The 72,089-nt window shown below is 39.1% G+C and overlaps 1 protein-coding gene across 1 annotated transcript; it reads right to left on the bottom strand.

The window, feature by feature from the left end:
* Positions 1 to 11,652: 11,652 nt before the first annotated feature.
* On the bottom strand, positions 11,653 to 63,117 carry DCP1A (decapping mRNA 1A). Its single transcript, XM_034776449.1, has 10 exons — positions 62,945 to 63,117; positions 61,208 to 61,248; positions 58,049 to 58,176; positions 48,170 to 48,236; positions 40,051 to 40,189; positions 35,160 to 35,282; positions 19,210 to 19,968; positions 16,923 to 16,988; positions 13,904 to 14,122; positions 11,653 to 12,047 (listed from the first exon to the last, which is right to left on the bottom strand). The coding sequence occupies exons 1-10, from the start codon at positions 63,077 to 63,079 to the stop codon at positions 11,970 to 11,972; spliced, it is 1,755 nt and encodes a 584-aa protein (XP_034632340.1). The 5' UTR covers positions 63,080 to 63,117; the 3' UTR covers positions 11,653 to 11,969.
* Positions 63,118 to 72,089: the final 8,972 nt, after the last annotated feature.

Raw genomic sequence — 72,089 nt, 5'->3', positions numbered from 1 at the left:
CATTTTAACCTAAATCAAATTCCAAAACCAAAAAGTAATAAGGCTGCTGACTGGCAAATATGTCCTTACCTAGCACATCATCTACAAAACCTAAGCACTTAAGAGCAAGGACATAAATAATTAAGGACATTACACACCTTCTATATAAACACATTATTAACTTCAAGTATAAAGTAAAGTAATGTACAAAAGCTCTGGGTGAGACCCTCACCTCCACTCCAGCCCCTTAATACCAAGCAAGAGGGCTAAAATGGTGTAAAGGACGCCCAAAAGTCCAGTGTCAGGCCATGGGAGGGATTCCCTCATTACAGACACTGCAGAGGACAGCTGTTAGGCTCTCCTCCAAGGACCCCCTTGCAAGTCCGAATTGTCAGGAGGCATGCCAAGGGCAGGAAGGGAGTGTTTGGGCTGGGGCTGCAGCTTGGAACAATTGTAGAGATTCTGGGCTGTGGCTCATAGGGGAGCTGTAACGTAGCCCGGCCTAGGGAGTCTATGTAAATTATGCTGGGGGGAAGGGGGCCTCTCCCATGCCTGTAGCAGCCCAGGATCAAGAGGGCACAAAAGGAACTTAAAGCCACCATAGCCACACGCCCCGCCCCCAGGCTGTGCTGCACCTTCACGCTCTTCAGGTTCTTTCACCAGTGAATCTCAAAATACAAAACAAAATCCATTTTAAAAAGTGCTTGTTCAAATAGATGACACATTCTGTAAGAGGAAACTCCAAGATCTAGCACAGGATTCTCAAACTCAATTTACCTTAGGGCCAGTGCCAGTCCTCAAATCCTCCCAGAACCCGCCCCCCAAAAAAACTCCCCCCCCACCTGCCTAAGGCTCTGGGACAGAGTTTGGGTGGGGGAGGGGGGATGGGATTGGGGTGCAGGCTCAGAGGGAGTTTGGGGGCAGGAGAGTTATGGGGGAGGGGGTGCAGGCTCTGGTAGGGAGTTCGGGGTGGGAGGGGTGTGTGGGAAGGGAGTGGGGGTGCAGGCTCTGGGAAAGGGTCAGGGGTGCGGCGCTTACCTGGGGCTCCAAGCCGGGGCAGGCCGGGGGCCTCTGCGTGCTTTGCCCCCAGGCACCTCCCCTGTAGCGTCCCATCAGCCGCAAGGGCGCTTGGGCCTGAGGCAGCGCACGGAGGCACAGCCACACCCCGGGGCCACAGGGAGGAGGCCAGCAGCCACTGGAGCGAGCAGGCAGACGCCACTCAGCTCCGCTGCACTGCCGGGGCCCGAGTGGGGAGCGCCCAGGGGCGACAGGTGGGTCCAAGGGAGAGACCCGGCCCCAAAACTGCTGGAGCCCTGTGGGCCACATTGGGGAGGCTCGCGGGCTGCAGATGGCCCGCGGGCCAGGAGTTTGAGACCCCTGATCTAGCAAAACAACAATTACAACTGCCTCTCCCACTAAAAGGCTCCCTTGACCCGTGGAGAACACGCGCAGGTCGTTTTTTCAGATCAGGTAACTGGTGAATGTAGTTTAAGTGACTTGCTAAAGATTACGTAGAAAATTTGCCACAGAGCTGAGAAAAGAGCCTCATCTCTGAGATAGAGCATGAGGGTCCAGTATGGGTCTGCTAACACACACAGGACTTGAGCGCAGGAGCTAAAGGAAGGTATCTGTTCACGGTTATCTACATAAACACTCTTATGCTCTTTCTAAGGAGCAACCAACAGCCCATAGAGTACAACATGCTCATGCAGGGCCTGAACCTGCTCCCAAAGGCAGCAATGGTAAATAAACCCACTGAAATCACTGGGAACAGGACAGAGCCCAAAAATTATGTGATGATTTTTTTAAAACTTTGCAGAAAACAAGTCAACAAGAATAATTCTTTGTTTGCAGGGTAAATCTGGCAATTTCCAGACCAAACCTATTTTCCAAGCCAAAATATTAAGGGGCAAAACAGCTTTATATTTGAAGCTTGTTGCAGCCTTTACACAGGGAGACTATCACCCTTTCCCTAATGAATGGATAGTCCATTGAAAACTGCTGCAGACACACATACACCGTCTTCCATCTCATCATAGTGTTGCAGGAATCCCATTAATGAGTTACTTTGTATAACAGATGCACTCCAATTTCTAAGCACAAAGTGGGTAGTTTACAGAAGTGTTTCAGCTAGAGACTGACCCAAGTTGCAAAATTTAGAACCAGATGTAGATTTCAAATGCTGCAAAGTTTGGGGCTATTTGGATCTAGGGTTTTGATTCAGCCACTCTGATTTCAGCCTTACTTATGAAGATCTTTGCTTGTGCTTGTTTAAGCCAAGCCTCTACCTCTATCTGATCACAGTTTTAGTTAGATAAACGTTAGCAAATCTCTACAGTACACACACTTTTAAAAGTAACTTCATTACATCTACTGAGTAGCTGTCTGACATTTGACTCATGATAAGTAAACAAACTAGTTCCCCCCCATTCAAACAGACTAGGAATTTGCTTTGTCATTATAGGCTGGCATATCTGATCAGGACTCACTGTTTAAAGGAATATCTACGTTCAAATGACTGAACTCCATAGTTAAAGATCTTGTTACCAAAAATGGAATAACTTACTCTGTGTAAATAAGGAGACATTATTTAAAAAAAAAAAAAAAAAACCCAACCAACCGTTTCCTGTTTACAGTATAAATAGAAAGGAGAAGGAACAGGACAGGCATCTACAACAGCCAAATTAAGACTTTTTTTTTCAATGTTTGTATAGTACCTAACACAATTGTGTCCTTGTTTATGACTGGGGCTCATCGGCAACTCCTGCTATACTACTAATAAATCAATCAATCAGACTTCCCATTTACATTATGTCATACTCTGTAAAACTACAATGGGAGAAATCCTGGCCCCATTGAAATAAATGGGAGTTTGGCATTGACTTCAGTGGGGCCAAGATTTCACACAATGTGTTTTCCTGGAAAAGGGATTTCAGTTTCTTTCCTACAACATAACAGATTTGGGGATTATTGTTCCTCTTGGAAAGAGCAGCAGGAGAGGAGGCCCTTTGGGAGGAGGGCTGGCTAGGGCCCAAATTCTTGCCCCAATTATGCAAGCCGTTGTGAAGCGCCAAACCACGACACCGGTGCAAAGATCCATTGATTTCAGCCTTGGATGGAACAGCCTGCAAAAAATAGGGTCTAAGCAGTTTAATATGTATCATTTAGCTAAGCAACAAATAAAGGGGCAATTCGGGAGATGAAAACTATCTCCAAATATTGAACAGTGTAGGCATCAACGATGGAGGAAAAAAATTAGATGCAAGGGAACACAAACACAGTAATGAACTAAACATGTGGAAAGGAAAGTTTTGGGTATTAGAAAAAAAATTCCTTAGAGTGAAATCTATCAGATTGGAGATTAGTCTCCCCAGTGGAGGAGTAGAAGCTTGGCATTTTAGAAGTAAACTGGACAATACACTAGAAAAATATACTGTGGATCACAATCCCACATTGGTAAGGAGATGGAATAGAAAGTCTTGTAGGCCTTCCTCCACCCTTCTCTGATTTCTACGAAGTGGGGCAGGATGCGGGAGCTATATGCTCTCTAGAGTAAGAGCACATAAGGACTCTGCTAGCATCACATTAGAGCATCTCTCTCGTTACTCTCAGAGCCTCTTGATTTATTTAGGTAAGAAATAAACACAAGCTGTACATTTACATCACATACCTGCATGCTTTAAGTAAGGCCCAAGGCCAAGTGCCTTCAATCAACCTGAAAAGGAAGCATATTCCTTATGCCTTTGTGATTAGACTTCCTACAATGCATTTTATAGAATTGTACTACTTACATTTTAAATAGGAAAAAAACCCTCCAGATTTATTTATGAAAAATGAGAGGCTGAGCCAATTCACTAGGAACAACTTCTTTCTTAGCAAGAGCTACAGATTTTGGGCTCTAAAGTAAGAACCATCAGCAAAGAAATAGGAATTGGATATGCCATTAGTCTGGCAACTCCATTATCCTGCTTCAGGATATCTGAAGGCTAAAAAAAATCCATAGTGGACCTGGCAAATAGTTCAGTGCTACCACAGCACAGACTGGGGAAGGGAGGTCATGCCCAACCCAGCTTGGTTATCAATGTATGGACTGAAATATTCTGGATTCCTCAATGTGAACCTCATTTCATCCTCAGCCACTAAACCCTGGTAAATCACCCAAAGGAGGCATGCAGCAGCCCAGGAATGAAATGGTAACTTACAGCAAAGCGATTGGTTTCTTCTGTGTTCCATGTAACATCTTTGTATTTCTCATGTATCCCTTATCACCTCACTGCTAATCACCTCTTTCCATATTTCCCATCTACATTTTGCATCAACTCTTTTCTGTTGTTTACCCGCACTTCTAGTTCCTGTTTGCTCTCCTTTTGTTATACCTCACTCCTAAAGCTCTCCTTTAAAATGTGCTAATGATTGACAGAAGAGCCGCCTCTCTTTCCCACTGCTTAACTGGCCCTACCGGGAATCCTGCACAAAGAAGGAATTTAATGGAAAGCACAAGAAAATTGGAAGACATGTATAAACATTTTACAAACAAAATTATTAGTGCACTAATTCAAAGGGATTGACACAATGGTCAATAGCCTGATTTAGATAATATAAGATGTAAAACTAGAGTAACAGATCAGAATATGGCCGCACATGTCAATTCTATATGTTAGTGAAAGTTAACATCTGTAGGGAGACTTTCAGATATTTATATATGTACATTTAATGTTTATCTGTCAGATAAAATAAATCCTTAATAGAAATTAACTTTGATAGGGTAAGATGGTTTAATGTAGCTAATTACATTAGCCTATCAGCCTTCTCCTAGGGATGGGCAAACAGTTTGGTATTAACTAGTTTTAATCTTTGCCCATCCCACAAATCTTTGATAAGGGGTTTGAAGGTACAATCAAGCAAAGAAAAATGGACTCGAAATTTCCTAGTTTCAGTCTGGATGGAGGTGGAGAGAGCGCATAGGAGTGCTATTCTCATGAGATTTCCAAGTTGGCCTAGACTAGTAAACAGGGCCGGCTCCAGGGTTTTGGCCGCCCCAAGCAGCCAAAAAAAAAAAAAAAAAAAAAAAGCCGCGATTGCGATCTGCGGCAGCAATTCAGCGGAAGGTCCTTCGCTCCGAGCGGGAGTGAGGGACCGTCCGCTGAATTGCCGGACCTGCCGCCCCTCTCCGGAGTGGCCACCCCAAGCACCTGCTTGCCAAGCTGGTGCCCAGAGCTGGCCCTGCTAGTAAACCTGTCAGGTCAGAGAAATGATAGTAATCATTAATAACAACACTTACAACTTAAGAAAGACAAGAGAGTTCATCTCTGTGGAACAGTTTAGGTTGCTCATCTTTACAGGAAAACAGCAGAGTAGCATACACGTGATTCTAATCATGATGTCTACTTGCAAAGATGAGGAAGCTACTTAAAAAAACACGTTTATCTGACATATAATACAATATTTAAAGCAACAAGGAAGAAGCCACCATCTTCACTCTTGGAAAGTAGAATTTCATGAAACAGAATGGAGACAGACAAATCAAGTTCCGGCTAGCAAGCATTGAAAACAGTTTAAAAGTTATTTTAAGGTGTATTTTTTAATGCTTGGATTAATTTAAGAACTGCTTAAATGCATTGTTAAAAAAGTTTAAAAATAAAAGCACACAATTCATTTTCAATTTTTAAATGAAAGGGAGAAAAATCCACCTATTTCATGAAACAACATTTGTAACTGGGAGAAGGGATGGTAGCAGTTTTTCTGTCCTCTGATACAGTGATATGATATTAGTGAGCCCCACGGCAATCCAGTCACTTTGTAGGGTGTGAGGCATAACAAGTATATTGTTGTACAATGGATCACATCCTAAAGTGGTTTAAATGAGCATGGCTTTACTGAAGTCAGTAAAGATGTTGCTATTTACACAAGCTGAGGATCTGTCACAATGTTTTCTTTATCAGAGGGGTAGCCGTGTTAGTCTGAACCTGTAAGAAGCAACAGAGGGTCCTGTGGCACCTTTAAGACTAACAGATGTATTGGAGCATAAGCTTTCGTGGGTAAGAACCTCACTTCTTGCATCTGAAGAAATGTTTTCTTTAGCATGTGCTATTTGTATGTGCCACAGCGTATATGTATTTCATCCTCTAACCCCATCAGAATTTACCCCAAAATTCAATTAGAAGAGTCAGATTTCAGTGGATGAATTTTCTATGCCCTAATTCTATTTCATGAAACTCTGCCTCCTGCTGGGAAGTACAATGCAACATCACTAAGCGGTTAGACCTCAGAGTCACATAGTCCAGTTCATTGGAGGGAGGTATTAAAACAGTGACAGGTATTTCAAAATTCACTGGGAAATTCATTTTCATATATTTCATTTTGGTAGATATTTCATTCTCTAAGAGGCATTAGAGAAAAGTGTAGTTTTCCTTTCAGCTACTTGGTTAGCCTGGAAAGGAGGGGGCTAGCTCCCACATTTGGAACATTTACAAACATAGATGAGGGTGTACTTCGTTGCTGGACAGCACCTGCTGAAGGAAGACCAGAAAGCAGAGCCCCAAGCTCCCAGCCTCCCACCTGTTTCTCCATAATACTGTAACCACCTTTCTTTATTTGATTTTTGACACATGCTTCCACCCCAACTCACTCAGAAAATACGCTTGTCCATTGCAGAGTCCAAACTGACATGTGAGATGGGAGGCCAGAGGAAAAAAAATTGGCCCAAATTTGCGGTGAATTTTATTTACACAGTGGATGACGTAGTTTAGATGCAGGACAATATAATTCTTCACTGAATCTCTATAAAAGAGAAGAGACTGTGCCCACTGTACTCAATCCTCCGCCTCTGTGTTGACTGTTGTACGCAACAAATTTGACATGGCAAGCAAAGCCAAAATTCAGGCCATTATGTCTGTTATTTTGTTTTCATGACTATTCCATAAAAGTTATCACTCTCCTACTGGAAGGCTGCCATGCAAGGCAATCAGAGAGGACCTGCTTGCATATATAGTACAGTTCTCAGTCCACTAACAGCTACAAAGATAGCATCATCCTGTTTTTAGATACAGTTCTGCCTCTTCAACATGTAAGTTACATCCCCTTAGACGTATTTAGACTGACAAATTTGGTGGGAGACTGGGTGTAAGTAGATTCAAGAGACTGAATTTATGGGAATTTAATGCAAGGGCATCTAACTTACTCCACCTGACATATAACTTCTGAATTTGTCCCCTTGTCTGTCTCAATTTCCCCATCTGATTTATCTTACGGCAATTAAATAATGTTTGTAAGGAATATGTGAAGAATTTTATAATATTGTTTATGTTCTATTTCAGCTGAAAATAAGTTTGGCATTCAAGATGCAAAGGAGAATCCGTAAAAAAAAGTATGGCAACTTCCACCTTTTCATGTTCTCTGTACGTATATATATCTTCTTACTATATGTTCCATTCTATGCATCTGATGAAGTGGGCTGTAACCCACAAAAGCTTATGCTCAAATAAATTTGTTAGTCTCTAAGGTGCCACAAGTACCCCTGTTCTTTTTGCGGATACAGACTAACACGGCTGCTACTCTGAAAACTATTATAATTCACCAGTGGTTTGGGCAGCACAGTATTACCATAATCAATTAGTATGGAGTGACAGTTGCTGAATTAATCCAGACCACCAAGTCTAAATCTAAACTGTTTCCGATTAATATTTGGTTTCTCAAGTATCACACATCTGCTAGAATGGATGAGAAGGGTACTACAAAAATTAAATATTAGGATGGAAGCCAATGGAAGCAACTGCAGTAGTAGCAACACAGATCTTACAGATTTACTTCTTAGAACAGGATGAAGATTGGTTGGTTTGCCGAATTCAAAATCTAAAATTTAAGGCACCAGGATGGATGACCCCAATGAACCTTTTGAGTTTACACTTATAGCTAGTTTCTATCTCTGCAAATGAAATAAAACACCGGAAGATCGTAAGAGGTGCTGAAATATTTGCTTTTGAAATTTTATTACAAAAATATATTTGCAAACATACAAAATTTTGGATGAAAAATGCTAATTCTTAAACATTTATGCAATAACTTAATATTTGCAAACATACATAGATGGTATAAAGAAGTCCATATCATAATGTTAGTGATGCAGTATCTATGTTTACTGACTTTAAAAAACTTGTTTGCATACCGTATGTTTCCAGAAATCATTACTAAAAACCCCAATGTCTTGACCATCTTCATACTGTAAGAACATGCAAGTAAATAATAACTGGTGCAGTTGAAAGTGGTAAAAAATAATAATAATAATCTGACAGTTAAAAATGCATACTTTACATTTTAAAACACCCCCCACCAATGTGCCCAAGCACAGAATAGATAAAAATAAATAGACCATCAGAGAAAGATATTGCAATTTTTTCCAATTTAAAGTGGAAGGAAGATATTGCATCTTAACATTTTCACAACAATGTCAGACTAAACTGAGGTGAAATATATTGCACACATTCCTCCTGTAAAGATATGCTGTAAGCAAGAAGCAATTCAAATAGCTGGAAAAAGTGGCTGATTTCTCACATATTTTTAAAGATAACTTTCCAAAGTAATCACTCTCTTTTGAAAGTTTCCCAGTAATTACATACTTGATTAGATAGGGCATTATAGGTTGAAGGAATGTACCAAAATGAAGCAAAACAAAATGTAGGCAAAATGAAACATGTCCAGCTGCAAATGTTCAAACATGTTGAATAGAAATACCTGGCAAGTCAAACATTTGTTATATGAAACTAAAATTAATAATTACTCTTTCAGTTTCACACTTTGCCTCAATTCTTTAGCAAATATTTTCTACTTTTACAAGATATATTGCTTCCAAATTAATAGCTGTTCGGTATTTTTCATACAACTTTGCAATATTAACTTAACAGCTACAAAACTGAGAAACAATTTTAATGTTGTGAATAATAATAAAGCTGTAAATCTTAAAACCATCGTTGATTAGAAGGTTATCATTTTTAAAGTGACTTAACATTGACCATAGAAAATACGTGCTTAGACAGATAATTAATTTTGGGAATATAGTCTAAACTAATTGTTTTCACTCTCAGAACTAATGGGTACAAGTAGTAGTTTTACCAAAACAAAAAGCCACTTTAAATGATCATGTTAAGTTGCTGTGATGACCCATGGTAACTAGCTATGTATTAGCGATCAGTACATGCAGCTAACATGAATCAAGCAATGAAACAAACTTGACCATTTTAGAATACAAAAGTTTAAAATAACCAGAATAAAGCTGTCAATTTCCACACTATAAAACATCTCCAGTTTTATGTTGCAGCAGAGCTTGTTTTACAATGCAGTTCTTCATTAAAGAGGTTTATCTGTTTAATCTTGTCGTATTACAAAAAGCACTATCATGGCACTCTGCATATGCAGGAGACTCCTGTTCTCCCAGTGTGCGTCTGTTTATACATACAGCAGGTGGAGTCAATGTGAGTAAGAATTCAATATGAACAGAAATCAGTTGTACTCATTAGAAAGCTTGCTTAGTCACGAGGATTTAAATTCATTCTGCAAGCTGGGAAGACGACACTTTTTCAGGTTAGTAGAATATAAAAATTAAGAGAACTTGGATCTACCAACATCGTGTGGAGGTTCCTGGACAGTTATAACACAAGCACATTAAACAAAAATGTAAAACGTTTGGGGTTTAGATTATAATCAAACCCTATTGTTGCTACTTAAAATAACATTCCCTTTATCGTCAACTATTCATGACGTACAGACTTCAAATGAAAGTACAATCCATATGAGGGAAATCCTCAGTGTCCCATCATTTATATAAATCTTTGGATAGGACATTTTAAAAATGAGACTGTATTTAACCGAAAATTAACAGAAATGTTTGTAATTTGTATCATCTCAGTAGCTCCTTTTCTCATTTCTATACTTGGGAACTCATCTTTCCATCCACCCTCCTTTTCAAGTTAGTAGAAATGCTCATAAAAGTCAAGAAAATACTGCTTCAGTCTTTGCTGAAGCCAGAGAAAGACACCTGTTTGAGGGTCTTGGTTATTGTCCACTAGGACTATATCCAAGAGCACTGCTCTCTAGTTTGGCATTTTTTTCTGTTCTTTCTCCTCCAATAAGGTCCTCACAAGTTTTATTTGGATCAGGTGTATGGGTTTAGATAAACTAATCAAATTCACATTGCTTTGTGAATGCTATTATAATTCTAGTAGGTGAATAGGAAGGTCACCTTCTTCCTTACAAAGTTCAGAAAGTCTTTGTTGCTGAATTCAAATGCTACCATTAATGCTAATATATTTCTTGGTAAATACACATGATCACTAGCATGTTTCCCTGAATTCTGCACACTAACATAAAAATACTAAATATTTTAAATTGAAAACAGAGTTCAAAGGCTGAAAAACTCTTCAGAAGGCAGATTTTGCCAAACAAAAATCTTTTCTTTTCAAAAACAAAGTTCAAAGTAAAATAGTTATTAGACATGAAAAATGCAAACAAACATTTTGTTATAACTGTAAGAAACCCACTGATTTGTGATGGAGTCACAATTAAAGCTTATTTGATCATTTCCAATGAAATGACCCTGCACTCTTGACTATGTCAACATTATTACAACTAATCCCTAGGATATTCTATTTTGTAGAGCCAAACAAAACTTGTTCCTTTTTCGTTGCAATAGTGCTTGGAAAAAATAAGCAAAGCATCCTAATTGGTTAAATTTACTACAAATTATCCCTTACCAAATATACCAAGACCTCTCTACTCAAAAATCATCCCTTAAAATTACTATTGCTGGAATCAACTGAGATCTACTTTAAAGTATTACTAACTACCTTTTCATGCCATATAGAAATAAATATAAGTCACAGATAGACCAATAGCAGCATAGTAAAATATCATTAGATTCTTTTCTGACTTCAAAAGGGGAGACATGAAGAAGTCTGATTCTTACACTGGTAAATACTGAAATGGTAAACCATATGTAAGAAGTGTTCACTTTTCAACTAAACACAATGCAACATTACACAATGTGAAAATTTTTTTGGAGGCAAGGGGGCGGGAGTGTCAGTTTGTAATTGTTCCGCATCTGTATAGTTTTCAACACTACAGTGCCAACACAAGTGAATAATGAAACTCAATTCTGGCATTGGCTCGTCCTTAGCTTAACAGAAACAACATATTTCAAATATCATATATAGCCCCAGGGAATAGGAAAATAATAGTCTTAGAGTGATATTCTTCCCCAGATCTGTTTTAAAAAATTTACAGAATCAGGCTGTTACTTAAAGAACACATGATTGCCATATCCTAGGATTGTGCACACTTTGAATTAGATCTTTTTAGAGAAATCGAGCATATTTCATTGGACACTTGTTTGTTGCCAAAGATGCAAAACCAAAAACTAACGGAACAGTTTCAAAATAAGGATGTGCATTGGGTAAAAGCTGTTTGTTCCTCAGGAATGGGCAAAAGTATTTTTAACCCCTACCTCAAACATCTAGCTCTAAGGGCATCCAGCTCCAAGCTTGACTGCAGTATCTTCCACCAACCAACCACAGTTTATTATAATAAATGAGCCTACCCAGCCTCTACAAAGCCCTTAGAACCAGAAGTGGGTTTTACATCTGAGTTTTGTTCTGAACTGTGTAGTGTACTGTATATACTGCTCCCCTTAACTCTTCAATACTGAAGATAGCTAGAAATAAAAAAGGTCAGAGAAAACATTTGCACATTCACTTAATGCTAATGAAAACTCATATGCAACTAAACAACTTTTCCTTAGAAACAAAGGTTTGCTGGTGATGATCACAGTGAAACCTAGATTACTTTTAGAAGTATTTTTAAGGAATAGTCTTTCCCAACAGGTTCAAAATTCAAGACACTGAAAACTAAATATTCTTTTTAAAAAAATATTACAGCTTTATAGATGAGGCATAATTGTTTCAGAAGCAGACATATTGAAGTTAATTCAGTTCAACTGACAATTATAGTTTGATGTCTGTATTCTTGGTCAGGACTTGCAAGTAGACTTCATGAACAGTACTGAGAAAACTGGAATCATTCTGCAGGAGGGGAAAAGAGCACATGCAGAATATTAACTAAAAACATACACTTAAGTGCTGATTTTTGCTACTTAACTGTGCATAACTTAAACCTCAAGATGGAGTTTGTGTCTCTTCAGAGTGGGGAATACAGGTGATAGCCTTCAGGTTCCTGTCTAAATACGGCATATACAGATTGCATATAAAAAGTACTGCTCCCTTTGGAACCGGAACAGCACAAATAGTGTCCTCAAGATTACAGGCAGAAATCTGCCTCCATTAATTAATTAATTAATTAATTAATTAAATAAAAACTCCCCACAAAAGACTGGCAGTTGAGCTCAGTTTGCAGGTTTTTCCTGGGTCAGCAAGTGTTTTTTGTTGCAGCTGCAGGTCCTGCAAAAAAAGGCAGGTCATGCAAAAGAACAAAAACAGCCACCAAAGCTGATCATATGACTTATTATGGGCCCCTTCCAGTCCTAACAATTCTATCACTAGGAGCTGTGTTTCTGTAGTCTTATTTTTAGAGCTGCATTTTGTGGGGAAGACCTATTGATATCAGTGTGGAAAGAGCAAGAGAGCCCTGTTTTGCACAAAGTTTTGTGACATTGGTGGTAATTTTACAACAGAAAGAGACTAAATAATCCTCTTGCTATATGGCTCTCTCGGAGCAATAGCTCTGTTGTGATTTACTGAGGCCAGGTCTGCATTACATTGGTATAACTACATCACCAAGGGGTGGGAAAAATCTACATCCCTGAGCAATATAGTTATACTGACCTTGCCCCCTGTGTAGACAGTGCTATGTTGACAGGAGGACTTCTCCCATCGACAAAGCTACCGGCTCTCGCGGAGATGGATTAACTACGCCGACAGGAGAAACTCTCCTGTTGGCATAGTAGCATCTTCACCGAAGTGCTACAGTGGTGCAATTGCTTCAGTGCAGCTGTGCTGCTACAGCGTTCTAAGTTTAGACCTGCCCTGAGGAACATTGCAGCAGAAGTTGCAAAACAGAATTGCATCAGAAATAGTAATTGAAGCATTAAAGCACACTCATTTAAAACTTTCTAATTCGTTAATCAGAATGCTTGCAGTTTCTATTTCAAGGTGAGCTCATGCCCCTAAAAAAGGGGCAAAGAAAACTCATCTGTAACTGGAATATTTTGTTAAATAAAAATGTAATGGTCAAGTTACTTCCAGGTTGAGTTATTAATGAAAGATATTTTGATTTTACATACATATTTTCAACTTCTTGTGGGCAAAATCCTGTACCAACTCACCCCTTTCAGCATAAAAACGCATAGAATGGCACAGGGACTCTGCAACTTTTCTACCCACAAATTCTGCAGACCCTGTGAGATTTGCAATACTATACAGAGGTCTCTGCACAAGTGCCTGAGCTCCTTTCCACTCAGTGCAGATCCATTGGAGCTGTGCTGCCAAAGACTGCAGCCCTGAAGTTCACCCCTGGAACTCCCTTTAAGAGGGAGCTAAGCAGCAGGAGGGGCTCCATAGGAATGTTAATAAATCCTGAAGATGCATTAACTTTTCTGCAGATTTTTGCAGAGATGTATGTGGATAGAGAAGGAAGAGGCCCAATGCATGTCCCTCGTGGCTTACCCTCAGCTGTTCCCCACCTCATCACTAAACCTGGATCCCAAAAAGGAAGTAAATTGTGCCATCCTGGGAAGAAAGACACCTGGAGTCAAGGGACCGTCTCTACACATGGGACCTGTGTGGAATCATCATGCTCCCAAGAGTGCTGAGCTCTTGTAACGTCTATTGAATCCAATGGGAGTTGCCAGTGCACGGAGTCTCATTACTTGCCTCTGTATTCAGAAAAAACCCAAAGTGGTTTCATCTGATACTGACAGTACCTTTATTAGATGTATTAAGGTTTCCTGGAGCTGAGACCTACTGAGAACAGTAGGAGGCATTGTCTGAATTTCTGTTGCTCCAAGTGTTAGAGGAGAAGAGGAGCTGGCTTTATTCTCTATTTCAGTGGATTTTGTCGCTGACTGCTGGAAAACACTAGGAGACAAGAGGATTGAAGGAGTCACTGTAGTTGTGACTGTAACAAACTGTGGAGGTGCGACCTGCAAAAGAAAGGAAAATAATTAAGCACTCACGTACACTGTGGAGATGAGTGCCTTTATAAGAATCTGGATGAATTAGCCATTATTGCTACATAGGTTATCTAAATAGACATTTAGAGAGTGTTTTTATATCAATCTCTGAACAGACAAATACCTATTTGGAAAGACTAACACCTATATCTATAGATTATGGAAGAGCCTTTACCGCCTTCATAGATAAGACTGATGCATTTTACCGTTTCAGCCTATGACAGGGATGAGAAAAGTGTCTGAAGTTTTCTCTTTACTCTTCGGATGCAGATTAAATTTTTGTTAAGGTCAAATAAATCAGTTAATTAGATTAAGAACTGGGAGGATTTAAAATGGCTTCATTTGAAATCTCACTACTTGTGTCTGTCTATGCTGTAGATCTTTTGATCATAAATTATTTTTTTAAACACTTGGCACTTTAGGTAGTTGTACAGCTGAAAAAATCTCATGCAAGGGCAATTTTTAAAAACAAACTAACAAATGGAACCATATACAGCATGATTTCAAAGAAGACAGGATGGAGAAAATAGATTAATCAACTACTGGGAGGCATTAGGAACCTCAGGAACCCTAGGGAATTTAGTAGCTCTTCAGGGCACTGGGACCTAGGGGTGACCATTATCATACTGAGTTCCTTAAAATGTATACCTGTAACAAGCTGGCTTTTGTAGCATATAAGACACAAAATACCAGTATAAAACATTAAAGCTTTACATGCATAAAAAGAAGTGCATTGGAGCTTAATTAGTTGAGTCATATCAGTTTGCTTTATAAATATAAAACTTTTAAGAGCTGAACAAGATACAGATTTATCTTCTTTGTAGGCACAGTACTTCTCTGCAATCACTACCCTCTTGTGTTCTTAACTCCATATAAAGTAAATCAGAGTAGCAAGAACTGAGGGTTTATCTACACTTACAGCATTGCAGCTGCGCCACTGTAGCACTTAGTGAAGATGCTACCTCCACTGACAGGAGAGCGTCTCCTGTCGACATAGTGCTGTCTACATCGGGAGTTTGGTCAGTATAACTGCATACCTTCTCCTCAAGTTTAAGAGCCCCAAAATGTCAGAAGGCTAGATCTGTGTGAGGAGGGTAGGGAAAGCTCACGCTCTCAGGTAATTAATCTGAAGACTCCCTGTCACCTCAGTTTTATATTGAATATACTGATCTACCTGCATCTTTTGCTTAGGCTTTCTGGATGACCAAAATGTTTGGGATTCATTTTGACAACCCCAACAGTTTCACCAAAGAAGGAAAGCAGAAATAAACGGCGAAACTCAAATAAAAACTTTATACACAAACAAAAAGCTTCCCTTGGAAATTTAAAATCTTATGAAAAGAAATCGGGCAAAACTATCTACCCTGAATGTTTAAATAGAGAGTCATATCAAAAGGGTTAAACCTTGCAAAATATATATTAAAATTCAACATAGTCGGGAAAATACCACAGTAAGATTTAATTTGAAAATCATCAAAGCACATTTAAACCTGCACATTTGGTCAGTGGCATACCACCAGCACACTAAATTGTCTTTTGAGTTAAAAAGTGATGCATTTTTTACTGTGGGCACACTGCTTAACTGATCCTTGACTTCTGGCCAATTTACAGACTGCACTGAACTGTGAACAAAGTCATTTTGCTGCCCTCCCGATTAGAGATGAACATGCTACTAAAGCAGCTTTTATATAATGCAAAAGGAATTAGAATGGCATGATTTAGTAATAGTGTTTAAAAGCCGTACCATTCATGGATTTTTGTAAAGCCACTAATCAGTTTAGATGCTGCTGGCCACCAGTAACGACTACATTTCACTGTGTATTTCATTTAGACGTAAATAATTAAATAAAAATCATTAGAGGTCAAGTATATTTTAAAAGATATGATCTTGCTTTTTGGCTACTGCTAACTATTTTCTGACTGGACTCTCAAAGTTCATTTTGATATTCTATTGACCTGGATGGTCAAAGGTTATTCTTTTGTGGTTCTAACAATCTGAAAACTGAATCTATAAAAACAGCAAGTGGTGATTACAATTATTACTGCTACCAACTGGCTACAAATTGTGCTCACAACTAGTCTGTGCTAAAGCACAATATTTTTTGGGACGCTGTCCTACCCTTTTCCCCACACCTATTTGTCCCATCCACCTGTTATGTTTGTCTTGTCTTTTAGACTGTAAGCTGTTTGGGGATAGGGACGGTCATTTACCATGTTTGCACAGATTGAGGCCCTTAGTTATTACCCCAATATAAACATTAAGTAAAAATAATTATGGAACTATGTCGTTCTCTACTTACTGCTTCTCAATTCCACCATCTACAAATGAAAATGCTTTTAAAAACTGCTACAGGTTCAAACGGAACCTGGGATTGGAGAGTCAAGATATATTCTTTCTAGTTCACGCAACACCACCAGAATAAAAGATGATGCAGTCTGCTATTCCTGGTCATACTTCACAAAGCAGAAGAGACTAGTTCACTCTCCCATAGCACTGCACAGCTAACATGCAGGGAAGAGATCCCATACTGAAGAGAAGCCATTCTCGTCTCTCTGTGAGCTGAGGGGTGAAAACATTATCTACTATAGTCTCTTTCCTAACCATGATAGCATTTTTCGGACTTTCAGAGATGGAAACAGGACTAATGGGCATGTTAATGACTACAGTCTTGTTCTTGAGTCTTCAAGATACAAGAAATTATTTGCTGTAAAATAGAAAACTTTGACATGAGAAATATTTAATTTGCTGGAGAAAAGTTTATATGCTTACTTGGCTGGCTTTTGGCAAAGCCTTGGGTTGTTGAAATACATCTGGCTCCTTGTTTTGCTGTATGGTCTGCAATTTAAAAAACAAAAGCGTGGTCCATGTTATTATCAGCATCTGAATTTCTAGTAGTGTTATCTTCTGTTTTTCCCCAACTAAATTATATATTTTCTTGGATATTACAAATCAAGGTCTACAATAAGACAGACATGGTATCCAATTCTATGCAGTTTTTTATATTTATATATTTCATAAATGGAGCAAAATAATAGATGAAAACATGTAAAGGCAAGTTGAAAAGATTACAGGATTGGAGTTTACATTTGAAGACTGCAGAATCAGCAACCCTTCAACCATAGTTAAAGAATTCCAAGGACAGGGACTAAAAGAAACGAAAAGAAACTAAACAAAATTAAGTCTTGGAACCCAGATTTTAAGGTACACTGGAAAATGATGGCAAACCAACCTCAATGAAATGAAGTGCTCAATAAATTTTAGTAGACAAGATCATCAAGTTCACAGAAAAATTCTATTCCAGGTTTTGCTAAAAGCAGATGTAAAAACCTCAATATATAATTGAGATCTGAGAATATTGTAGTTTGCTAGAATTTCAGAAAGAATATTTTAAAATGAGATCTCTGTTTTAGTGACCTGTCTTCCTCACATTTACCACTCGCCTAATTTTTGTGTCATCTGCAAACTTTATCAGTGAAGATTTTAGGTTTTCTTCCAGTTCATGAATAAAAATGTTAAAAAGCGCAGGAATTGATTCTTGTTCTTACAGGACCGCACTAGAAACGCATTTGCTTGATAACAATTCCCCGTTTACAATCACATCTTGATGAAGTGCATCAGTACAGTGAAACCAAAGAACATGATAAATGTTGTGTAAATATATCTGCTTAATCTACGTAAATGCTAGAAACACAAGACTAAAATTCTGGATGCCTCCATAAGTAGGTACAAGAGAAAATTCATCCGTTTAGAAGGAAGATCAACTATAGCTTGTTCAGTTTAAATTAACACTACCATAAAAGTAGCTAACAGCATGCAACAGCACTCACAGATGGAGAAAATGGTGAGTTTGCACAAAACTAAAAGAAAACCAAACCAAACCACAGCTACACACAACAGCATTGCACATCCAAGCTGTCTCTCAAAACCTTTTGTTCTTACATTTATATCTGGGTATCACCCTCCATACACAGAAAAGACTCACTACTCTTAATTGGGTCTCAGAAAAAAAGTTTAGCAATAAAATTCTGGAAATAAGACCAAGAGGAAACATCAATGACCTCAAGGCCATCTACATAAGATGTAGATCACAAATTATTGCCCATTCAACTGGACAACCAATAGCCTCTCAGAAGTATTACCACAGATTCACAAACAAGGAATTAAGTCCAAAATAGGAATGGTGAAGCGCTTGGAAGGAATGACAAAGGAGGAAACTGAAGACAGGACAATAATATTAAGTTCTATACATTCATAAATCCCAGACTGGAACTTGTTATTGACTTCTGCAGCACTACTACAGAACTATCTAGGAAGGAAATCTGTGACAACACACCTTTAATTCCAGGAAGTCACACCATCAGCATTCAGTAGCATTTTCGCAATTATAGACATTGGTGGACTACTTGCAGTGTACTTGTCCATGATGATAGCTGTCTGATTAACTGCTCTTTTACAAACAGCTCTATCATTTATGATAGCTGAAAATTACAGGGAGAGTATAGAGCCTATTGGCAGAGTTTAACTGTCAAATTTGCTCTGCCTGTCAACTCTCACCTACAAATAGTTGAAATACAATGCAGCTTCTTGACCATTTAGCAAGCCACTAATATATCCATATATACTGAGAAGTGCAATGGAGAATTAAGAATCTCCATCAACACAGAAGAGAATTCTGCAGAAGGAATACTTTCAAAATTCAGTTGGAAACTCTACAAATGGTAAGTGATAAAAACAAAACTAAAACATCTAAGAAGTCCATGCCATGTCAAAGTTAGAAATTCCATTGGCATGACCGAGAGCTACATTGACATGGCTCTGAGAAAGCTACCACCTAAGTCAGTTAGAAAAATTTCAATTATAAACCAACATTTTAATGAGAAAACAGAAGAGAGCAGATTTCTCATCTACAAGTATTTTAACAAATCATCTCATGCTTACAATGAAACCCTTAGAGTTAAAAGCTAATTTCTAAGGAAGTTCAAATTTAAAGGACAAAGCATTTGTTGCCTGGCAATATTTTAAAAGAAATACAAGCATATATAAATCCATAGAATACCTGAAGGGGCGTGATTATTTTGGTACTCAGTGATGCTGGTTTGGTGTGGGATTCTTTGAAGCTTTCTGGTGTTGCAAGTTGGCTAACTGTGGATGAAATGCTAGGTGCCATGGTAGTTTTACTAAGAGACTGTTGCATTTGGTCCTGCTGTGGGGTCAACCTGAGTTTCTGCAGAAGGTCAATGTTTGGAAAGGGTGTATTTGAAGCATTTCCTGTATTAGTTGCTGCCAAAGGTGCTATGAACTGGTTTTGGCCAGCAATTAGATTTTGTGGCATGTGATTCACATCAGACGGTGGCTGATTCATAAGTGGGGACATCTGTTTAGCAGCTTGATGCATAACTTGCATTATATTACTGTTTGGGTTTAGGTTGGGAAGTATCTGAGCAGAAGGAGCTTCTGTTGTTGAGGCTGAATTAAGAATAGGGCTTAATTGAACTGTATAGTTTGAAACATTTTTTACGTCAGGCTGCAAAACTGAAGCTGGAGCAATCAGCATGGGTGTTACACGCTCTTGCTGATTCAAGGTACTGCCATTGGTTTTGACACTTGTACTCTCTGGTTTCCCCAATGGTTGGTGTGTCACTGCTGATTGCTCAAGTGAAAAAGGCAAGAATAAGTTGTGCTCTCTGCCTGTAGTGTCAGCTTGCAACTTCTCCATTCTGTCTGGATTGGAATATGAAACTGTTGGTTGTTCCTTTGGCAAGGAGGTTCCAAATAATTCTTCCACTGTCAGATGTTTGTGCGTTGACTGGAATGGCTAGAAAAAGGAAGAAAAAGTGTTGAGAGAACTGGTGAAAAAATAAAATACATCCCCTGTCCCACACACAGAAGCTGTTACAGCATTCAGAACAAAACAGTTGGGAAGAATACTTTCTGAAACAGAAAATCAAGGTGGGTGAGGTAACATCTTTTATTGGACTAACGTATGTTGGTGAGAGAGACAAGCTTTTGAGCTTACACAGAAAGTAGCAGTTTACTACGTGTGCAAGAATTTCAGAGCTTGCCATCTCACCCACATGAACATACGAACTGTAAATTAATTACAAAACCATTATATGGATCCGGGTTATAAGTACTGTTGTACTGCCACAGAGCTAATTAACTCAGTGACTGCCTTAGGCTATACACTAGAACATAAACTCAACAAAAAGACAATCACTCTATAGATATACAATGTGTTAATCAATTGACAGCAACACAGCTGCCTTGAATAGCAGAGTATTCAAGATCTGTCAGATACTACACACTTAGAATTGCATGCCAAAACAGGTAACAAATGGAATATAAAAATCAGTGCATATCAACATGGCTCATACTTCGTCTTTTTGGATAGAATAATTTATACCAGATATTCAACTAATTGAATGATACCAACTTTCACCACATGATCTTGAAGCTTTTTAAGTAGGTGGTAGTATAAGAACAAAGGCAGTTTCAGGATCCATGAGTTTGGGTACAGGAGGGGGCTCCGGGCTGGGACAGGGGGTGTGGGGTCTGGGAGGAAGCTCTGGGCTGAGGTTTGGGGTGCAGGAGGGGGTGTGAGGTGCAGGCTCCATCCAGGAGGCGCTTAGCACAGGCGGCTCCCGGCTGGTGGTGCAGCGGGGCGCCATGGCCCCACACTGCTCCCGGAAGCAGCTGGCTGCTGGCATATCTCTGCATGCGACCCCCGGGGGGTGGGGAGCAGCGGGTCTCCGTGCGCTGCCCGTGCCTGTAAGCACCGCCCCTGCAGCTCCCATTGGCCGGGAACTGGCCAATGGGAGCTGTGGGGATGGTGCTAGGGGCAGGGGCATCGTGCAGGGCTGCGTCACCGCCCCCCTTCCCCCAGGGGGCAGCAGAAACATGCCAGCAGCCAGCTGCTTCTGGGAGTGGCGTGGGATCACGGCAGGCAGACAGCCTCTGAGAGCCGCTGCGCTGTCGGACTTTCCCAGAGATCGCTATCGACTGGCCAAGGCTCCAGGTTTGACTAGTGGATTGCGATCCATGGGTTGGTGACCACTCATCTACTTTCATATGCCATTACCGGCAGCAACAAAGTTGACAGTGTAACATCTTAAAAGGTTTCTGTAGTAAATAAACAAACCTTTTTTGGTAAACAAAAAAGATATGAAAGGCCTAAACATGCAAGTGGTATCCATTCCAAAGGGACCTCGTGTGGGTACATTTAGTAAGTTTTCCTATATATTTTATTATTTTTAAATAAAACAAGACAATTACACAAACTAAAAACACACCACTATTAGTGTTAGCATTACGTATTACTTTGATCACTTATAATTTTGTAATTCACTTTGGAAGAAACAGACTGCATCTGTTCAGATGAATTTTACAATATAAATTTCAGACATTGCAAAAATTGAAAGTCATCAATAAATAAATGGATTAAAAGGTGGGAGGGGGAGATGGGGGAAGCAGAAGGGTTACAACAATAAGATTAAGCAGTTAGTCAGTAAGGCATATACACATCTTGATGGTTCTATTAGATTTTTTTTTTTTTAAACAAACTCTTCTTGTAGGTAACATGACAGATGTTGTGACAAGTGAACTCTTGGAATTTCAAAGTATAGCTCGATACTTAAAAAAAAAATCTGGTTTATGTACCTCTGAGTTATAACCTGAGTGCTATTAACTTCAGTTTTTCTCTATATACTTTTTAAAAGAATGTTCACTGGAGAACAAAATATTCTGAAGGTAATTAAATATCTTGTACAAAATTAATGTGACAAGTGTCTTCTTGTTTAAATCAAAGAACCCTGGAACAGCAAGCTTAGGCCCACCTAGATTACGCTGCATGACTGGCTTGTCATAACACTTCTTACTATCTTAAGGGATTTCCTATATTTAAAATTTTGCTTTGCTACTTTTAAACATGATAATGTTAAAATACAATACAAGTTGTTTTATATTAGCAAAAAAGGAAGAGCATGGTCAATTACCAGTTATAGTATAATTTGTTTTCATTCTCCAGTGCAACACACATGGAAAATATTGTACTCTCTATTGATTTTATTTTCCATTTGGCAAACGTTTTAACTTTGTGTGCTTCTAATAGAAAATGGCTGCCTTTTAATTACTTTAAAAGCAACTGAAAAGCTAAGGATTCTTCACACTGGAGAAAAAGTAGCAGGGAGATTAACAGGGCATTCAGAGTGATGAAGGTTATAGGGAAAATAAATCAAGTCACACATTCTCAGCTGTTCTACGAAAGGAAACCAAAAAGGAACCTAAAATTAAAGTGCAGCTTAGTCAGAACAAAGAAAAGGATGGGTGTGGTCGTGTCTTCTAAAAAGTGAATCCAAAATAGGGCAAAAAGTACATTTGGGAATTAGATGGACTGCATAGTTGGGACCTATCAGCCTAGTCAGTGTTACTTTTAATACATGCAAGAAAAAAATTACAAAAAGATTACTACTGTCACTTGGCCCAAGTGCATCATTTGGGGGGAGGGGGAAAAGGACTACGTTGCCTAAATCAACAGAAAGACTGATAAGAGCATTTTTCCCTCTGGCTGAGGAAACACATAAGGAATTCATAATTCCACCAGACAATGCCCTGCTAGCAGCACCCAGAAATTCAAATCTAGGACTGTTAGCAAGATCATGCCAGCTGACATCACATGTTTCTCTGATAGGGTAACAAGCCTTGTGGATGGGGGGAAGCGGTAGATGTGGTATATCTTGACTTCAGTAAGGCTTTTGATACTGTCTTGCATGTCCTTCTCATAAACAAACTAGAGAAATGCAACCTAGATGGAGCCACAATAAGGTGGGTGCATAACTAGTTGGAAAACTGTTTCCAGAGAATAGTTATCAGTGGGTAACAGTCATGCTGGAAGGGCATAATGAGTGAGGTCCCACAGAGATCAGTTCTCGGACTGCTTCTGTTCAATATCTTCATCAATGATTTAGATAATGGCATAGAGAGTACACCTATAAAGTTTGCAGATGATACCAAGCTGGGAGGGGTTGCAAGTGCTTTGAAGGATAGGATTATAATTCAAAATGATCTGGACAAACTGAAGAAATGGTCTGAAGTAAATAGGATGAAATTCAATAGGGACAAATGCAACGTACTTCTCTTAGAAACAATCAGTTGCATACATACAAAATGGTAAATGCTGCCTAGGCAGGAGTACTGTGGAAAGGGATCTGGGGGTCATAGTGGACCATAAGCTAAATATGAGTCAACAGTGTAACACTGTTGCAAAAAAAGCAAACATCATTCTGGGATGTCTTAACAGGAGTGTTGTAAGCAAGACACGAGAAGTAATTCTTCCGCTCTACTCTGCACTGATTAGGCCTCAATTGGAGTATTGTGTCCAGTTCTGAGCGCCACATTTCAAGAAAGATGTGGACAAATTGGAGAAAGTCCAGAGAAGAGCAACAAAAATGATTAAAGCTCTACAAAACATGACCTATGTGGGAAGACTGAAAAAACGGAGTTTGTTTAGTCTGGAAAAGAGAAAACTGAGAGGGGACATGATAACAGTTTTCAAGTACATAAAAGATTGTTACAAGGAGGGGGGAGAAAAAATGTTCTTCTTAAGGTCTGAGGATAGAACAAGAAGCAATGGGCTTAAACTGCCGAAAGGAAGAGTTAGGCTGGACATTAGGAAAAACATCCTGTCAGGGTGGTTAAGCACTGGAATAAATTGCCTAGAGAGCGTGTGGCATCTCCATCATTGGAGGTTTTTAAGAGCATGTTAGACAAACAACTGTCAGGGATGATCTAGATAATACTTAGTCCTGCCATGAGTGCAGGGGGGACTGGATTAGATGACCTCTTGAGGTCCCTTCCTGTCCTCTGATTCTATGAAGTGGCACCTAGGTTCCAAACCACAGGGCTTTAGAAATCAAGTCAACAGCCTGAAATATATCAGCAAAGAGTCCTGTGGCACCTTATAGACTAACAGACGTATTGGAGCATGAGCTTTCGTGGGTGAATACCCACTTCGTCGGATGCACGCAGTGGAAATTTCCAGGAGGTATAAATATGCAAGCAAGAGTGAGTCAGGCTAGAGATAACGAGGTTAGTTCAATCAGGGAGGATGAGGCCCTTTTCTAGCAGTTGAGATGTGAACACCAAGGGAGGGGAAACTGCTTTTGTAGTTGGCTAGCCATTCACAGTCTTTGTTTAATCCTGAGCTGATGGTGTCAAATTTGCAGATGAACTGAAGCTCAGCAGTTTCTCTTTGAAGTCTGGTCCTGAAGTTCTTTTGCTGCAGGATGGCTACCTTTAAATCTGCTATTGTGTGTCCAGGGAGACTGAAGTGTTCTCCTACAGGTTTTTGTATATTGCCATTCCCAATATCTGATTTGTGTCCATTTATCCTTTTACGTGAACTGCTATAGAAATGGCCTCTGGAGACTCCAAACAACCGAGCACCTCAAAGGAGTCCGGCTCTTGTCCAATCAATCCAAGTTGCCGGCCAGTGCATTCTACCCTCACCCCCTGAACTTGGCAGTGTATGCAAAATGTTGATATGTGAAATTTTATACATCTAATTTGGATGATGAAAATTTTTTCAGCTGCTGTCGCATAAAACAAATGGATAAAGTTGAATAATGGCTTCAATGGATTTCTTGTTAGGTATTTTTATTATGGATTAATCTCATGCAGAGAGTTATACTTTATAATGTAATGTGTGAAAGTTTGAAGTGAAATAGTGTGCTAGTTAAGAATCTGAAAAAAGCACTGGAATCTTGGCTAAGATGTTAAAGAAGAGCAAGCTTTTCACTTTGCATTTCCATCCAAATAAGATTATTTTAGAAGCTTTTTCAAAATTATTCATTTACACAGTAGGAGGAGGTGCACTCATCTATATGGAGTTTTTACCAATGCCTCCATGATGAAGAGAATGATAGAATAACACTGTCACAATCAGAGTCCAGACATCCCAAGGGCAGAACAAGGCATCTGAACCCCAAAGAATGAGCAGTCGATTCAACTGATTGTATGCAGTGTTACTGTGTATAAAAATATGTCAAGTAAGGTCTTTTATGAAAGTTTGTAATGTTCTAAACTTAATCATCATTATGTGACATGTATATAGATTGTGGTCATGAATTTATGTATTTGTGTATATGGAAAACTGTGCTCATAATCTGTGGTGCAGCTTCACCTCCATCTCACACCAGGGTTGTAGGCAGTCAGGCAGGGAGGGACTGCCTCCCCAATCTGACAAGACTAGGGGCACGTCTACACTTAAAACACTGCATTGGTGCAGCTGCACTGCTGTAGCGCTTTAATGAAAACACTCTACGCTCCTATCAGCATAGTTAATCCACCTCCCCGAGAGGCAGTATCTATATTGGCGGGAGACGCTCTCCTGCTGACAAAGCACTGTCTACACAGTGGTTGGGTTGGTACAGTAACTCCTCACTTAACGTCGTCCCGGCTAATGTTGTTTTGTTGTTATGTTGCTGATCAATTAGAGAACATACTCGTTTAAAGTTGTGCTATGCTCCCTTATAACATGGTAATAGGTAACCGTTATGCTCTTCTTGATACAGGAGAGAAGGAATCACCCCCTACAGCAGAGGAGGAGAAGTCTCGTACCCCTAAGGCTGGGAGGTCTGCTGCCACCACTGCGAATAGGGAACGTAGGGTAGTGGTGGTTGGAGACTCTCTTCTGAGGGGGATGGAGGCACCCATCTGTCGCCCTGACAATTCATCTTGAGAGGTATGGTGGCTGCCGGGGGCCCGTATTTGAGACCCCGTATCCGAAACCTTACGGAGGCATTGTCGAGGATTATCCAGCCCTCTGACTACTACCGCATGCTACTCATCCATGTGGGCACAAATGATACTGCAAGGTGTGACACTGAGTGGATCAAGAGTGACTACAGGGCTCTGGGAGTACGGGTGAAGGAGTCTGGAGCGCAGGTGGTGTTCTCTTCCATCCTTCCTGTCAATGGTAGGAGCCCGGGCAGAGACAGGTCATCGTGGCAGTGAATGCCTGGCTGCGAAGATGATGTCGCTAGGAGGGCTTTGGCTTCCTCAACCACGGGATGCTATTACAGGAAGGACTGCTAGGCAGAGATGGCATTCACCTTTCGAGGAGGGGAAAGACCCTATTTGGACACAGACTGGCTAACCTGGAAGGCTTTAAACTAGGTGCGATGGGGACAGGTGAGCAAAGCCCACAGGTAAGTGGAGAACATGGAGACCTGGAAGATGGGTTGGAAATAGGAGGGAGCGTGGGCTATAATGGCAGAGGGAAAGGAGGCTCAAGGCAAAATTGGGAGGCAAGATCAAATCAGAATCTTAGATGCCTAAATACAAATGCGAGAAGTATGGGTAATAAGCAGGAAGAACTGGAAGTGCTAATAAATAAGTACAACTATGACATTGCTGGGATCACCGAAAATTGGTGGGATAATACACGATTGGAATGTTGGTGTTGATGGGTACACCTTGCTCAGGAAGGATAGACAGGGGAAAAAGGGAGGAGGTGTTGTCTTGTATATTAAAAATGTACACACTTGGACTGAAGTGGAGATGGACATAAGAGACGGAAGTGTTGAGAGTCTCTGGGTTAGGCTAAAAGGGGTAAAAAGCAAGGGTGATGTCATGCTACTACAGGCCACCTAACCAGGTGGAAGAGGTGGATGAGGCTTTTTTTAAACAACTAACAAAATCATCCAAAGCCCAAGATCTGGTGGTGATGGGGGACTTCAACTATCCAGATATATGTTGGGAAAATAACACCGTAGGGCATAGACTATCCAATAAGTTCTTGGACTGCATTGCAGACAACTTTTTATTTCAGAAGGTTGAAAAAGCTACTGGGGGGAAGTTGTTCTAGATTTGATTTTAACAAATAGGGAGGAACTCGTTGAGAATTTGAAAGTGGAAGGTAGCTTGGGTGAAAGTGATTATGAAATAATAGAGTTCACAATTCTAAGGAAGGGTAGAAGGGAGTACAGCAAAATAGAGACAATGGATTTCAGGAAGGTGGATTTTGGTAAGCTCAGAGAGCTGATAAGTAAGGTCCCATAGGAATCAAGACTGAGGGGAAAAACGACTGAGGAGAGTTGGCAGTTTTTCAAAGGGATACTATTAAAGGCCCAAAAGCAAGCTCTTCCACTGGGTAGGAAAGATAGAAAATGTGGCAAAACGAGATCTTGCATGATCTAAAAAATAAAAAGGAGTCATATAAAAATAGAAACTAGGACAAATTACAAAGGATGAATACAGGCAAAAGCCCAGGAATGCAGGGGCAAGATTAGAAAGGCAAAGGCACAAAATGAGCTCAAACTAGCTACGGGAATAAAGGAAAACAAGAAGACTTTTTATCAATACATTAGAAGCAAGAGGAAGACAAAAGACAGGGTAGGCCCACTGCTCAGTGAGGAAGGAGAAACAGTAACAGAAAACTTGGAAATGGCAGAGATGCTTAATGACTTCTTTGTTTCGGTCTTCACCAAGAAGTCTGAAGGAATGCCTAACATAGTGAATGCTAATGGGAAGGGGGTAGGTTTAGAAGAGAAAATAAAAAAAGAACAAGTTAAAAATCACTTAGAAAAGTTAGATGCCTGCAAGTCACCAGGGCCTGATGAAATGCATCCTAGAATACTCAAGGAGCTAACAAAGGAGGTATCTGAGCCTCTAGCTATTATCTTTGGAAAATCATGGGAGACAGGAGAGATTCCAGAAGACTGGAAAAGGGCAAACATAGTGCCCATCTACAAAAAGGGAAATAAAAACAACCCAGGAAACTACAAACCAGTTAGTTTAACTTCTGTGCCAGGGAAGATAATGGAGCAAGTAATTAAGGAAATCATCTGCAAACACTTGGAAGGTGGTAAGGTGATAGCGAATAGCCAGCATGGATTTGTAAAGAACAAATCATGTCAAACTAATCTGATAGTTTTCTTTGAAAGGATAACGAGTCTTGTGGATAAGGGAGAAGTGGTGGATGTGGTATACCTAGACTTTAGTAAGGCATTTGATACGGTCTCGCATGATATTCTTATTGATAAACTAGGCAAATACAACTTAGATGGGGCTACTATAAGGTGGGTGCATAACTGGCTGGATAACCCTACTCAGAGAGTAGTTATTAATGGTTCCCAATCCTGCTGGAAAGGTATAACGAGTGGAGTTCCGCCAGGGGTCTGTTTTGGGACCGGCTCTGTTCAATATCTTCATCAACGACTGATATTGGCATAGAAAGTACGCTTATTAAGTTTGCAGATGATACCAAACTGGGAGGGATTGCAACTGCTTTGGAGGATAGGGTCAAAATTCAAAATGATCTGGACAAATTGGAGAAATGGTCTGAGGTAAACAGGATGAAGTTTAACAAAGACAAATGCAAAGTGCTCCACTTAGGAAGGAACAATAAGTTTCACACATACAGAATGGGAAGAGGCTGTCTAGGAAGGAGTACGGCAGAAAGGGATCTAGGGGTTATAGTGAACCACAAGCTAAATATGAGTCAACAGTGTGATGCTGTTGCAAAAGAAGCAAACATGATTCTGGGATGCATTAACAGATGTGTTGTGAGCAAGACACGAGAAGTCATTCTTCCGCTCTACTCTGCGCTGGTTAGGCCTCAGCTGCAGTATTGTGTCCAGTTCTGGGCACCGCATTTCAAGAAAGATGTGGAGAAATTGGAGAGGGTCCAGAGAAGAGCAACAAGAATGATTAAAGGTCTAGAGAACATGACTTATGAAGGAAGGCTGAAAGAACTGGGTTTGTTTAGTTTGGGGAAGACTGAGAGGGGACATGATAGCAGTTTTCAGGTATCTAAAAGGGTGTCATAAGGAGCTGGGAGAAAACGTGTTCATCTTAGCCTCTAAGGATAGAGCAAGAAGCAATGGGCTTAAACTGCAGCAAGGGAGGTTTAGGTTGGACATTAGGAAAAAGTTCCTAACTGTCAGGGTGGTTAAACATTGGAATAAACTGCCTAGGGAGGTTGTGGAATCTCCATCTTTGGAGATATTTAAGAGTAGGTTAGATAAATGTCTATCAGGATGGTCTAGACAGTATTTGGTCCTGCCATAAGGGCAGGGGACTGGACTCGATGACCTCTCGAGGTTCCTTCCAGTCCTAGTGTCTATGAATCTATGAAAATAAAATAAAAAAAAACGTTTGGCAGCCACCTGCTTTGTCCACTGCTTGCATTGGAGCTAGCTGGTGGGGGCTTGGACCCAGGGTGGACTGGCAGCCCCCCCATCAGCTCCCCACTCTCCTAAGTTCCCTGTGCCGCAACCATCTGGCAGGCTATCAATTGCCAGGCAGTCCAGCTATCCCTCCCCCATTGCCGTGTGCTGCTCCTGCCCCCTGCCTTGGAACTGTTCCCAGGAGCCTCCTGCTTGCTGTGCGGGGTGTGCATGTGTGTGTGTGTGTGTGTGGAAAGAGGGGTGCTAATGTCAGGGTGTCCCCTTGCCCCCGCTCCCCATCTCCACAGAGTGGGGAGCGGGGACATGACAGGGCTCAGGACCGAGGAAGCTTGCTGGCAGCAGCTGCTGTCTCAACTTGCTGATCTACTTAAAAAGGCAGTGTACTTAGAGTGGGGTCAGCGTACTTAAAGGGGCAATGCGCATCTCTCTCACTCACTCACACACATGGTATATGTCTCTGCCTCTCTCTGCCATGTTGTCTCCCCTCCCTCCATTCATGCTGCCCTGTAGAGTGTGAGGCTACATTAATAATGTGTTAACCCTTGAGGGCTCAGCCGAATGCTAGTTCATCATTTTGGAGTAACGCATTCCTTGGGAAATATCCCACCCTCTGACTTCACCACCTCAACCAAGCTTCACTGCTGTGTACAGTATTTAATTGTTTGTTTAAAATGTATACTGTGTATGTGTATAGATAGATAAACAGTCAGTCTTTTGTCTGGTGAAAAAAATTTCCCTGGAACCTAACCCACCCTATTTACATTAATTCTTATGGGGGAATTGGATTTGCTTAACATTGTTTCGCTTAAAGCAGCATTTTCAGGAACACAGCTATAACATTAAGCGAGGAGTTACTATATAACTACATTGCTCAGGGGTGTGGATTTTTCACACCCCTGAATGACAATTATACTGATATAGGTCTGTAGCGTAGACCAGACCTAGCTCCAAGCACCTAGCATTGTACAACCAGGAAAAGACAAAAAGTGAGTCTTTAGATTTAACACAGACATCCCAGCTAGAGTTTCCCCACCCTGAATAACCAGGAGTCACCAAGCCAGGAGACAGAGAGAACGAAAAAGAGCAAAAGCCCTTTTAAAAAGGAGGCTTGAAACTGAGGTGGTCTTCCAGAAAGAAAGGGACAGTCACTTGGCAGGTGCTCTCCATGAAATGCTGGATCCCCTCTATGGCAGGGGGTCTACTGGGAAACTGTTCAAAAGGCAATAGGTAACTTGTATTAGAAAAGGGATTTGATTTAATTTGAACGTGTAAAGCCTGAGGTTGGGTCTTTATGTTTATTTTCTGGGTAACCTGTATGTTTGTTTCCCTTTACTATTTCATTTTTGAATCTGTGGTTTTTCTATTTAATAAACGTTTGGTTTATTTTTACCCCAAGGAGGTCTCTGTTGTGCAAACTGTGTGGAGTGTATGCGCCAAAATAAGCTAGTGTCTGAGTGGCAGATTTCATGCCTTTGGTGATGACAAATCAGAAAGGATGAACCAGAAAGGAAAAAATCCACATGTCTGGGAGTTAAGAACTCAGGATGGATGGATTTGGGGAGACCTCACACTGGAAGCAGTGTTGGTGTCACCTTGCAAAAAGTAACTAGGCTGGTGGAGGCCAGGGTGAAACCTTGTGCTTGTGGTCTAGCTACTGGAGTCACGGCTCTGAACCAAAGCTTCGCAGCATAAAGGCACCCAAGGTTACGAGGCAGAAGACAACAGAACCCCTTACTGGTATGGGTCATCCCCAAAATGTCACATACACCATGTTTCCTTCTCTTCTCTAAGAAAGAGAACATTATTTCTGTGATTCTCCCAGCCAATTCTACAACACAAGTCCTAAAGATTATCCTGAATCAGCCTGCCATGTGACAACCCAAATCATTCTTTACTAGGTCATCAGGCCAGCCTAATAAGAGATTTTAAATATTTGTAAAATTATATTAGCTGAAAAGGTTAGTTCCGAATACAACTCTATCCCGATATAACACTGTTCTCGAGAGCCAAAAAAATCTTACCATGTTATAGGTGAAACCGCGTTATATCGAACTTGCTTTGATCCGCCGGAGTGCTGTTTTACCGCATTATATCCGAATTAGTGTTATATTGGGTCACGTTATAACAGGGTAAAGGTGTATGTTTTCATTCACTTGGGAGACATTCAAGAGACAACCGTTGAGAGCCCTATCTATCCTTGGGTTCACTCTGCCTTCTAGACTGCATGAGTCCCAAGATGATGAGAGTGAGGGCTGGACAGTAGGCCGTTCTGTTCAGGATACCACTTGGTCTCCAGCACTATCCCACTGCATGGCTCAGAGTTTAAGAGCTGCTCATTGGGCAAGGAATTCCTCCTGTAAGTGAGTTCCCCACCTCTTGTATATTTTTCTCTCTATTCTGAGGCCTGTCCTCTGAGCTGGGTTCAGGAAGGGTTTAATTAAGTGGAGTAAGGGGAGAAGAAGGATAAGACCAGTCCCTTTAAATATGAAAAGCTCACAAGTCTTTCCTGAGCGATACTCTACAGTCCTCAAATACTGGGTCATGGCAGAGGAAGGAGCTCCTGTCTAAGTGTAGGTGACTGTAACCTTCTCCATCCACATCCATCACCTCAAATGCTGATGGAGCAGACTCTCACCTCCACTTTGGGGTTGGGGACGTTTCCCTGGCTGAGATGGGTTTCAGAGATGTCAACAAGATAGTAGGGTCTCTCATTGGGCTATGTAATCCCTTTGTACTTCTTCCCCTTGGTTGAACAACAAGCCAATCCGGCCACCAAATTTATTAGGGTCTGAGTCCTCTCCACAGTAGCATGCTCAGTGCATCTCCTGAAGCCACTTCAAAGAGCCCAACTGCCATACATGGCAGGGGGATGAGAGGGCAGGTTTAATAAAATGCAAGAGGCCAAAATTGGCATTATGGAGAGAATGAAAGAGATCCTTGAAAGAGACAGGACTCTTCAATGGCACAGAGCTAAACTCCTGTGGGCCAATAGCTGCAGAGCTAAATCCAAATTGTATAGAATTCCAACTGAGCAAAGGCTTTTTAGAGTGCTTAGATCAATTAATCTGAAAGGTTTGTTTTCATAGTCAGTAATTTATTTTAGAAGTTACCTAGTTCCGTTGATTTGTTGGAACACTCCACATAACTGATTTCCTTGCTTAATTGCTGAGATACAGAGCTTTGGAGGAACTTCAAAGTACTTCAGGGCAGGTAGATTTTTTTTAAACCACCTGTCAGAAGTATTTCTTTGTTGTGGATTAACAAATGTTATATAGATAAATTACACAAGTTTGTTTTTCTTTTGTTTTGAGGTGGGGTTTTTATTGGAGGGAGTGTAGTATGAACTTTTAAAATAGGTAATATTTTGAACACAATTTTTTAAAGACTTTTTTATCTTATCCTTTAAAGCTGGGGTGGGGAACCTTTTTTCTATCGGGGACCACTGACCCACCAAAAAAAAAAAAAAAAACAGTCACAGCCCTCTCACAACCCCGTGGGGAGTGCAGTGGCTTGGAGCTTCCCTTAGGCTCCAGGGTGGAGCCAGAAATGAGGGGTTCAGGGTGTGGGAGGGGGTTCCGGGCTCGGGGCTTTGGAGTGTGGGAGTGGGCTCAGGGTGGGGGTGCAGGCTCTGGGAGGGGGTTGGGATGGAGGCTCCAGCTGGGCGTCGCTTACCTCAGGTGGCTCCCGATTGGCAGCGGGGCTAAGGCAGGCCCTCCCCCTACCCTGGCCCCATGCTGCTCCCAGAAGCTGCCACAATATGGCCACGTAGCTTTGTGCAGTGCATGCTGTCCGCCCCCGCAGGCACCGCCCCGCAGCTTCCATTGTCTGCAGTTCCCGGCCAATGGGAGCTGCGGGGTGGCGCCTGTGGGCAGGGGTAGTGCACATGGACTCAGACCTTTCTTGATTGCCTCTGCACTTCGGGGTTGCAGGGGCAGCCGACTGACCAGCCTGGCACCTAGCTTCCCCCCGCAGCGGGGTGAGCTGGCACCTGCGGCTCCAGCCCTGTGGGGGGCGCCAAAGCTCTGGGCTTCTGACCCGTGGTGAGGAGACTTGCTGCGGGCCAGATGAAATTAAGGAGGGGACTGGAATTTCCCCACCCCTGCTTTAAAGTACAAAAAACCTGGCCCTTCTGAATTTTTCGTTTAATTGAAAATGATTTTACTCATTGGAGATGGAGCTGTTCCTTACTCTCCCTTCGTTTGTGCAGATGCTTCTCTAGATTAATAAAGGGAAAAAAAATCAAGCTTGCTCACGTACTGTTGATTGCATCTGTACCTCTATTTAGTTACTTATAGTGATTTCCACCACCGACACTAGAACTGGTTGTAATTTTTTATGTAATAACTAGACTAAAGGTTTCTAAAATCGCTGATATATAAATCTTTTAATAGTTCAGTTTAAAAGGTTTTATTAAAGTGAGTCTAAAAATATATCTAATCTCAACTTCTCTATAAAAACCCCCTTTTCCCCAAGAATTATTGTTACAGGGCAATTTGCATATGTGTTTGCTTCTGGATTTATTTTGTAAATATTAAGCTGCCTTCCTAATTGCAGTCATTCCTCCGAAGATGTCAAACTACAGACATCTTTATATTTCATTTACAAATTTAAAAATGCAAAAAAAGAATAATTGTTTTTTTGTGTTTTGCATGAAGATATGTCGGAATACAACCATATCAGGGAATTTAAACCAGCCAATTATTAAGCCAAATCGCTAAAGGTCATTTTCTGAAGCTAAGGATTACCTAATGCTTAAACATTACATTTTTGCCTCCACTAGGTGGCATTGTTAGTAGGCACAACTTATTGATGTATTGTGTGGCATCTAATTACAGCATTAGAACTGTTTTAACTGAATCTTCTCTAAAGTAGGAAGCTGTATGACTTCCTTGTGGGGTCATTGCCTATGAGCAAATTTAGTCAGTTATTTATTTTCTGACAATATCCATGCTACAAAATGCCCAGTGATGCTGCTTACCAATCAGAAAAGAAACCTGTTTTGAACCATGGAAAACTTCTGTTAGAGAGAAACTGCAAATTAAGCAATACATTTACAGTAGGATATTTTGCACAGTTTAAAACTCTATTGGTAGGAGCAACAATGGATCACTCACATAGACAAAGCTCTGACCAGCTGTTGGTTTTTAAGCAGGTCTTCTAACCCTGTTCAGAGCAGGTCTAGCAGACACACTACTTAAAATGCTAGTAACCACAAATCCCTTGGTTCAGATCCTTAGCCTGTGTAAACTATCATACCTCCACTGATTTCAAGGAAGCTGTGATCATTTATATCAGTTCAAGAACTACCCTCTTGTCTACACTAGCACTATTACCAATGGAAATAAAACAGCAGTAATAATGGTGGGGAATTTTTAGGAAAAGTTTCCGAATATAGAAAAGAGATTAAATTTTCAAAAGCATCTAAGTTACTTAGGAACTTGAGTCCCATTGACTTTCAACGAGACTGAATTTCCTAAATGTTCACGCCTCTACTGAAAATGGGATCAAGGCTCCTAAATCACTTAGATGCCTTTGAAAATTTTACTCAAAGCCAAAAGGTCAGACAAAAAAGGCCATAACATATACCAGGAAGAAGTGAGAAAGGATACAGGAGACAGATCTCTAACAGTCATTGGGTTTAGGAACACACGCATCTTGGCAATTCATTTTTTTTTTTAACTGAATTGTAAACAAACACACTTTTTGTGCTGCAGAAGTACCGCAAAAAAATCTCACTTGTGCAGAACATGCTGTATTTCTATTACTGATGATAAATATTAGTAAAGGATTGTCACTTTGTTTGGGTTTGGATTGAACATACCTGGTCTTGCATTTGTAACATTGAAGATGTTTGTTCTGAAGTCTCCATGCTTTCTGTCTTCGTGGGATTCTCATTGTGCTGCATTCCAGAACTTGATATAATACTTAAGTCACTGATCTGAGTCTAAAAAAGAAAACATTTACATAAATACATCTGTTTTCTATCCTTACCCCAGCAGCACAATTGCTATAATTCAGTCTGCACTTCCTTTTCCACTCTCATATATACAGAATGTAGATCTTGTTGATTTTTATAAGTTTTAAATATAATGAGACAATGACATTCACAACATTAAATCTACCCGCTGTGCTCACTATTATTTTGTTGTTCTCTTACTGGGAAATTTACAGGACTTCAGTTTAATATTTTTTTCCCACTTAATAGAAACATGTTCAATTTATTAAAAAAAGGTGCCAATCATGTAAACTACGGACACTAGCCGTAAACAATAAAATCTGCTAACTTCATTCCTGCAAGAATTTACACCACATAAAAAATTATTCTTCAAGGATTTGTACATGTTCATTCACTGGAAAAAGGACTAGTTATCTATCAGAGGGGTAGCTGTGTTAGTCTGAATCTGTAAAAAGCAACGGAGGGTCCTATGGCACCTTTAAGACTAACAGAAGTATTGGGAGCATAAGCTTTCAGATGCATCTGAAGAAGTGAGGTTCTTACCCACGAAAGCTTATGCTCCCAATACTTCTGTTAGTTATCTATGTTATCTCTATTGTAGTTATTTAATTGTGCCAGTGCATTAATGGAGGAACAAATCAACACTTGTAAAATACAAGGCAAGGAGAGCACAGAAAATCAGGAAATTAGTTGAGACTACAGATCCCATGTTGTTTAGAGATGTTAGATAGTGTATTACAGTTGGGACACTTAAGATAATAAGGCAACTTCATGATTCAAGTGGCTTTTCACTTGAGTATTGTTTATGATGCATTTATTTAAAAAACTGGAATTGATGCAACTTACTATAAGAACTTCAGCCTATATAGCACCTACGATATCTCTAAACACCAGCATCATCAAGTGATGTCAGCACAAAGCAGGGGAATGGCTCTTGTTACTTAACTGCTACAGCTGCAAAGCCAGCAAATGGCATCTTACAGTTCATTTGGGGGTTTTCTGAAAGGGCTATGAGGCTGTGATTTTTTGTTTTTAAGATTTCTCAGTGATTCCTCTTGGAGGAGAGCAGACCCAAGAGGTTGATAAATACATCTATTTGGGCCAGGAAGTCAACATGTGTCACGACCAGAAAGGCGAACTATCACGCAGAAAAAAAGCTGGATGGTGCGCATTCAATGACATCAAGGACATCCTCCAAGGAAAGATCGGCAAAACAACTTGTGCGAATCTTTTCGACTCGACCGTGCTTCCAGAGATGTTATATGACAGCGAAACATGGTCACTGACAAAGATTGAAGAACATCAACTGTCTGTCACACACAGGGTGATGGAACAAACATTTTTGGGCATTTTGCTCTGCGATGACATCCCAAACGAAATAATTAGGCAGCAGTCTGGAGTGTGAAATGTTATTGTTGAAAGCAGGCTCAGCAAAATGCGGTAGGCGGGTCACGTGGCCCGTCTCAGCGACAACAGATGGACCGCAGCTATATCCGAGTGGTATCCGCGAGAACAGAAACGGCCACGCAGTCAGCCTCAAAGAGGTGGGATGATTTCCTAACAAGGAGATATGGACAAGCATGGCGAAGGATGGCCAGAGCAAGAGAAGACTGGAAGGTGTGTTGTGATCGCCTCAGTTTCAACTCATGAAGGACCGACAGTCTACGCACGCAATGACTGAGCAATAGATTTAGGAATAAAACAAAGACTACATATTTAGATTCCAGGAGATTTCTCCCCAACTCGTATTAGCTTTTAACATTTAAGTAGTAACATACATTAGACCTAAAGTCCCCGACTGTTTTGTGGCTTACAAATAAGATTTAGAAATGTGGCTTTTTTTCCACCTTGACCAAGGGATTGGCTATAATACACTTCATTATCTTCCAGAATCATGGGGGGAGGGAACAAAGCAAAACAAACCCCAACCAACAAAAAGCATCCACCCACTTGATACAAAAATCTCAGAATTCATTCATTTTCACATATGGACTTGATGTAGAGTGTACTTGGGAGGATTAAACTTATTTAGAATCCTAGATTAAATCACTCGGGCCTTTATAAATCTCTTTTTTGCTCTCCCTCTGTCCCCTTCTCATGCTGACTCTCTGCCAATCTCATGTGGGCTGCACACAAGGATTACTGTATGATCCATCTGGAATGTACTAGGCAGATAAGTACTTTCTGCTCTTAAATACTGAAATACAAATTCATGTGTAATTATCAACTTGAGTGCACCAGAATAATTTGTAAAGAAATAAGACTGCATTGTCTCCCAAGAAACGCTCTTCTTTATAGCAAATATGTTTACTTAAATTACACAGCATCAGTGTAGAAATACATGGACAAAAGAATAAAAAGAAAGACTCTATAATTAAATAATGGCAGACATGTCAATCTATGCCACAAGAGGTTTCCTTCTAAAACTAATGTGGTCATTCTTTTATTAATACCACATCTTGAACTAGCATTGCTCAATTTTGCTTATCTGGTAAAATTTGACACAAACAAATATACTAGAGTGGAAAGCCAGGGGATTATCCTTGGCTCTGATTCACTTTAGAGCTTGACACAAAATCAAAGAAAGCACTGAAACTAACACTAATTACTATTTTAAAAGATTTTTTTTAATAGTCACAACTAATATCTGAGAGAATGTCACTTAGCAAATTAAATAAAAGATAACATCCATAAGTATGTATGTTTATAGAGAAGTTTATAAAAATTGCAAACATGCAATTGGCAAAAGCAAATTTGATATCAGATTGGCTGATAATTGTAAAAGGAGAGACTGGTTTTATACATACATACATACATACATACATGTCAACCCCTATATTATTCTGAAATGCTGTTTCTAAATACATCAGAGGTTTTTAGTTTTTTTAATTTAATGGCAGCAAGTCATTTCAGGCTGTACAACATGCCTAAATCACAGTTCGGAGGTAGGTGAAGGTCCTTGGTCTTTTGCCTCATGATTCAACACCCCTTGAAGTATTTAAATTTGGACCTGTAATGTACATCCTATCATGATTCATGTCTCAATCAATCCATCTCCTCCAGTGAATTTCAGTAAGGGGAAAAAATGCAGTCTGAAATACAGTGCAGAACATGTACAAAACAGAATCTCTTGAGAATGTGTATTACAAAAAATTAAACATTTATGAATATATTTAATACAAAAGACTTCTTCAGTGCTCATTTCTCCTGAACTGCTCCATGATATATCTTTGTTACCAAAGACTACAAATACTGTCAAAGAGATAAGACAGCGGATTAACTTGCCGGCAAGTTAAAGAAGTATGGGCTGGATGAATGGACTATAAGGTGGACAGAAAGCTGTCTAGATCGTTGGGCTCAACGGGTAGTGATCAATGGCTCCATGTCTAGTTGGCAGCCAGTATCAAATTTGTAGATGACACTAAACTGGAGGAGTGGTAGATATGCTGGAGGGTAGGGATAGGATACAGAGGGACCTAGACAAATTAGAGGATTGGGCCAAAAGAAATCTGATGAGGTTCAACAAGGATAAGTGCAGAGTCCTGCACTTAGGACGGAAGAATCCCGTGCACTGCTATAGACTAGGGTCCGAATGGCTAGGCAGCAGTTCTGCAGAAGAGGACCTAGGGGTTACAGTGGACGAGAAGCTGGATATGAATATGTCCTTGTTGCCAAGAAGGCTAATGGCATTTTGGGCTGTATAAGTAGGGGCATTGCCAGCAGACTGAGGGATGTGATCATTCCCCTCTATTCGACATTGGTGAGGCCTCATCTGGAGTACTGTGTCCAGTTTTGGGCCCCACACTACAAGAAGGATGTGGAAAAATTGGAAAGAGTTCAGCGGAGGGCAACAAAAATGATTAGGGGGTGGAGCACATGACTTATGAGGAGAGGCTGAGGGAACTGGGATTGTTTAGTCTGCAGAAGAGAAGAATGAGAGGGGGATTCGATAGTTGCTTTCAACTACCTGAAAGGGGGTTCCAAAGAGGATGGATCTAGACTGTTCTCAGTGGTAGCAGATGACAGAACAAGGAGTAATGGTCTCAAGTTGCAGTGGGCGAGGCTTAGGTTGGATATTAGGAAAAACTTTTTCACTAGGAGGGTGGTGAAGCACTGGAATGGGTTACCTAGGGAGGTGGTGGAATCTCCTTCCTTGAGGTTTTTAAGGTCAGGCTTGACAAAGCCCTGGCTGGGATGATTTAGTTGGGGATTGGTCCTGCTTTGAGCAGGGGAATGGACTAGATGATCTCCTGAGGTCCCTTCCAACCTGATATTCTATAATTCTAATACTGTATCGTGTGTTTAATCACTTTTATCTCAATTTCAGAAAAGACAACAAAATCAGAATATTACAACTTTAATTTTTATTTCCTAATGTCCAGTTTTAAAATTATATGTGAAATACTAGATCTTAAAAAAAATATAGTGTACTCCTCTGGTGGGAACCTCAATCTACAATTTAATACAAGTGTTACTTAAGCATCTCACTTTAGAACTGCTATTGTAAGAAAAAAGGAACCTCAAGAAGTGAATGCAATTAACTTGAAATGTAAAGAATTACTGAAGAAATCTGATACAGGTTATAATGCTTATGTACAAAACTGCCCGACTACGCTCTGATCCAACTCTCACTGAAGGCAAAGGCAAAGCTCCATTTGATTTCAATGAGATCTACCTTAGGTCTTTAATCAGATGTACTTGGACTAGTTTTACATTACTAATATAGATAATCCTCCCTCCCCACAAGTTTCCTTACTCGTTCATATTCATCCTTGGCTTTGCTAAGCATTTCCAGGATATCAATGGGTTTGTTTTCACTGCAACCGTTAGTTCTGCTGGGACTCTTTCTGTCATGTAAAACTTGCTGCGATCTTTGAGCTTCTTGTTGTACTACTCTATAATGGGGAAGAGAAGAGGGAAAAGAAATTGGATTTCAAAGAAATTTTATTTGGAAAGAATCTGTCATATAGAATGCAGCAGTAAATGGATACACTACCATTTATGAAGACATTTTGTACTGTGTGAATAAAAAGCTAATACATCAATTGATCAGAGCTATGCATTTGCGACCAAATCTGTACAGTCCATCTGACAGTTTGACTATTTTACTATTACCATCCAACCCAGACTGCACTAGTCTGTGTCCCACAAAATTTTTCTGCAATATGAACTGCCTCTGCATTACAATAAAATAAATTTGTAGATACCTAAACATGGATTATACAAAGAACACATGAATTGCATTGTAAACGGAGTAGCATGGTTCCTCGGTCTTCACTGACTAATGCACAGCCTCTCCATTTTTGGCCACATCATCTACCAAAATAAAATGTGTGCCTGGCTACACTTAGGGTATGTCTACACTACAATTGAAAACCTGCAGCTGGCTTATGCCAGCTGATTTGGGCTCATGGGGCTTGGACTAAGGAGCTGTTTAATATCGGTGTAGATGTTCAGGCATGGGCTGGAACCGGGGCTGTAAGACCCGAGAGGTGGGAGAGTCTCAAAGCTCAGGTTCGTGCACACCGCAATTAAACTGCCACACAGCCTGAGTCCGAGTCAGTTAGCATGGGCATCCAACTGCAGCATAGACATACCCTTAAGGATCTGGCCTGCTGTGAAAACACATGCACTGGGGAAGGCAGCTGGCTGCCACTGGATGGCCTCATTATAAAGACTCTTCAGCGCCAGAGATATAAGAGCAGGCTGCCACCAACTTCCCCTCTAGCCTCTGGAGAAAAGAGTGAGCTCCTGGTTTCCTTCAGACCTCCTTGCAGTTCTCCCACTCACTGCTTCTTGCAGCTGTAGAGGAGATGTCCTCCTATGACCCACTACTTCTCACTTCCCTGCTAGCCTTGCAAACATCTGCAATCTTCAATTTTAAAACAGGATGTAGGGGACTGAGGGGCATGATATGCAACCATGAAGTGACTCCACTAAAATGTTATCCTAGTAATTTTATAACAGCAATATTATTTGAGAGACAAGGTGGGTGAGGTAATATCTTTTGTTGGACCAACTTCTGTTGGGGAGAGAGATACATGGAGCTCTGTATAAGCTCGAAAGCTTGTCTCTCTCCCCAAACAGTTGGTACAATAAAAGATATTACTTCACCCACTTTGTCTCTCTAACATCCTGGGATCAACACTGCTACAATACCACTGCATTCAGCAATATTATTAACATAATACTGTAAAATCTTCATATCAATTTTTAGCAGCAATAACTACTTCAGTGCATGACACCGACTGGGTTTACTGGCCTTGAGCCCTCAATGCTTCCTAGCCAGTCATTAATCCCCAGTAAACCTACCCCTCAATATTTTTTTTTGCTTAAACACAGGGGGGGGGGGAAGACATGTTAAGGGTCAGACATAAAGGCAAGTGAGCTACTGAAGTTAAGGCTACCATAGATCAATATTTTTTTAAAAAGATATGACACGAGTTCGTTCACTAGGTGATGTATTTTTAGAGAGAGATGCGATAACTGCCTTGGCCTGAGCAGCCCTCTTAGGAGGATTACAAGATATATGTAACAAAGGAAAGTTATAGGAAAGCTGCTCCGTCTGAAACAGTTTTCACGGGATTATAGCAGGAATATTCAAATAGTTGTTTTTCTGTGTCATTGAGGACAACAACTAGTGTGTTACATTGACTAACCAGCTCATTTGAAGAACTGCTGCTGTTCTCAAAAATTATCATCTGGGATTTATATTTATAATTTAAAAGGTTGTACAACTGGTATTAGGCTGTGAAAGACTGTACCAAGAAAATGTGTTTACTGCATGTAGGAATGGAAGCAAATATGATGTCAAACACTGAGCTGGGGCATTACTGACTACCAGGAGGAAAAGCAGGCCTATTAGAAGAAAGATTCTCCTACATATATTTTGGTAATCAGCAACAATTAGAAGGGAAATCGAGTTTATAGCATTAAACTATAAAAAAAAAAAAAACCCACAACAATCACCCCCCCAAAACTTTCATCTGAAACATTTCAGCATCCAAGATTCACTAGAGCTGTATTTACATAATGAAATCTTTAGTGGGAAGGCTAAATTCAAGCAACATAATACTTTAACTCTGCAACCACTGCCATAAAGCAGCTCTGTACACGTATGCATTAGTACTGGTATAGCTGGTTCTTCATCACACCATTAGCCCTTTCACAGCCCGCTCTCCTATCTCCCTATCTAAGGGAGTGCAGGTGCAAGAAGAGAAGGCACATGGCGAATGCATTTCAGTGATGTGAGGAGAGTAAACGTGGCATACATTTTCACTCTCAATAGTTCATAAGACATAGCTATACAAATACATTACTTCAGAGAATAAATTGTAAACGCAACACCTTTTAAAAGCCTTTTTTAAAGTCTGCATTAATAAAGTCTTTCAAGAAAAACAAGCATTGTAGACAGGGTAGAGCTTAGGAGCTGGCATGTCACTTCAGAAATCTTATGCTGTGTAACTAATGGCTGATGGGAAAGCCAAAAGGTGCCATCATAACAATCACAGAAAATGTCAATCATTCAACCCTTCAGTTTTTTTCAGGTCATAAAGGGTTCCAGGATAAGTTAACTCTTTCTGCTGATTTTACAGAGTGTCCAGTAAGTATGCTATTTATGTATACCTTTTTAATTCTTATTTTTAAAAAGAAAGCTTAAAAATCTGAAAAGTTTTCCCTGGAAGGTTTATCAGTTAAGCTAATTTGTTTCACTTGATTTTGGAAAAGCTCTTTCAAAGTAAGGTTAGACATTACAGCTGGCTATACAGTTCAAGGAAAGAGGCAGAAGAACACAGTTTCTTTCCCAGTTTGTTACCCAAGGCAGCTTTATACCCATTTAATTGTACAGGTACACAAAAACTGCCCATTTAATTGCTGGATTGCCTTACATTTCATTAGTTATATTGCATTTAAATTTCTCCCCATTAGCAGACATACATTCACTAAAAGGCATAATATGGATGCCAACCCCTAGTTTTATATATTTGTTCTGCCAGATATTTTCTAAGTGTTATAACATTTGCTGATTTGGATGATACAATTTCTATGTCCAAGACAGCATATGACAGCATGTTTAGTTCTAGAACCCTACATGGAGATACAGAGCTAGTCAGCTGACCTCTCTGGCAACCAGAGCAGATGGATTTCAGTAGCTTCAAACTCAGGAGGAAGTGGAGAGTCAGACAAAAGTAGAGCTAAGTAATGAATCAACAAGTCTTGCAGGAAAAAGGAATAAGAACAGCCAAGTCACATAAGTTAATAAAAGGAGACGTCAGGGTGAACCTTGGACAGTAACACTGCCTAAGCGCACTGTGTTGAGGGCAAAGAGAAGATTCAGATCATCTGATTTCATACTGGCAGCTAGAGCTGGTTGGGAGTTTTCAGACTGAACATTTTTCTGTCAGAAAAAGCCCATTGGTCAAAAGCTAAACATTTTATAGAGACACGTCAATTTCTACTAATTTTCATTTTTGAAAAAACACCACATGAAACATTTTGATAATATGGAAGCATTCTGCTGTGAAATGTTTGGAACGTTGTTTCAATCAGTTTGTTTTGAAATGACTGTTTAGAAACTTTTTACTTAAAAAAATTAAAACCCATTAAAATTGGAATATAATTTCATCAAAAAATTCAAAACAATTTTGGGGAGGGAATTTCATTTCACAGGAAATTTTGAAGCACTCGTTCCATTCAAGAACATATAGAATTTCCCATTAAATGGAAATCTGGTTCCTGTCCAGCTCGTTAGGGCAGTTACTTCTCAAGCTTAGCCTTAGCCAAAACCAATTAATTTTCCCCACCCCAGAGTTTTGAGAAAATTTTGGTCAGTCATTGGTGGGTTTTAAGAGACGGGGTTATTTTTTCCACCTTACAAAACTGTAAATACATGTTTTTTAGTGAGGGCTACCAAAGACAGAAAAACAAACCCACCCAGCTTTAGTTGTAAACTTTGCCGGTACACAATCCTTAACAGCAGCAAATGCCTTTGCTATGTTGGGGGAAATCTTTTAAATAAAAGGTTGACTGAAAAAGAATAATTTCTGAGCATGCTCGAAGGGCAAATCTCCCTGACACCATTCACATCAAAGAAAAAGGAGCTTCCAGAGCACAGCTGAACTATAAAAGCAATAGTTAAAACGCAGCAGTGGACAATTACAATTCCTTAATTTTCTTTAATATTCAGGTTTTGTTATGCTCTAAATATATCAGACGTGCATATCAAATTAAATGTGTATTTTATACATGCCATATCAAATAAGTTTTTTCAATACGTTATACATAATACGTACATATACATTAAAAAAAGATTGATGCAAACTCTTGCAAAAACACAAATTTTGAAGGTCATCTAAAGCTAGAAGTCTTTTGTAGCTGTTTTTTAATAGTTACAGACAATCAGAAGAGACGCTTTAGAAAAAATACAGGTGGAAAGAATATTTTTGGATTAAGTAAATTCTACTCTCCTATTTAAGAATTAGCTATATTACTGTAACTTTCCAAACGTTCATGACTTGGATCTTAACAGCTGGTGTGTGACAGCTCTATTAACTTAGAAGTGGGATCACTGCACAATAAGTTTATTGACTAAAGCATCCAGGCAGCACAGGGATTGCCAAAGCTCAAAGACAGCCAGCACACAGCCAGAGAAAGCAACTTAGAGAGGGCAGGCAGAAGGAGAGCATGAAGTTGAAAGTTCTCCCCTCCCTTTCGCAAAGACATTAACCAGGATTTTAATTTAAGTGTGTATTATGAAAACTCGTCCCTCTCACCCCTCCATTTGAAAACGGAGGGTCGAAGGGCAGTAATTTCTCCCTCTGTTTTGTGTCTTTAAGAAATTAAGATAGAAGTTCTAATAAAATATTGGACAGGTATCCAAAAATCTCACCAATAATATCTTCTTCCTTCCACTGCCTTCAATGGGCTTTCGATCAGATCTTTAGTTTTACTCTAACTGAAATCAGGGTTGTGATTTTTCATAGCTCCAAAAAAAAAAAAAAAAAAAAAATCTCATTGGAGGTTTTATTAAATGAAAAAAACTAGGGCTGTCAATTAATCGCAATTAAATCACGTGATTAACTCAAAAAAATTAACTGTGATTAATTGCACTGTTAAACAATAGAATACCAATTTAAATTTATTCAATATTTTTGGATTTTTTCCTACATTTTCAAATATATTGATTTCTATTACAACACAGGATACAAAGTTTACAGTGCTCACTTTATCATTTTTACAGTGCAAATATTTATAATAAAAATTATAAATGAAAGAAATAGTACCTACAAATACTGTAGTGCAATCTGTTTATTGTGAAAGTGTAACTTACAAATGTAGATTTTTTTTGTTTGTTACATAACTGCTCTCAAAAACAAAACAATGTAAAACTTTAGAGCCTACAAGTCTACTCCGTCCTACTTCTTGTTCAGCCAATTGCTAAGATAAACAAGTTTGTTTACATTTATGGGAGATACTGCTGACTGCTTCTTATTTACGTCACCTGAAAGTGAGAACAGGCGTTCGCATGGCACTGTTGTAGTCGGCGTTGCAAGGTATTTACATGCCAGATATGCTAAACATTCATATGCCCCTTCATATTTTGGCCACCATTCCAGAGGACATGCTACCATGCTGATGATGCTCATTAAAAAAAATAATGCATTAAACAAACTTGTGACTGAACTCCTTGGGGGAGAATTGTATATCTCCTGTTCTGTTTTTTCTGCCATACATTTCACGTTGTAGCAGTCTTGGATGATGATCCAGCACATGTTCATTTTAAGAACACTTTCACAGCCGATTTGACAAAACGCAAAGAAGGTACCAGTGTGAGATTTCTAAGGATAGCTACAGCACTCGACCCAAGGTTTAAGAATCTGAAGTGCCTTCCAAAACCTGAGAAGGATCAAGGTGTGGAGCATGCTTTCAGAAGTCTTAAAAGAGTAACACTCCGATGCAGAAACTACAGAACCCGAACCACCAAAAAAGAAAATCAACATTCTGCTGGTGTCATCTGACTCAGATGATGAAAGTGAACATGTGTTGGCCACTCTGCTTTGGATCATTATCGAATGGTGGTTGAAGCATGAAGGGATATATGAATCTTTAGCGCATCTGGCAAGTAAATACCTTGTGACACCGGCTACAATAGTGCCATGCGAATGCCTTTTCTCACTTTCATGTGACACTGTAAATAAGACGTGGGCAGCATTATCTCCTGCAAATTGTAACCAAACTTGTTCGTCTGAGCGATTGGCTGAAGTAGGACTGAGTGGACTTGTAGGTTCTAAAGTTTTACATTGTTTTATTTTTGAATGCAGTTATTTTTTGTACATAATTCTACATTTGTAAGTTCAACTTTCACGATAAAGAGACTGCACTACAGTACTTGTATTAGGTGAATTGAAATATACTATTTTTTTAAAGTGCAAATATTTGTAATAAAAATAAATATAAAGTGAGCACTGTACACTTTGTATTCTGTGTTGTAAATGAAATTAATATATTTGAAATTGTAGAAAACACCCACAAATATTTATATAAATGGTATTCTATTATTGTTTAATGGTGCGATTAATCACAATTAATTTTTTTAATCACTTGATAACCCTAGAAAAAACAAAATTCATATTATGTGGTTCACTGAAGCATATTTATTCTTCAAATATAAAAAGGCACATATAGTGTCCAAAATGAAAAGCTTGCAGTTCTGTAAGGTAAGACCACAGCTATCGAGACCCCCAATCAACTAACAGTCTCTTGAATCTGTCCTTCTATTAATAAAAGTTGGTATCTGTATGGTTTTACCAACTTACTTGCTTTTTCAGGACCGGATTACGAATTTTTGACCAAACCAATACAAATGTGATAAAAAAACACTCTTTTGATGCTAAGCTGGCTGGACAAGTTTTTTAAATTCTATTTTGCTATTTCACTCCGCACAATGTTTACATCCGGCTTTAAAGGAGGAACTGTTTTTGTTACTTTGTTCCATTCTAGTTGCTTACCACCACTTTCCTCAACTTTAGGCAAACTGTATCAAGATTAGTAATTACCAACTTCAGTACTATATGAGTTTAACACTAGTCACCTGTTTGCAGTATTGTGAAAACTGCTGAACATTTACTCTAGTTAGAATGCAAAAACATATTAGTAAATTAAACAATGAAGATTAAAAATTGTAGAACGAGATGAGGTAGCCAGCTTTACATGGGCCTTCCTACCCATCTTCCAGCAAATTTCTGGACTCTGACAAAGAAACCCTCTTAACAGTTCATAATTCCACTCACTCTCACCAGTCAGCCCCACACCTTTCTCCAATCACCAGTGATTACACCCATTTCCCTCATCCCTTGGCTTCTAGATAGGAAAAAAATAAACTCAAAAACTACAGAACTAACAGGCAACACAAAAATCTTCACTTTTTTGGTCTGGTAATTAAATGCATTCACTGTTCAAGTTGTTAATCATCTCAACTTATTTGTTGGACTCCTTTTTGTCTGTGTGGATATTTTGCCATCTAGGTTACCCTGATGTTATTTCAGGCAGGGTTGTATAAAATATATAAACAACCCAGAACACATGTGCACATATTTTTGGGGAGATGGGCATGGGGAAGGGTGGCAAGTTATTGATTTTGTCTTGTTTTACCTCAAGTATTTATAAGAACTTAACATTTTTGAAAGACTTCTGATGCTCTAAGTTCTAATGTGAATTAAAGATTTAGCTATTACAAAAAGTTAAAGAGAAGTAGTGAGAATATCAAAGTTTTGATTTTAAAAATGTTAAATATAAAAAGCATATTTCACAGTAAAAATTGAGAGAACATTACGTAAGTGACATTGGAGGGGAAAAATAAAAAACGAGGTACTTACTTAGCCATGAGTTTTGCTATTCGATGACAGTCATTCTTGTCATAAAACCAGATACTGTAAATAGACACTTGAAAACATAAAAAGAAAACAAGACAAAACTGTCAAAAATCATGTGGTAATAAAACAGCTCAGAGTAGCAGCCCACTAGCACTAAAATACACAGATTACAATCAATCTCCACTCATCTATCCTATGCATGAATGAGTATCATTTAGCAGGTAATTAGGAATACTAGTGTGTGCAGAAGCGGCATGAAAAACAACAAAATCAGTTAGGCTAGGAAATTACATTTAATTGGGCACCTTAAAATGTACAAAAAATTAAAATAATTTTTCATTCACAAAATGACTTTAGTTTTGCAAGTACTATACATCTTCCAAATGTTACAGCTTAACAATCATGAAATCATCAAGAGCATCTAGCACTTATGTAGTTCTAGTCCAGTTAATATTTGTAAATAAAACCATGAACTATTTCAGTTTGTTGCTTAGAGATCAGTAATAGTTTAAGTCACACATAAAACTGCCTTAATGAGACTTCAACTCCAGTGTGGTAATTAAGCTTTAGTCTTTTTTGGCACCTTCACTCATCTAAAACTCTCCCCACTGGAAATGTAACTGTGCGCAAGGGAGGCAGCCCTGAAATTCCAGTCGTACCAGTCTTATGTTTACAGATCTACTTCATGCTAGGTCCATGGTAGACTCTACTCCTAACATTTAGTAAGCATAGATTAGCTGAGGTCATGAAGGCTCCGATTCAGCAAGGCATTAAGTATATGCTTAATTTTCATCATGAGATCAGTACAACTAAAACTTGGCTGAATCAGGTTCTAAATCACATGGAGTTGAAAGTTACACCAAGTGAAATGGAGTAATTTTCAAAAATAATATTTCATTCCACCCTCGATGGAACAGTCAGAAAGAAACCCATGCCTTTGGAAAGATGGTCTTTCCAAGCGATGGCTCAAAGCATCTGCCAAGTGTATGAACTACAGTAATACTTTAGCTAAAGTACACTGCAACTGAATTACAGTTAAACAGAAAAATATCAATTCACAGGGTCATTGTAAAGTTCAGTAACACAAACAGTGAGGGGTTCTTCAAAACAGACAAAGACCTTTTTCATGATTCTGGACAGAATCATTTCAGTAACCCATTAAAATCTTTCAAGATTAGAAATATTTCTGTATTCTATTGAAATAAGCTATTTCTCTGAAAGATATCCTTGCCAAGTTTTTAGATATTGTAATTTGCAAATGGAACACACCTAATGGAGATTTGGTTTATTAGAAGAATTGTATTTGGATTTTCTAGTTGTACTTAATGCATTTGTTTACCAGATACTCATAGCCAACAAATGGAATGCAAACAGGTAGTGAACAGATTCCTGGGTTGGAAGATTGTTTTATTGAGTTTGTCAATAACATTTATCTCTAGCCTTAATTGGAAGCAGTTCCATACTGAAAGCAACAAAAATGTTTCCATTTATTTATTGTATGTCACAGAAAGGATACTAGCTTCTAAAATTTCGACCTCATAAAAGGGGCCCTTGACCTCACTACATGTGAGTAAAAGATTCCACCTATCAAAGGTGGTAATGCAGTTTTCCACTTCATCAAAAACACCACAAAATACATTATTCACATGTCCATCTCCATTAAATCCTATTACATGCCACAAGCATCTGAGAAGTTGCTTTATAAAAATAAAAACATTAAAAAAAAAAATCCACTATCTTTATATTGCAGTTCTTGTTAAGATTTATATGATGTCTGAGCCACTATTTGGTTAAACTATCCTTCACATTCAAAAGGAAAAAATTCTCAAACTGAAATTCATACTAAGATAGGCCAAAATAATTTCGTATCAGAGCTCAATGGGTATCCAGAAAACTTAATTTATCAACCGTAACTTACTAAGCCTCTGTAATGTGAATAGCAGTGCTTAAAGTGCTGCGCTGTAACTCTTCAGTGTGGATGCTACTGGCGCGAACTAAAATCTTCCTGGTTTGTGTCACACAACCAAAGTAGATTGACCTACTGTACTCGCATTCTAACATACATACAGTTTAAGGCAAACTGAAATATAATTTTCTAGGTCTAATCTTTGGAATTTATTAAAAAGCATGCAAGAGGCCCAAAGTTTAGGATCTGCAGCATGGATGACAGGCAACAACCTTCTTCAATCATAAAATCAAGATGACTGAATTGAAGAAATATACTATTGCCAGAAACTGAGCCAGTAAAGAGAGCCTTCATACATGCAAAAAAATATTATGAAAAAAACCTTACAATTGAGAAAGAATTTAAAAAAAAAACCCCAAACAACTATCTGAGCTGCCAGCTTAACATTATAAAAGCTTGGTTTCATTTTAAACCATTTCTCCCTTAGCAGGAATCCATTCTGTAGCATAATTTAGCATTATAAAACAAGCATCTTCCCCTTCCCCACTCCATTATCAGAAGACCTGCCAACAGGAAAAAAAATTCTTCAAAAGCATGTTTGCTAGAGAAATAAAGATAAGGAACCTATAATGATAGCTTAATGGAGGAAAATGATAACAGTAACACTCAATTCTGCCAGAAACAGACCAGCACAAGACCAGAAATGCATCCCAAATCTGCTCTGTCTACCAACATATCATAATGTTTCATTCTGTGCTGCTGGCAAGGAGTCATAGGGAGTTACCATGAAAGCCTGTCAGTGTCATTTATGATGGAAAACAGATTACCAAACTATTTACAAGGTTTACTAACAAGATACCTATTCTATACGGATTTCAGACACTTTCAGAAATTATGGTACTCACTTTCCCTCTCGCTTTTTAACAGCACAAAATCAGATGTTTTATACATAAATATTTAATATTAAAATTTGATTTTTGAACATGTTTCGAATTGTATGTTCATGTTTGATATGCAAACTACTGCATTTTATTGTTGCACATATAAGACATTGCTTAACAATCCTTTTACCAGATGCACCAAAATTATTGAGTGTTTACTAATTCCTTGTAAACTGATGCACTCTCTCCTGGTTATATTAAAATCCTGCTAAATGTGCCCCGAATGAAAGGAGCAGTAAAGGCTCCTTTCTATTACATTGATTACATCCAGGCTAATTGAACACAAAATTATTTGCTTGTGATTAGTGGGATTTATTGTAAAGACTATGCATCTCTTTAAAAATTCTGTGTGAGAGATTACCTAGTTTCACTATTCAACGGTATCAGTGTCATCTGCTGAGGCACCAAGTGTACAATTGCTTTTCTTCCTAGCGCAACAAGAAAATATTTGATTTCATTTTCACTCAGAATGGACACAATTGCTGAATTAGTTTAAATGGTATTGAACATAAAGTAGTAAATTATGTCCTAATCCATTATTGTGTTGCTCCAGTTTTTCCACTGATGTCACGCTACTAAAGCTTTTCCTCTATTTTTATTTTAAATTTACTGAAAGCTGAGCAACGTCTTTAGTGAGAAGACAGAAATGCTGTCATTGTTTCACACCATCAACCAATATCTTCAGTTAGATTTATATTTTGCATATTCACACTGTCTTTAACATAATTAGCATAATTCCTGGGCCACATTATAACTTATTCCTGATTTGTCAACTCAGATTTGGTTATCTTTAATTTAATTCTAATGTGAGATTAAAATGCCCGGCTAAAATTTCTATGCAGTATTTTTTGTTCCATGGTTATTTTGTTACATTCTTTCTGAACCATTATAACTTAGCAAAATGTGCTTAAAAAGAAGAAAAAAAATTAATAAAAATTGCTATGAAAGGTGAGTTTATCCTGCCAAACGAGCACAATACTATAGTTCCAGGATGAAGGCTTTGAGAAATATATTTGTATCATATTCCATTGTTTTTAATCAGGAAAAATTGCAGAAAAACCAATATCACATAAAACAAGACCTAACAACAGCTGCCGGAAAACATTCTATATTTCACATGAAAGCAAAAAAGAGATATCATCTCAGTGAAGTGTGGAACCTCAAAACACAGCACTCAAGGACAATAAAGGAAACATGCACCTTTCTTCTTGGCAGTTGGTTAGAACAAACTGAGGATAATCAGGGAAACAAACTCCTAACACAATTATTTAATCTGTTGTCCCAGAGAAAAATTAAATGAATTAACCTGATCAGAAAAGACATTCTCTAGTCTAAATAGTATTCCAGATTTACTAGTAGTGTGTGCTAAATCCTTTACCCAACTTACACGTAAAAGCCAAGTGTTAATGGATTTGCTCGGAGACAAATCAAGTTTCCTTACTCAGCCACAACATGGATTACTACTTTACAACAGTGACCCAGAATAGGAAAGTCACTGCTGTTAAAACACCGTCTCAAAGACCATACTATTCTTACTATCCTCAACTTGAACTCTATCGAATGCCCTTTCCCCTCTCAAAAAACCAAACCAAACCACAACAAAAAGCCCCACTTGTATTTTACCTCTTCTCTCTATAAAAGTGGCAACAAGCAGCTACCTCCTTATCTTGGACCAGTAGGTTGAGCTAATGCAGTTGCTCTAGATCCATTCTCCTTCAGCAATCATGGAGACATGTTATGCTGGATACATTGCTGATATGAATGATAATGGGACAGTGTCTTAAGGCTAAGACACACAGCACTAAAAGCAATTATGCAACTTATTTTTTTGTAAATCTTGTGAAATGAAACAACTAATTTGGTTTTTAGTGTTCTGGATACAGAATGTACTTTTTAAGCTTTAAAAGGTCATTAAATGACAAGCAAAGAAGACAGCAGCTTGTAGTTCAGATTTCATTTTGAATATCAGTGCAAACCCCCACCCCCCAAGGATCCACCTTCTCTGTTGCATTAGCTTTCCTACCCTTGAACTGGGAAAGGGCAAGCAGAGAACTAAGGCAAGGAAACACCACAGTACCATATTTCTTCTCTTCTTAATATTAAAAGTTTATGTTTAGCATCTATCTTTTCAGCACCATGGAAATTAATTCTCCTGACCTATCTAGTGAACTAGATTTGATTAAAAAACCTCTACATCAAGAAAAAGACCTCAGATACAAAGGGAAAATTATAAGTGAAACAGAATTAGAAGCATACTTCTTGCAAACTTTTAGAGGTAAGTTTATTACTGTTTAAAATGTTCAACTCATTTTCTTTCACTGTAAAGCAGACTAAACTTGTTGAGAATATTACTGCAGAGCAATCATTATCTGGCACATATTTTAAATGAAGTTAAGATCTGACTTCAACTACACAATGAACGTTTCAAACTACAAATGCATAATATTGTTGCTCTATGTACTTCCACCAGTATAAATGAAGGGACGAGAAATCATGGGGTGTGAAATTCTGTAAAAAGCTCATAATGTATGATTTTAACCAAAATTCTGGGACAACCGTAAACATACATTTAAAAGGTTGGTTTTGATGCTATCAGTGTGATTCAAATGCTTCTTGAGGGAAAAAAAGGAAACTTCTCAAACAGCATGAACTATAAGTCACCTTATGTCTAAAAAGATTAAGGGAAATTGACAAGTGACCACAATGCAAGCAGCAACAAACAAACACTACCGGGAGTGGGGAAATATAAACAGTTTTGCCACGTTACATATTTTCTGACCAATATATATTCAGTCCCATACATATATAGACTGTACTAGGAGACAGTATAATATGCACACCGGCAGAGACAATGGAAAGATTTTTTTTTCCATAGGAAAAATCTTAAGATAAATTCAAAATGTGTCAAAGACTAGAAGAAATTGGATAACTCTACTTCTCACACTTGGGATCATTCTCATGCTTTCTCCATTAAATTCACTACTTCCTAAAACAGAGATGGAATATTTCTTTTTGTTATCTAGTCTAGTAATAATTCCACTCTACCAAGATATCACCTTAATTGGTATAATGTCAAATAAGATCTTAAGTCATCATAAGTTGTCATTTCTGTAGCAGAGAGATCTGATACATTATGGATAAAGAGTTAGAATTTCAAAGCTGTATTATATACAACTTTTGAAGCTGACAGTGACTTGCCTCACTAATGATTAAAGAGTTTTTGGTACTGTTCTAGGATGCAAACAATCTGTCTTAATCCTACATTTGTTTTCTCAAAACATCATTATTTGAAATAGGAAAAAGTTTTTCTATGTATCTTCCTAACTCAAGAATATAAAAAGAGAAATAGTAGAGTTCTAAAACAAATACCTTTAAAGAATAAAATGTACATGTAACACACCACACAGAGACAGATACAATGGATAAATGATCTCATTAAAGACTAAACAAATTAAATGAGAGGAAAAAATGAAATGAAAAACTAGAAAAACGGAAGTTATATGAAAAAAAAACATATTAGGTCACTTAGTTCATCCTCATGACAATACAACCCATGAAAGAGAATATAACTGTCCAATTAATAAATTTGTGTGCAACAAAAATGTTTTTCAGACATATGCAGAGTATTCAAAAAAAATACTGCTGAAGAAACAGACCGCTCTAACAGATTAGTATTCAATTCTAATTACAAATCTAAACAACTTAATAGGAAACATTTTTATTAGTCCAATACTAAAAACATTAAAGGCCATTTGTACCATCAGATGAATATGGCAATATATCTGAGGTTTTTGTTTTGCAGTAGCTACAAATCAGCTCTAATGCACAATAAACTAGTCATAGCAATTCTGCCATAGGAAAAATGCGCAAGCAAGTCATAACCCTTGGGGGCTTTATGAAATGTGTGGACTACAAAAAAGCCTGACAAGCAAATCTTTTCTACTATCCCCGCCAGCCAGGCAAGTTACCTGTCAAAAGCAGCCAGCATAAAAATAATCATCTGAGGGCTACTTTGTGGCTGACATGAGACCAATCCAGTTCATAATCGATAGATATTTGTATCACTCAAGGAGTTCCCATGCTGGCAGTCTCAACAGAGGTGTCACAGACTGAACTGGTACCTCTTATCCCCAATGATTATTTCAGGTCAAGGCATAATGGCAGGGCACGGTGAAGAACTTTGCAATTCCACTGCCTTCACAGTTTTTGCTGTGTTTTAAAAGTGTTACTGATATGGTACTTTTTAAAATCAACATTTAACTTAGTGAAAGGAAATTATTTTGCCATCTTTTACCCCTTGCTCTATGTCCCTAGGGAAGTGCAAACCCTAGCTCACAGCAGGACCACATTTCTTATGATAAATGAAACAGATAAACTCCTTTCAGGATCAGAAATGTGGAGCAGCTTTGGTGGCCATGATATAGGCTGAGGTTTTAGGAGTTCTTGAGAAATACGAGGCATTCCCAGCCCATCAGCTCAGGAAGCAGAATAATCAGTACAAGATTTCCTCATTACATTGAGCACAAAGTTATCATTAACTTAGACTACAACAGTGGGTTTCATAAATGAACCTGCTTCTTGTCTATTTTGAAATGTACCTTCCTTTAGCTTAAAAGTGCTCAATGTATGGACCTCATCAAATTCAGTGAAAAAGTAACTAAAACAAAGGGAGTATGTAATTAGGCCAGTTCAGGATTTTAAAAGTGAGTCCCTGAAAAGGCAGCAATACTAAATTATTTCTAGTGATCATGCTTGGCTGACTTGATAAAAAATGCACAAATGTTTAAATATTCCCTCTTTAGAGCTGTTAAATTTTACTAACATGAAGGGAAGAACAAGAGGCTGATTTTCCATAACATAATCCATGAGGATGAGAGTGGGGTAGAGAAATTTGCATATATAGAGAGACCAGAATTTTCCCCACCCACTCCCCTAATCCCTGTAATCCTCAATTTCATTCCTAAATGCAGTAAACTAATATATTTATAAGTTCTATAGTTCTACTCTGTAGCCCCATAACTTGTAATTAGGAGCTAACAAAACTGTTGTCTCAACTATATTATACTGGAAATAATGCTTACTTTTCCAAATGACTTTGAAATTGCACAGGAGTTTCTCAAAGCAACCAACTACCTGTATAAGAAAAAGGGCAGACTCTCCTTTCAGAGCAGTATTATTCCCACGATTTGTTTGACCTCAAGTAAGAGAAAAAGCCTATCACAAAGATAAGATAATGGGCTACTACATAGTTGCACCTTGAAAGGAGGAAAAGAATTTAAGGCAACAGTCATGAATGATCTCCCTCTAAAATACAACTTACTAACTCAAGGCTCTTCAGATACAGCCCACTCATTTTATTTCTTTAACAAAGGGGTTATCTGGTTTACTCTTTCTATGAAACAGTATTCTTTTAAAACCTGACATCTCCATATATTATGTTTTCTTTGAAGTTTGCACGTCAGGGAAATTCTGGAAGTTCAGAAATCTCAACAGGACAATTTACTCATACAACTCCTAATTAACCATCATAAACGGATTCTTTGTGCAAAATCTAAAGCTACTGTACTTCCTATGTACAGTAGGCCTCTAACAACGCAATTTTTATACAGTATAAGAGGTAATTTTTCTCTCCCCAACTAGCAGTCCTTCCTCTGAATATGATCACAATATGGTTTAACATTGACAAAGGCTTTCTTGGCAGCATTTCTGCTGAAACCTTTACAGAATAGGCATTAATGCCGGCTGTAAACTCTTTCTGTTGTTAATTGAATGCACTATGGGTATAACACCTGAAATGGAAATACACTGATGCTGAGGCAAGAAGGAGAAATACACCCCTCTTTTGTTTCCCAGCCCCCTAACCAAAAATCACTGTTTACCTACCCATGTAGTGAATTTATACAAGCTGAAGGATTGTGCTCCAGAAAGTGTTGCCACTGACTGTTTTTAATTGGAAAGATATAATACAGAGGAGCCCAGATTTGATACTCAAGATTGTGTCTGCTACATTTGCCTCTCTTATAGGAGGGGAGAAGCTAAACGTTTTAAGAAATTTACATATGTGAGGGAAAAGTGAGGAAGCAAATCCAAAACTCAAAAACTGAAACGGGAAGGGAAAAGGAAGGGGAGGTGAAGAAGAAACTAGAATCATATGTAATATAAAGCCAAGATGTAGCTCTCTCTGCTCTAGTATTTAGACTTAGAAATTGATCTGGATGGAGCTAAGCAAACACTGCTGGACTCAGAGAGAGATGGTTAAAGGGGTCAGCTCTCTGTGGCTCAAAGGAAAATCACTGAATGGAGAATTATAAAACTTCACCTAATAATACTGCATATTATTACGTAGGCTCAAGCTCAATGTTTTCCTTGCATGGTTAAAGGGTATAATATATTTCTGTACATGTGTGTCGAGAGGGAATGTATAAACATGAGTCCACTGTATCCTAATGTAAAGAAAAGAAGCTCCGTCCCCTGAGTTGAGCAGTTCCCACCACAAGCAGTCTCATTTCCATGACGCAGCTGACTATACTCTCACCTTCCACTTGCAAAATAAGACAGTGAAAAACTAAAACCATATAAAATCAGAAGCCACAGTCACATTTTTATTTTATTTTTAAGTTTAAAGTTTTACACATAAGAAATAACCAGATGCAGCGGAATTGTTCTACAAAGTTTCAGAAAACTTTAATTCCATTTTGCATACGACATACCACCCTGTATATGTGATCCCTTTTCTAAAATAAAAGGTTGACTTATGATCTAACAGGATGAATATCAAACTATGTATAGTGCCCCTACATTGATAAAAACGGTTAAAATAAACAGCAACTTCAAGGTAATGTGCAAGGTAAAACTACACATAACTGTATTAAATCAAGTAGCACAGACAAGGAAATAGCCGCAGACATTTCATTAGAATCTGACATATTACATTATGCTTGAAACAGACCATTAGATCACAGAACCTGAAAGTGGCCTACATCAGAAGACAGTTTGAACTTCTATATAATAGATTTTTAAAACACCTATACTCACAGCTAGCGTTTCTGTAAAGAAGAAAAGGTTCATGCAGTTGAAATTCCAAGTCTTTATTTACTGGCTCAACTAGGTTGTGCATATTCAGTCGATTCACAATCGTAAAACCATAGTAGGGAGAAGCTGACCTGTTGTTTCATTGAGAATAGAGTCATTTGTTAAATGTATATCAAGTTTTTACTAAAGCAAAAATATTATCACATGTCTATGCTTTCAAATGCCAAAACAAAGCATGGATTAAGAGTATAATTTGTAATGCCATATGTGCTTAGTTAAAATAGCCACCTTCACAATATATTTTTATGACAAACTGTTATGCAGTTCAACCAAGCATTACTAATACTCTATTCCTTTCCGTCACATGAAACTTTATCAAGATAGACAGATAAGTTTATAAATGCAGAAACCAGTAAATATATCTAGTTTATACATAGTTACTAGTTATGTAATCATGTTTACATGAAAATACACCAAAGCAAATACATCATGCAATATAAAACCAAGCCTATGCACATAAGAAAACATTTTATAGGTTCAAATGAATTTCTACAGCATAACAAATAGTCAAAGATGAGTAAACAAAAACAAAAAAAGATACTTTAATAGTTAGAAGTACTTTACATGATCTAAAGTGATCTATGTGGGAAAAGTTTCTAGTTTTCATAAGTAATGGCAAGAATGGATAAAACTGACCCCTTTGGTGAGCAAAACAGTGAAAATCATAGCAGTAACAAATTTAAAAATATTCCTCATCTTACTAGAAGAGAAGACTCAATTAAATTAAAAAGCAGCAAAATTAAAACTGATTGAAGAAAATACTTCAGTTTAAATTTTGCTTTTTAAAATGTTATAATTTTACATATACAATTTATAATTTTAACTTGCTGAACTTGGACTTCAAGATATTATTGAGGCCAAGAGGTTTAATAAGTATTCAGAACAGGATTTAACTACAGATGACATCCATTATTAAAAATTACAATCCTGAAAAGACTTATGCACATATTGAATCTTATGTACTGTGAAGTACCTTTGAAGTCAATGCAACTACTCAGAGGCCTGGTCCACACTAACCCCCCACTTCGGACTAAGGTACGCAAATTCAGCTACGTTAATAACGTAGCTGAATTCGAAGTACCTTAGTCCGAACTTACCGCAGGTCCAGACGTGGCAGGCAGGCTCCCCCGTCGATGCTGCGTACTCCTCTCGCTGACCTGGAGTACCGGTGTCGACGGCAAGCACTTCCGGGATCGATCCGGGATCAATTTATCGCGTCTAGACAAGACGCGATAAATCGATCCCAGAAGCTCAATCGCTTACATCCGGACCAGGAAGTAAGTACAGACGTACCCAGAGTGTATAAAGGTAAGACTGGGCAATGAGTCGTCGTAAGATCAGGGTCTTGTGGGTTTAGACCTCTTATGTTTCATGGGATAGGACAGTCACTAAGGGCCTTGTCCATAGATAATTGAAGTCAATGGAAACACATTGATTTAATTGGGCTTTGGGATCAGACCCTTTCTGCCTGGAATTAGGAAGACGCTTCTCTCATATGTTTCTTGTACCTACCAGGAGATTCAGAGGAATTGGGCACTACCAGACAGGATATTGGATTAGATAGTCTTATTGGTTAAACTGGTATTGCAAATGCTAGTTTCCTAAAGTCTTCTGGAAAGACCTTTGCTGGCTTATGAGATTTTATCAGCTGGAAAAGAATGTTTATATTTTCTCTTAAAAAAAACTCAGTTGGCAAAATTTACCTCTACCTTAAATAGACACAACTTCATTAAGAGTTGAGTATTATTAAAAGAGCAGGGAATATATTCAGAGAGGATCCAAAAGCACCCCAACTTGCCTCATAAAGGGAGAGTTTTTTTCCCCAGACCTCAAAATAGTTCCTAAAAGAAAATGAATATATAGAAAAATTGCTTTGACAAGCATAACAACATTTAACTTCTAAATATTCTGTGTAAGACTTGCTTTAGAGTCTAGCTTTGGAAAAAAAGCAAGCAAACACTTGAAGGTCAAAACAAAACAATTTCATATTTGTTTCCTCTTAAATTATTAGATGATAATATATCCTTATGCTCAGCTATGCCTTTTAACACTTATGGGAACATAGCCGCAAGATGACTTTTTTCTGGTCATATTGTGCGGATACCCTGAGGAAAAATACACAACCACAAACAAAAATTTGCTACATTATAATCAGATGTGATTAGCTGTATAGATTTCATCAACATCATGGCCACATTCACTAAGGGCCCAATAATGCAGGGTGCTGAGAGCCTCCTGAGAGGCGCTGAACATACTTGATTACAAGATTTACGCACATGCTTAATTTTACTACTGCAAGCAGGTCCCATTGAAATCAACAGGACTACTCATGTAGTGAAATTAAGCATTTGCTCAAGTGATTATAGGAATGGAGCTCAATGGACATTCAGAACCTCACAGTGCTACGGACAAAAGAAATACTAGTAATATGAAGCAGGTTGCTGCCTGTCTCAGGATGGATAGATTAGTTCTCCATTCACATTTCTTGCATATAATGGAGCAGTAATTCATTGTTAAATTAGTGATTTGCCTTTGGTTTAAGATGACTCTTTGGTGATATTTACATGCTATTTCTCATTAAGGAAATATTGGGACATTTCTCTCAAAGTCACCTGTTGAACAAATCAAAAAGCCAAAAGCTGCACACATACCATCTGTATCACAACCAGTGGAAAATGGCAGACCCATGCACTGGAAACTATTTTAAGAGAGGTTTGGAAAAAAATATAAATTATATAATTCATAATTTCTGGACTATGGAAGTTAGAGGAAACATCATCACTTGGGTCATTTAAAGCACTCAGGAATACATTAGCGAATGATGCTTTATTACCAAAATTATTAACAAAGCAACCTAATTACGACTTCCATTTCTATGATTCTCTCTCTTCGTTTTATTCATTTATTTTCTTCAAGATTGTTACTGAAAAGTTGTGTACGTGCTTTTTGAAGAGTTATATGCCTAGCTGCTAAATTTATTTTTAAAACAGGCAGTTGGAGGTGAATTTCTGGTCAAATATCAGAATTAGCTGAAAAGCCTACTGTGACAAAATCTAAACTTAATAGTTACATATTACAGTAAAGGATTTTTGTATAACTTACCTTCTGTACACAAATAAGGTACCTTCTATGTCAGTTTTCTCCTACAACAGACAGCAATTATAGTTATTTCAGGGATATGTTTGCTCACACAGTTATGCAGCATTCTAAGAAAAGAGTTTTTAGTACCTTCTCACAAAGAGGTTTGACATCATAGGCCTCAGATTTAAGCTCTTATCTTTTCAGTGAATTGCTAACCCTTTCAGGCAAATATGTAGTTATACATGTCACCTTGTTGATAAAAACAATTATTCAATTTTAAAGCAATGATAAATTTCTGATTACTTTCTCTTCCAAACCAGCTTCACTAGAGCAGTTAAAATTAAGTATTTTCTTTATAGTAACCCCATATTCACTAATACAAGTTTTTTTTTTAGTTTGCAAAGTAAAACATGTATCTTGTAATGAGAAGTTACAATGGGATTTTTTTTGGACATATCTTTTATTATAATTGTACGCTATGCACCATGACTTTAAGTATCAAAGGGTAGCCATGTTAGTTTGTATCCACAAAAACAACAAGTCCGGTGGCACCTTAAAGTCTAACCGATTTATTTGGGCATAAGCTTTCATGGGTAAAAAAACTCACTTCTTCAGACTTTGTTTTATACATTAAAACGTATCTAAAAAGAAAAAACCCTTATGGTTTACCACCTGCAAAATAACATCTGACTCCTGCACACAACTCTGAGTTCAACTGGATTACTCATGTGGAAAGTTACGCACATGCTTAAATTTTTGCAGGACTGAGATCTCAGAGGCCAGAGGCTATTCAGTTACAATCGTGTAATTGGAAGCCTGTGTGTCTTTGACAAGATTTTTTTAAAAGTAACCCCAAAGCTCTTTACATTCATACTAACTTGTAGAAATGTAGTGTACATAGATGGCCTTTATTTTCAAAACTGAAAAACGTTCTTGAAATGAAACAGAAATTGTATTTAAGCAGAACAGTCATTATCGACATTTCTCAAATTCCATACTTTGTGAACCTCAACATTACCAGCTAGTGGAAAACGACAGCTAAAAAGGTGTGTACACACTCATCTACAAACAAAGCAGTGAGAGTATAAAGGGCAACAGGCAAGACTACAATACCTGCTACAATTATAACAGCATACATTCTGAAAGAACAGGAGTACTTGTAGCACCTTAGAGACTAATGAATTTATTTGAGCATAAGCTTTTGTGGACTACAGCCCACTTCATCAGATGCACAGAATGGAACACACAGAAAGAAGATATTTATACATTCAAGCAATGTCACAAGGAAAGTCTGTTCTTTCCTATCAGACATTCCATTTCACTCTTTCTGATGTTTCCTCTGATTTAAATGGTCTCCACAGCCTAAGAAGAGTCCGAGCTGCTGGCGGGAGGGAAGGTGTGAAGATCTCAAACTTCGCAGCGTCACAGCTCCTACCCCGCAAACCACAGTGCCACAATCTGACCGGCCCCGAAACCCTGTGGCTTCCTGTCCCGAGGGGGGCGGGAGGGGAAAGGGGGGTGCTGGGGCTGCCACTCCGCACTGGTGGGGGGAGTTTCCGTTTCTCCAGGGAAAGGGGCAGGGCGGGTCAGTGGCGATATCTGCGCGCTGATGATGGGGGATGTGTGTGTGTGTCGGTGTCCACTCCCCGGGAGAAGGGGGAGGGCCCGTGCCCAGCTCTCCTCCGCGGGGAACGCGTGGGGAGGGATCTGTAGCTCTCCTAGGGGACGGGAGACGGCAGGATCCTGCTCCCCACTTACCCACTCGTTGGTTTTGGGGCTGAAGCTGTACAGCGCGACCTGGCCGGTCACGTCGGCGATGCTGGTGATGTAGGGATCGTGCCGCTTTAAGGCCGCCAGGCTCATCTCCTGTCCCGCTTTACTCAGCGACTCCATCTTGGATCCCGGGAGGAAGCGGAGGGGGAGGAGGAGAGAGCGACCAGCGCGGAGTCACGTGTGCAGCTTCCCTGCTCTCGCCCGGGCACAGCGGCCTCAGCGCCGCCCGTTCCGCCCTGAGGCCGCTGCGCTTTGGTTCCGCCTGCTGGGCGCAGGGCTGCGGCCCACAGGCCGACCGGGAAGCTGTCAGGGAGCTAGTACCTTCCCCCCACCTCCACAGAGCTCCTAACGGGGACCTGTGCCAGGGAACCCCAGCTCCGAGTTCAGAGCCCCGAGGGACTCCCCGCTCTGACCTCCCTGGCAAGGAGCTGCCCCGAGCTGGACGGCCGGAGAGTTTCCCTGCCCTAGAAAATGAGGTGGTGTTAGCTAGCCTGAAGCTGAACACGACTCTGCGGTCAGTGCGGACCTGTGGGTGGCGTCTGACATGAGGCTGAACACGACTAATCCCTGTCTGCACTTGCTACAAAATTGTGATTAGCATCGTATTAGGCAACAGCTTCATCTTCTATTGAAGACAATTTGGAGGGACTGACACCCCTACCTGCACCCCCAGGCACCTCTGCAAAAACCAGTAACACGCCCACCCTGGAGCTCCGCAGGACCTTTCCCCCCCTTCCCTGCCTTCTGGAGCCCCAAGGGTTCCACCACTCCTGGCCCAGCAGATTCCTGTCCTTGGCCTGAATCCCTGAGGTTGTACTCTCCATTCCAGTAGAGATGTATCCCTGGAGCCCTGAGGGGCCTCCCATGGACTTGGCTACCCCACAGCCTTGTACACACTCCTAGCAGGTATCAGAGAGGTAGCCATGTTAGTCTGGATCTGTAAAAAGCGACGAAGAGTCCTGTGGGATTCACCAACCCTGACAAGAAAATGTTGACAGCACGGTGGGATTGAAAAGCAAATGGCCATATGGGGTTTTATTTCAGATTTCCTGTGTGCTAGCTCCAGCTCCACCTAAAGACTCTCACACAGCTAAGAGACCTGCAGGACTCTTCTTGCTTACCAGGAGGGCTTTCCCACTCAGTAATGGTGCCCAGTTAATACAAAGCTGCTGGGGTGAAGAAGGAGTAGGAGTAGGGTTATCAGACAGCAAGTGTGAAAAATCAGGACAGCGTGTGAGGGGGTACTAGGAGCCTATATTGGAAAAAGCCCCAAATATCAGGACTGTCCCTATAAAATCAGGACATCTGGTCACCCTAAGGAGGAGAAGGAGCAGGTGGCTGCCTCAGGGCCTTGTTGGCAATTATGTGAGAGGACAAAATAAGGAACCAGGCACTTATGGGGTGAGGCTTTCCCTTGTCCCCTGCCTTCTTATTCTGGCCCTGAGCTTGTTTCCCTTGAGCTACTGGTCTAGTGGGGAGATTCACAGGTCACTCTCCATTTGATCAGTCTTTCCACATCTGGATATGCCATGTGCACAGAAACAAGCTCATCTGACCCTCATCTCTAATATCCTGGGACCAACAGGGCTACAACATTAATCATTGACATATATGGGTAATGCCTCTAGCACACATGGAGGTGGAGCCTCAGTTTATTTGCTTTGATTGAAATTGGGCCTGGTGGATACCACTGGTTTATAGAGATAGCCTTACTGAATCAGACCAGTGGTTCAACTAGTCCAATATTATGTATCTGACAGTAGCCAAAACTCCAAGTTTATCTATCTTAGGTATTTACATGGCCCCATTACCAGAGTATCTTGTGATCTTTAATGTATTCAGCCTCACAACACTACTATGAGGCAAGGAAGAACTCTTATCCCCATTTTACAGATGGGGTACTTAGACTAATAACTTGCCCAAAGTAACATGGGAGATCTGTGTTAAAGGTGGGACTTGAAATCAGGTCTCCCAAGCCCTATGTTATTGCCCTAACCCCTGGACCATCCTTTCTCCTTGAAGTACAACAAATCTTGTAGTTGACAGTTATGGAATAACCTGCCTACAGGCAATATTTTTTTTCTAAGCCCTTATATTTAGAGGTTTGTTGCTGCACTGAAACATGTGGGTTTATATCCCATCCAAAGCCTATTTAATATAACTGTATATGTAGTAGGGGACTGTGCAAAATATTCATAAAATGGTTTGCAAATCTCACATTTGTGGATTTTCTGCATTTAATTTGATCTAAGGGAACTGGTTTTATTTTGTGAAAAGCCTTCATGATGCTACTCCTTTAGACCATGCGGCTAGTCAAAGTCTGGGGCCCTGCAGGTTGTTCCAGCTGGGAGTAGAAATTGACAATGGAGTCTGGTATTTGTTTTGATGAAATCCTGTTTATTTACAAGGAATGTACAAAGTCCTACCTCCTCCCTGATCCCCAAATCTTATGAGGGGTGCAATAGTTGAACAGTTTACAAGGTAAACCTTCTGGTGTTCCTAGGTTTTCTGTCTCCCTTCCAGAGGTTTTGCTGCCGGAGGGCCTGATATAACCTGTAAAGTTTTGTCTTCTATTGGCTCTGCAGTAGTAGTAAACTAGCAAACACTATTGTCAGAGTGCTGTTGATATAATTTGTGATGCAGGTGTACAAAGCTAGGCCCAAATTCTGCTTTTCAGCATTCTTGCATGATTCTCATTAAGGGCCAGACTGTAAAGTGCACATGTACTGATACACAGAGTGGAACCTTCTCACCCCATGTATACCCCTGAGAAGAATGAGGAACTTTTCTTGTCAGGTGCCCTGGGAGTCTTGCATTACTCAAAAAGGGCAGGGAGGAGTCCAGGGCTTGCTGAGAGGGCTGGCTGCACCAGAAGAACAGGCTTCCCTATCCTAAAGGATTACCATTTGAAAGGTTCAAGGTGGGTGCAGTCTGCACACCCACTGTGCATCCAGAAACTCAAGATAGGATTGTGCCTTCCTGTGACACAATCCCACCTGAAGCAATCCCAGGGGCAGTATCACTTCACATTGTCCTTTACTCAAGCCTCTGTTTATCTGGTACAATCAAACCCCAAGTGTGTTAACTTTAATGGGGGCTTACAAGGGCAGAAAATGGCATCTATGATGAGGTAAAATGCTGTATATTGTGAGTTAAAGTGGTTGAGAACTATTCTTTCCTATATTAAATGGAGGGAAAACAGGTATGAAAAAGAGAAAAAAAAAGTATTTGAAAACTATTTTAAACAAAAAGGGTGTCTAACTTTCTAGAGACTAAAGGAAAAATGCGGAAAAAAAAATTAAAAACCCTTTTGAACTTTGGATCTCAGTAATGTTTCTAATAGCTGCACCAAAGAGGATGATCTTTGTCTTCATGTCAGGCTCAGACAAGCCTGCTCTAAAGCAAACATAGCTTTCAAACTAACGTAATGAGAAGATCTTGACAAAGGGCAGCTTTCTGCAATGCCAGATCTTCTTTACTGCATCTTGAATTAAAAGTGAATCATGAAGAGCACTGATAACAGAATCAAGTGGGAGTTTTGGTTAATGGATTGTTTTCCTCCTTCATCCTCTAACCCCAGTTCCACATTCTAGTGAGTTTGTTCTCCTTGCCCTTCTTCTCTGCTGGTGCCTCATTGTGTGATATTTTATATCAGAAATGAATGAATAGTGTGGGCTCCCATCTGCTTCCTCTGCCCTGAAGTACACAGAAGCATATGCTTAGCTTCAAACTTAGACCTCTGTGTAAATGTTGCATCCTGGTAGGCTTGTTTGATAGCTATTGTATATTGTGAAAGTCTTTGTCCTCCTTTGAGTTATGCAGCAGTTAATGGTGGGAATATATTCACCTATTATTCTATACTTTCAGTTCTTGTACTGACATGGACAGAAGTGGGGTGATGTTCATAGTGAACTTTTGATGTTTTCTGTTTGAGTAGGATGTTTTCCATTTGTTGTGCTTCAACAAATTAAAAGTACTTTATGTTCTATATTTCAATTATTCAGTCAAGGTTTTACAGTATAGAAAAATACAAAGTTATATCCTACTACATATTGTAAAATTAAAACAAACAAACTAAAGGGTAGCGATTCTCTAACAATAGCCTGCTTCTGGCAGGACAAGCTGTCTCCATTGATGGTCAGCTCCTCGGATGGTAGCTCTGTTTATGGGATCTTCCTTTTTGCCCCTTCCCGTTTTACTATCTTTTGCAGAGCAGATGATAATGAAAATTGTCCCAGAAGTTCTGATAACTCTTCTTCAGACCTTAGGTAGAAAAAGTCTTCAATTTGAAATCACCTTGTATTTCTTCCCTGGTTGACTGAATGCACCAGAAAACAGTTCGCTGCTTTGGTTAGGATACTGGAAGAATTCATTGAACATGCCCAGTATGTGCCTCTCGTATTGTTCTCAAAAGCCCAGTCGCTGTACATGGGGTATGAAAAGTCTCCTTGGGAGTAGACTCTGGTCGAGCAGTCACAGAGACAAGTTTGCATGACGTCCATGAAGGTAGTGTTCTTTGCTTCCCCATGTGAAACTATGGTCACAAGTACTGTCATTTTCCGATTTTCTGCAATTAGCATACTCCCTTTCTTGAGGTTGCTTAGCTATGTTTCTTCTTGAACCATAACAGTGGTTTCGTAACTTGGACTACTTGTTTACTAAATCATTTTCAGTTTAATTACTTTTAATTTTAGCAATACTGTGTTGCTGATTCTGCAAAGAGCACTATTCAGCAGGCTCCTGCTACTCAGGCTCAAGGCAGGCTCCAGGCACCAGCCCAGCAAGCAGGTGCTTGGGGCGTCCAACGGAGAGGGGCAGCATGTCCGGCTCTTCGGTGGCAATTCGGCGGCGGGTCCCTCATTCCCTCTGAGAGCGAAGGACCCACCGTCGAATTGCCGCCAAAGGGCTGGTCCACACTAAGCCCCCAGTTCGAACTAAGATACGCAACTTCAGCTACGTGAATAACGTATCTGAAGTCGAAGTATCTTAATTCGAACTTAAAGGTACTTACTGCGGGTCCACACGCGGCAGGCAGGCTCCCCCATCGACTCCACCTACTCCTCTCGTGGAGCAGGATTACCGGTATCGACGGCGAGCACTTCTGGGATCGATTTATCGCGTCTAGACAAGACACGATAAATCGATCCCAGAAGATCGATTGCTTGCCGCCGAACCAGCGTGTAAGTATAGACGTACCAAAAGATAGAAGCGGCGGCGGTAGAGCAGATCGCGATCGCGGCTTTTTTTTTTTTTTCCTTTTTTTCTTTTTGCTGCTTGGGTCGGCAAAAATCCTGGAGCCGGCCCTGCTCAGGCTCTGTCCTGAGCTAGCTGCCCTGATTATGGCTTTCATGATTTATGGCTTATTGTAGATTTTTATTTTACTTTCACTTTCATGAGCCAGACTGCTAACGCTTAACTTATCCCTTTGGTAAGGGCTGCCTATTTCTCCCATTTTTAAAAATTGGTTTCTCTTAAACTGGTTTCAACAAGTAAGAATGCCAGATTTTTGCTAGGGTTCAACTTAATTATTTTTTTTTAATTGTAATTTCAGCAAATAATTATTTTTAGCATTTTTAAAGTTGATTATTTAAAAAAAAATTTCAATTGTATTCTTTAGCGTACTGTGGGTTGTACACTTTGATCTTTTAGCTTTAGTAGCCTTGACGTTCCCCGATAATCTGACTCTTCCTACTCTTTGCTATTCAAATAACTCTTTTTATTAATTAAAGCAAAATGACTTTTCCTTGAAGATTTACTGCACTCTGTCCCAGGAATCACAAACCTCTCATAGGCCCCCAATCTGCAATGTGCTCAGCATGGACAGACGCTGACCCCACACAGAGATTCAGGATCATAGATGCTTATTTTTGGCTGAGATAAATATTTTCCCACCTTTATAGGAATGTTTTCCTAAACCTTATTACCAGCTACAGTAGTTGTAAGCAACAACATTTTCTATTTTTTTTTCCTGAGAGCTTTTGAAAGTTAGGTATTCAGCTGTGCCATTTGGTCACCACTTCTGTCTTCTAGTGTCCTTCCTTCCTTGGTTACCAGAGTTAATTTTCATGTTTTGAAATCACTTTTCTGTTATCACTACAATGAGGCTGCTCGATATATACATCTAAGATATTTTTCTGGGGCAACAACAACAAATTCTATGGTTTTTTGCAGTTCATCATGTCCTACCTGGCTTGCCAAATGTTACGCACTCAGACCAGGGTGTTATCTAATGATACACTTTATTAGGACCTCTGGGCTAGTTGTTTTACTATTGTGCTTTGGTTTCCTCACTTAAAACTGAGATAATAATACATAGCAACATGTGTGAAGTATTTTGAGCTCCTTGGATGAAAGGTGCAATACAGTAAAATATATTATTTATATATTTATTCACTACAAATGACTTTGATGTAGTTTTTACTTGTAAGAATGTAAATTGTGATTAGGGCTGTCAAGTGATTAAAAAAATTAATTGTGATTAATCGCGCTGCTAAAGAATAATAGAATGCCATTTATTTAAATATTTTTGGATCTTTTCCACATTTTAAAATATATTGATTTCAGTTTCAACACAGAATACAAAGTGCACAGTGCTCACTTTATATTTATTTTTTATTATCAATATTTGCACTGTAAAAATAAAAGAAATAGTATTTTCCAGTTCACCTCATACAATTACTGTAATACAATCTCTTTATCATTAAAGTTGAACTTACAAATATAGAATTATGCACATAAAATAATTGCATTCAAAAATGAAAAAAAATTAAAACTTTAGAGCCTACAAGTCCGCTTAGTCCTACTTCTTGTTTAGCCAATCGCTCAGACAAACAAGTTTGTTTTGTTTACATGTGCAGGAGATAATACTGCCCGCTTCTCATTTACCATGTCACCTGAAAGTGAGAACTGATGTTCGCATGGCACTGTTGTAGCAGGTTTTGCAAGATATGTACGTGCTAGATGCGCTAAAGATTTATATGTCCCTTCACGCTTCAACCACGATTCCATAAGACATGCATCCATGCTGATGTCAGGTTCTGCTCGATAACAATCCAAAGCAGTGCAGACTGATGCATGTTCATTTTCATTATCTAAGTCAGATGCCACCAGCAGAAGGTTGATTTTCTCTTTTGGTGGTTCGGATTCTGTAGTTTCTGCATCGGAGTGTTGCTCTTTTAAGATTTCTGAAAGCATGCTCCACACCTCATCCCTCTCAGGTATTGGAAGGCACTTCAGATTCTTAAACCTTGGGTCCAGTGCTGTAGCTGTTTTTAGAAATCTCACATTGGTACCTTCTTTGCATTTTGTCAAATCTGTAATGAAAGTGTTCTTAAAACAGACAAACTGGGTCATCATCCGAGACTGCTATAACATGAGATATATGGCAGAATGTAGGTAAAACACGGAGCTGAATACATACAACTCTCCCCCAAGGAGTTCAGTCACAAATTTAAGTAACGCACTGTTTTTTAACAAGCATCATCAGCATGGAAGCATGTCCTCTGGAACTGAAGCATGAAGGGGCATACGAATGTTCAGCATATCTGGAACGTAAATACCTTGCAATGCCGGCTACAAAAGTGCCATGGGGAACACCTGTTCTCACTTTCAGGTGACATTGTATATAAGAAGCGGGTAGCATTATCTCCCCTAATTATAAACAAAGCTGTTTGTCTTAGCGATTGGCTGAACATGAAATAGGACTGAATGGACTTGTAGGCTCTAAAGTTTTACATTGTTTTGTTTTTGAGTGCAGTTATGTAACAAAAAAAATCTACATTTATAAGTTGCACTTTTACATTAAAAAGATTGCACTACAGTACTTCTATGAGGAGAAGAAATACTATTTCTTTTGTTTATCATTTTTACAGTGCAAATATTTGTAATAAAAATAATATAAAATGAGCACTGTACACTTTATATTCTGTGTTGCAATTGAAATCAATATATTTGAAAATGTAGAAAAACATCCAAAAATATTTAATAAATTTCAATTGGTATTCTATTGTTTAACAATGCGATTAAAACTGCGATTAATCACAATTAATTTTTTGAGTTAATTGTATGAGTGAACTATGATTAATCGGCAGCCCTAATTCTGAAGTTTTATAGAGCAGAGTGGATGGACTTTCTTCTTCTTTATTTACTATTATAGGGTGAAGAATTCATCTTTTTAAATGTTTATACCTAAATAAATAATTTTATATAAACTCAGAGCAGTATTTGTTCCAACCTCTGTTTCAGATTAGCTGGAAGGCTTGAATTAACTCACCTTTGGGCCTCACATGATCAGAAAGGGAGAGCAACCTAATGTGATTTGATGTGCTATCTGTTTTTTCCCATGCAGCTGGTAAAATCTTGTAGGAACTGATGTGAAGCAGGAAGCATTAGAAAAAAACTCTGAATTATTGAAACCATGTAATTTAATAAAGTACAAGTATAATGACACAAAAGAACATTTATTCCCCTGCAGTTTGGGATTTAAGTATTATCAACAGTTATGGTTCTTCTAACAGATGCTAACTAACTATTATCTAAAGAAAAGGCAATAAATTACATTTATAATTCAATAAAACTAAGGGGCCACTGAAAATAACCAATTTCCCTTGTGCAATAAAGCTGTTCCCACAACAGCGGCACAAGAGGTTGAAATAGGTCACACACAGCCCTCCTTACGTTGCTCAAGAACATTAGAAGGATTAATAATTTATAGATTATCTCCTAGAAACAATGATCTGGTGCAGACAGGTAATCCAATCTCCTGTATCCTTCTAACCTGCGATATCATTTCATTTGGAGATTGTGCAAGGGTGGCAACTTTTCTAGGAAGACACTGTCTGCCTGCCAGTTTGAAACATGTAAATTATTGGAATTTGCATCAAAAATATGATAGCTCTTATCTGAGGAAGGTAAGTGGTGAAATCAGACAAGTAAAAGTGTAAAATTTTCATCTGTGGCACCTAGGTTTGGTTCAGAAATTGTATCCTTTTCACTATTAGGTATGAACTGTCAGTGAAAACAAAACATGGTAAAAACAGCATTTTAGCATTTAACGCAAATCATAACTAGAGCGATATTATTTCTATTTTTTTATTTTCTGTACATTTTGCATAAATATTTAGCGAAATAT

The sequence above is a fragment of the Trachemys scripta genome, chromosome 7, assembly GCF_013100865.1.
Source record: "Trachemys scripta elegans isolate TJP31775 chromosome 7, CAS_Tse_1.0, whole genome shotgun sequence".
Classification (NCBI taxonomy): Eukaryota; Metazoa; Chordata; order Testudines; family Emydidae; genus Trachemys; species Trachemys scripta.
This window is presented reverse-complemented; position numbering and strand designations above follow the sequence as displayed.

Coding starts and splice junctions, on each gene's coding strand:
- DCP1A (XM_034776449.1), bottom strand. CDS start 63,079: ATGGAGTCGCTGAGTAAAGCGGGACAGGAGATGAGCCTGGCGGCCTTA. Junction 61,249..62,944: donor GCCCCAAAACCAACGAGTGG/GTAAGTGGGGAG, acceptor TGTCTGTTGTAG/GAGAAAACTGACATAGAAGG. Junction 16,989..19,209: donor AAATAATCACGCCCCTTCAG/GTATTCTATGGA, acceptor TTTAAATTGCAG/ACCATACAGCAAAACAAGGA.